The 60,948-nt window shown below is 40.4% G+C and overlaps 1 protein-coding gene across 3 annotated transcripts; it reads left to right on the plus strand.

Moving 5' to 3' along the window:
- Positions 1-14,053: 14,053 nt before the first annotated feature.
- Positions 14,054-60,086, plus strand: LOC124267339. Of its 3 annotated transcripts, none has more exons than XM_046702356.1 (13): positions 14,054-14,386; positions 44,465-44,608; positions 45,075-45,162; positions 46,466-46,577; positions 46,880-47,002; positions 47,918-48,367; positions 49,227-49,256; positions 50,617-50,752; positions 51,651-51,787; positions 53,932-54,075; positions 55,141-55,158; positions 56,760-56,885; positions 58,223-60,086. In XM_046702356.1, exons 3-13 carry the CDS (start codon positions 45,115-45,117, stop codon positions 58,945-58,947), a joined length of 2,049 nt encoding a protein of 682 aa, XP_046558312.1. In that variant the 5' UTR covers positions 14,054-14,386; positions 44,465-44,608; positions 45,075-45,114; the 3' UTR covers positions 58,948-60,086. The 3 variants fall into 3 exon arrangements, with proteins under 3 accessions (XP_046558312.1, XP_046558241.1, XP_046558377.1); XM_046702285.1 differs by lacking the exon at positions 55,141-55,158 and adding an exon at positions 55,268-55,288; XM_046702421.1 differs by lacking the exon at positions 55,141-55,158 and having other exon boundaries at positions 14,056-14,386.
- Positions 60,087-60,948: the final 862 nt, after the last annotated feature.

Below are 60,948 nucleotides of genomic sequence, written 5' to 3' on the forward strand. Positions count from 1 at the left end.
TCAATGTAACTTAGATCACATGGAGAGAGTTTGTTGTGGATACGGACGCTATATTTTCGTTATTTTTTGTTAACGGTGAACCAAACTATTCCAGTTCAAAGTTCCCCAATGTGAGCGGATAGCTTTGGTAGTTTCACAATTTATAAGAAAAGATGACAACGTACTACATGTGAAAGCACGTAATAGCGATTTGGATGGCCCTATCCGATATATTAGTTAGTTCTTAGTTTCCCATATTCTCCTGTTTGTGTAGATGTATTTTGACTAATTTTGCATCGTTATTACCAGAGTACTAGCCATATCTTAAAATGTAATGAAATTGCGGAAAATAATATAACATTTTAGTTGACGTCGTGAATTGTTTTATGCATTTTGCGACGTCGGAAAAAGACGACATCGGTTGGCTGATTAGTATATATCTCACCTAATTTCCATTAATTGTATAAAAGGTCTCAGCTTCTATGTCAGAATTTAACACTCTTTAGACAAAACATCAAATGACTGATTTTTCCATTTAAATAGTGTCCTGAACACATCAACAATTAAACGATTTGACTGTGTATCTTTTTGTGAGCAACACGCGCACCTGTTTGGCATCAATTTAACGTAAATGAAAAATAATATTTCACAACACCCGAATATTTTGTTTAGGATAAGAATTTTCTTTGTTTATGATTATATGTAGCTAGAATGTGGATGTAAGATTTGTCCAAATTAAGTATTACATGGTTTATATATTTTTAAACAATTTTCGTATAAATGTAGTTAGAGTTTGATATCCTGTCATCACAATATGTTTTAATTGGATATGAATTGTTTATATACTAGCCACATAAAGAAACTGTGCATTGTCAAAATATCATCCCAGTTGATAAGTACGATAACAATGTCAAAGGTACATATAAACGTTAATGGAGTGATCATGAGACCATAACAAGTCGGGAGAATTTCAATTGAAAAGTCAATCACAATGACGTCACGAGTCCACAAGCGGGACAGGGATCAAACGACCATGTCACAAGCTCAATAACGGGTATGTCCACCATCGGCATTGAGAACAGCAGTGCATTGACGACGCATAGAGCCTACCAAACGTGCAAGGAAGGCTTGTGGGATGTCACGCCAGATTCTCTCAAGTTCTGTTGCAAGGTCAATGACGTTATCTGGCGGATGAGGAAGACGGCGTAGACGTCGATCCATCTTGTCCCAAACATGCTCTATCGGGGAGCGATCCGGTGAATTTGCAGGCCAAGGCATCAAGTCAACGTTGTGGTGTTGCAAGAAATCCATAGCAAGCCTTGCCGTATGAGGGCGGGCATTGTCCTGTTGGAATGTTATCCCAGGGCCATGACGTTGCAGAAAAGGAATTGCCACAGGTCGAAGATCCCTGTAGCCCACACCAGTTACGTTGCCCTGAACAATCACCAAAGGAGTTCTTTGGCGTGCTGTTATTCCACCCCAAATCATCACGGAACCACCACCAAAGCGATTCCTCTCCAAGACACAGGCCTGTGCATAACGTTCTCCCACGCGTCTATAGGCACGTTGACGTCCATCACTATGGGAAATGTTAAACCTGGACTCATCTGTAAAAAACAACATTTCTCCTCCAAAACAAGGGTCTTCGGACATGATTTCGGCACCACATTCGGCGAGCTTGTCGATGACGTTGTGTCAGGATAGGCCGTATGGCGTGACGTCGTGGTCTGATCCCGTGATGACGTAAACGTTGTCGAACTGTGTTGGGTTGGATACGGCGAAGTCCTGGGATGGTTCGGGCAGTCATCACTGCAGTCTGAAACCTGTGGCGAAGATGGGTCACCCTTATCCATATGTCCTGTCTTGGCGTTGTTACACGTGGACGTCCAGAACGTGGCCGATCGATGACGTCATTTGTGTTCTGTCACAGTGACAGTATTGTGTGGCATTCATTTGCTCTGTTTCTCTTTCCCGGAATGCACATGCAACAACGTACTGCACGTCTCAAGGACGAACCCACTGACGTCACGGAACGTGGCACGTGCATGCATGTTGAATACATGTCACTAATCTCTGAGTTTAAATCCTTATGTGTCTACACAGGTTTGATTAAGTTAGATTTAATTTTTTTGTATGCACAGTTTCTTTATGTGCCTAGTATATTATCGAAAACAATGATAGTGAATCATAACACGTTTCCGACAAACGCGCACCTGACCAATCAATATACATCATTGTTTAGTCTATAAAACGACACAAAAATATGCAATTCCTTTAAATATGAGTGCATATACATTTCATAGCTTATATAAATCATTTTCATCACATAGTATCAGTTTTACTTATAAGGTTGAATTAAATCGCCGTTCATTAACCTGTTCATATGAAACTGCAATATTAGTCCAAATACATTGAATATTGTACATCATAGGAACTAAAGTAGTTGCAGTTATGGCTACGTTTGATCTTCTAACACTTGTGTAAAGGTTTAAAATATGGTTTACTGCACAAATGTGTCAATTTCTTATGAAAATATTATTCAAACAATCAAAAACTCTCAATGAATAAAACACCGTAAATCTTATATATGCAAAATATACATCATAATTCTGACAGTGTAATCGGAAGGTTTGGGCGATTGTGTTTACTCTTGTTCAACCGACCTTCACCTCAAAGAAATTGCCTAATATGTACAACAATGTTGACGTATGACATTACTACCGATGACTGATTTCTTACAAAATGGCGGCTTTGCTGACAAGGGTGCACAGGATTTTGCAAGGACCCGTCCATTGATTCAGGGATCGTTTGTACATAAATATGAGATGTAAGTAATCAGAGTGATTCGGACTATCTGTGTATTGTTATATGTTTTATCGTTTTCATTATAAGTAAGAGAAGAAGCCAGAAATGCAGATAATTACCGTTGTCGTTCTGCGTGATTTTGCATCAGTCATGGCGTCACGCTGCACGGAAACTTTATAAATAGATACAATGCAGTGACTTGATAATTCATAAGAAATTGTCAATTTCCTATTTCTTGCTACGATACTCTTTCCATGCATATTCCAAAGGTATTGAGCCATTGCAAGCAATGAATAGACGGGTGAATGTTGGAAAATTTCAGAAAATGCTACGCAGTGTAAAATCGGAATTTGTCTTTGTTTCCATTTCAAACCAGCGCAGTCTCTCGAGCACAGCGTTCATTTTCACACCCAATATGTTTCGTCTCATTTTATCTAGACAGTTGGTATTGGTGACAAAGACCAGTTGCAATTTGATTAAAAAATGTATGGGGAATTCAGTGATGCATTTTTCGAAGCTGAATATGAAATATACATGATGTAATTACTAATAGGCGTCTCGATACCGGCCTTCGCGAAACGTGATTTGGTAAACACTCTCCAATATGGCGGAAAGCGCTCTACGGCGTTCCTGTAAGTGTGATTTCGAAAACATCCCAACCGATTCTATATTCATCGGATAACGTTTCAGAATTATCATTAGCGATTTCCTGTAAAACTGATATCAGTGATCATGAATATGGTATTTTTGAATCTGAATACTCCCAGTAATACTTCCGATTTTCACAATTAAAAACATACCGCAAATAACGCTGTGAATCGCGATTTAGTGCTGTGTCAAACATGGCGGCATTTTCGATGAAGCCTATTTTGAAAGGTCATTTTCAGCACTTGAGCTTTGTCTAAAAATAATAGTGGATGGTATCAAGAAATAGGAAATGCCCCGCAGAATTCGAAACTGTGACGATTATTTGTATGCGTGGGATATTTTGGTTTTTATTGGACTTCAAATTGAGGGTTGAATGGGAAGGACATTTATGTCCGTTTCTTCGAGGGGGTAAGGGTTTCATTAAATACCTCAGGACATCCTCTGTTAATCATCTCATTTCTGAAACTCTGATATTCTTCCTAATCTTAACGCTTTTCAATTTTCCCCTACTCACAATCTGACCAAGTCGCCTGCGATCCGTAGTACTGAACTTCCTTGGTCTTCCCGCCAGTCCCAACTCCTGACTGAATATTCTTCAAAGTTCTGTATACTATAGACGGAGGAAGTTCGTGTCTTCCAGCTAACTCTTTTACATTAGTCACATCCCTTCCAAACTCATCTAGAACCAGATTTCTTTTCTCGTCTGCTGTCAAATCTGCCATGTTTTCAAAGGATGCCGTCTGCTACACCAGGGGAGATAACCCTTGATGAAGCCTACAAGAGTTGTCTCCCATATTGAGTACCTTTCTGCATAATGTAACACCTATTTTAAAATTCTATTATCAGTATTAGGAAACAATAATTTCTGAGAGAACGGTTACACACATATGTGAAACTATTGTTCAGTGAGTACGTACCTACACACATAGGCGTTGGTTTTGACCCGTAAATACTAGTATTTATTATATCTCTATGCATTAGCTGCCCAGACCTGTCGTTTGGTTAACGAAGAAACATCATAATCCTACAATTGTACAATGTTAATAATGGTTACCTGCCAGGGAACTGGGTTGTATGGGGAAATTATTCTACTTCTGAGGTCAGTCCCACATCACTATCCCATACATGTATATTGTACAGCTGACTGCATGTTTCTAGTACATCTCATTCAACCTGAAATGAACGTAATTAACAGACATGTTTATTGATATTTTAGGTAACAGAAACAAATTGAAAGCGACCTCCTGGCCTGACAGAAAAACAGAGGAGCTTGCAAACGCAACCCTACATACTATGCGTTTATGCATTTATACTATATGAAACTAGGTGTGTTCACCCTAAATAATGCATATATGGAGGTTAATTTCGGATCAGTCGCTCACCACAGCCGAAAACAAATTATTGCTTAATACCGTCGACGAGGTTGTTTATCTGACGTGAGGGTGTATGTGTCAGCGTGTAACGTAACGTGCACGTTGTGTCCGATCCGATATTAACCGGTTGTAAGGGTGAGCGGCGTGTCTTGCGACATACAGGTGGGACATTTCCGAGATTAATCTACTCGCTGCTATAAAGATCCTCGAAATCCGGAAATGACACGCGATCCGATATTATTATGATACACCGAAGAATGAGCCGCAGATCCGATCTTAGCCAAGCGCGAGCGGCTCGATCCGAAAGTTCCTCGTCGATATGCTAAATAAATGTTATGTATATTTATTTTATCTATTTAATAAATACATGTATATTTCGCTGCACCTTTAAACTGTACAAATTTATATGGCACTTTCATCTTCCTATTTGTTATCTGAAACGATTGTATCTCTCAAAACGTATGTCCGTTAAATCCGCCTGTTTTGCGGAGTTGTTCTTAATATGCGTGATATTTTATATATTTTACACAACTGTATATTAATTAATGTTCAGGCTTTGATTTCATATATATATATTTATTAAAGTGTATTATTTGTTTTTAAGTGCCTACCGGTGCGTTTGTTGGGAAGGGTAGACGAGCGAAGTTTGACATTGGTCATTTCGAATTTCGAATAGGTCGCTATCAAGAATTAATTATTCAAGTGTTGACGGTCTAGCAAATAGAGGAGCAAAGTCAAACGCACGTGTACACGCACATGTACGCGCACGTACGCACACTCCATAACTCACTGTCTCACACATACACATTTAGAAAAACAAAAAAACCTTGTAATTATTATTATTACACATACAATTAAAAAATCTATACATTTTAATATGCATTCTCTGATATTATTCGTACAAAATGCATGTCATTTTGAGTCATTTGTTTATTTTATTCCATGTGCTTGAGAGGCCCTTAAGACGATAGACGATGAGCGCATTTTGCAACACATTCAAGTAACTTCGACGTACAAGGTAAAAGAAGTAATACACACAATTTATCCCATTCACTACAACAGTTTGTATATATATATATACTAAGCCATCTTGTCGGTTGTGTGTGTGTGTGTGTGTGTTTGTTCAACGCAACTGTTTCGGATCCACGTATTGACGAGAAGCAGGCATGCTTGTAGTATGGGGAAACGAGTAGCCCAAGTCCTTCTCCACACCATGGCTAGTCTATACATACAATATATACATTCTGTTCACGTTACGCGAATGGCAGGTAACTGACGACAGCTCGCAAAGATTAATCTGCGGAATTCACGCACTGCCTCTATCTTCTTCGGATACTGTGGAAGATCCGACATTAACAACTGGTCGTCCGCGTCAGGGCTGGGATCCGAACCTATAGGAAGTATGCGCACTAAAATATATTTTCCCCCAACCCCCTCGCTGGGCGTCTCAAACAAACACTATTCACAAATTTACATCGAACTACACATGCGGACATCCAAAGTTTACCTCTCACGAAATTGCTTGCCTATTTCTATAAAAAATACTATAGATATTCTTTTATTGAATGATCTGTAGAATCAGTATCATAAAGTATCTGTACATACATATAAGTATGATCTGTGTATCTTGGCATGCAACCTATGCTGGTCTTCGTGACACAGGCTGGTTAATCAGTTAATGAATTATCTGGTTGTCATTGTTGAAGACCTTATAATAACTGATAATTGTCAAATTTTACCAAGTATGAGATCATTTTGGCGTGTATCATTAAAGTCTGCCTTTCTGTTAATCCATTCTGTGTGTTTGTGCATGATTGTCCATCCTGTGATTTGGTTGAACAGAGTTGAGTTGGCCGTGACAACATTGTTCTCTGCTCGCATACACAGGGCGGTAGGATAACCAATAAGAGGTCATGTTCACTCATCAGGTCGAATACCCGGGTTCTGTTGCCCACAGGGGGTATACAAGGCGTGAGCCCCATCTCTGGAATTAGTATAACTAGATTGATAAACTTCTAGTAGGCTGCCGCAAAGAGAGCTATTATGTACATTTTCCAACCCATGTGTTTAAAAGGTTACAATTTATCACTCAGGTGTGCAGATGTGTAGGCGCTTTTGTCCCACAGCCCAGCCGTACGAATTGAGGTTGATCCGAAATTAGTTCCCTCTGCGACCCTCCGCTGATCATTAAAAGAATACGCCCGATACGGTATACCTATGCGTGTGCATCTGGTTATTTCATAGTGAACCCTGGTCGGTAACAGTGTTGTAGAGTATCAACAGGCCTGTTGTGACGCACGGAAAGAGACTTCCTTCATTGCGGATCAAATCCATATTTCGGATCTCTTGCTACCGTGCCATTGCAACGCTTATCGAACCTCGTCAAAGGAAGCTCAGTTTAGCCCCTCGTCGATACATTTCATTTCGTGCAATCATTGCAAGGAACCCTAAAAGGAATGGAGCGATTTTTCGCGGATGTTCCTAGTTTCGGATCCAATGATCCGACCCAAATCACCGCTTACATTCATGTAGTTTACGCGCTTGCCGTCTCCACGAAGTAAATTTTCGACCTGCCCGTGTACCGAACAAAATACAATCCGAGAAATAGTTAGCTTGTTGTGAAAGGGTTGCAACGACTTCCAATACGATCCGATGATAGCATTCAAGGACCGCCAAATCCGATAAAATCCGAACTCAAAAACCCATAAATGGCCACTGTGAACATTCACAGCACATGCTTGAAATCAGACACAACGTCCTATCAAGTCCTACAAGACTAACGATCAAATGTATCAACTGAGTGCTCCACTATTTCGAAACATATTACCAGTGTAAAATCTATAATTTACCGATGCCTCTGAACATTTATGCATACATCCTTTGGAACGAACTCCAAGAAAAATGTTGTTTTGAGCTATGCGCTTTTTTAACTTTAAAAAGTCAGAAAACTCCCAATGGCTCCGAAAGAGAAGTCTTACATGAAAGCATTTGAAGTACTGAGAATCATGAGAATTTAAAGGTGTGCTGTTAAGGTGCAGGTGGGGGTGCCCCGATTGCAGTGTGACTTGCAGTCACATACTGTTTGTTTTGTCTGTCTGTTGTTTTACGCACTCAGCAATATTCCAGGGTACCGATCCACAACAAAGTGTTCGTAGCGCTACGTCATACGTAAGCCTATGATCAGTTAAGCCTATAGCCTTAAGACAAGTCGTAACGTTACGAACGCTCAGTGGATCGGGGCTCAGCTGTATAACGGTTGTCTGTAACTAATCGAGATTGGACAATCCAGTGATTGACATCATACGTATCGATACATGCATTTATAGTCCGTTTGGGTTCAAATGAAAACGATGAATGATTAAATATCTCGAAATAGGGATAAGTGCACAAAACATAAATAAGACACATGGTCCTGAAACCTCTGAACCAGCATGTAATATTGTGCTATTTTCACGCTTCACACCGAGGGGTGACAAACGGTGATGGAACAGCACCAGCACATATTCAGGTGCATCCTGGTCCCCGGGCCTCTCATTAGTTATATAGAGGCAATGAGTCGAGAGAGGCCCGGGGACCAGGGCGATTCAGGTGCGACTCAGCACAGCCAGGTGAGGTGACCCCAGCTAGTCAGGCGCTGTTCCACCAGTCGTTTGTCACTCCTCGGCGTGAAGCGTGAAAATAGCACAAAATTACATAATGGTTTCTTAAACAACTTTTTCCGCGATCGATCATAAAACGTCAGATTTCAGATCCTGTTGGGTATGGAGGATTCAGGACCATGTGTCTTATTTATGTTTTGTGCACTTATCCCAATTTCCAGTTATTTAATCATGTGTCGAGATCGTTCTCATTTTGAACCCAAACGGACGATAGGATGCAATGACATGCATTCAACACAGTTTCCATGCTTGACAGTTTCCATGCTTGACAGTTTCCATGCTTGACAGTTTTGCTTGAGCAATATTCCAGCAATATCACGGCGGGCCTTCGGCGTGACTTGACAGTTAACCACATGCTTGACAGTTTCCTTGCTTGACAGTTTCCTTCTTTATGAGAGCAACACTGAGAGGAAAAGCATCCTTGGCAATGTCCCTCGCTAGGACCTGGACACACGAGGGCTTAACAAAATAGATTAATTATGATCTTACTGATAATATTAAATGGTCCAACCTCTATCATAATGAAAAGGTTTAAAAAAAATAGATTTCAATCATGAATATGAACAGAAGTGTATATATAATTTATACCATGCCTATTTTTGATTACACGATCTTATCAGAAATCTGAAAAATTGTACTATAAAGCGATAAGCTGAAATACTAAGACATGCCTTTCCCAGTCCCGATTGACATGTTAAGAACACGGGCTTCAATGCCACCTTCCCTTGCGTTATAATGAATGTTAGATTCCGATATTCGTCAATTTTGCAGTATTTCTAATGTCATGTTCTATGGGCTTGTGGCCTTATACAGTGGCTAAATGTATATTACAATGCAACGTAAACATAAAAATACATGTATATGTATACTGTAATATCCCATTCACTAAAGCAGTTTGTGTGCAGCCAGCTTCTTGCCGGAGGTTACACACATTCATTCACTCTGTGTGCTTTTCAACGCAACGGTTTCGGATCCACGTATTGACAACGGGCAGGCATGTTTGGCGGATGGGGTAATGAATCGCTCAAGTCGTTCTCAACACCAAGGCTGATCCATACATACACATATACGTTCTGTTCACGTTATGCGGAATGACGACCACTGAATGCTTGCTAGCAACGATTAATCTTTGGAATAACACGCCCGGCATCTCTCTACTGTAGACGTTCCCGAGGATCCGATATTACTGACTGGTCTTCCATGACATGACAGAGATCCGAAATCTACGTTGGCGTAAAATGAAAATCGCCCGCGCTGGGCTGACAGTCCTGTCATGACATGATTGCAGCCCTGCATTGGTCATTGAGCACTGAAGTTATTTTACAGCATCGGTATATTGACTTTTTAAAACGGTCTCCTTTCAAGATAAAATGGATTTTGTTTGTGTGCTTATGGGACACAGTTTCTAAAACAAAGTGCATGTATCATTTTGGAATTTCTTTTGAAGAGCTCTTGTATGTATGTATGTATGTATGTATGTATGTATGTATGTATGTATGGATGTATGTATGTATGTATGTATGTATGTATGTATGCAATTTAAAATACAAAATTTACCACTCACAAACAGAACTTGGCACAAATAGTTAAAAATGAACGTAGTATTTGATTGAATGATAAGATAAGATAGGATTTGATATTTTGTTCTTGTCTGTCTGAAGCAAATGGCCAGACAATAACCAGTCTGCAATTATGTGCAGATTCCATTCCAGAAATCAATAGTCAGAGAGAGAGAGAGAGAGAGAGAGAGAGAGAGAGAGAGAGAGAGAGAGAGAGAGAGAGAGCTAATGTAATTAGGGCTTACAATATATATATACAGCTACCATGTCTAGAGGTTTTGAAGGGCACACACTAATCATTTTCACAGGATCTACTTCTATCCTTGGCCTATTGTAATGTTTAACACCAAGTGCAGTAACATGTTGCGTGCTTTGCAGGTTTCTCCCACAGTCCAGTTACTGGCATCTTTGTTGATCCGAAATTAGTCCAAACAGCTACCGACCACTGACCGTTTACAGAACACGGATATGGTAACATTTTAATACAGCTTGTTATTTTATAGATAGAAAACCCTAGTCGACGACGGATTGGGTTGTGTATATATGATCGGGTTATTGTTTGTGTCTGTGTACACCCGGCTAGAAACTACGTTTATTTCGGATCCCTTCTTACAATTGACGTACACTCACTTAACAAACCTATTCGCAAATCTGTTATACTCATTGTCGATATATTACATCTCTACAGGTCACTGCAACAAACCTGAGAGAGAGACAGTGAGCAATGCTAGGACCTTCCTATTAGTTCATAGTTTCGGATCTAATGGTCGGAGAAATGAGCTCTTACGACCATTTAAAGTTACATGATTGCAGTCACCACGAAGTTAATTTCGCAATGGTAGCGTGTTAGAAACATGTACAAAATATAATCCGAGAAATAGTAATATGGTTAAAATGAAAGGGTTGTAACGACTTCCAATAAGATCCGATGTTAGCATTCAAGGGACGCTAAATCCGATAAGATCCGAACTCCTAAACCTATGACGTGCGCGGTTAAAAGCAGGTTTGTCACAGTTACTTGTCTGCCCGCTAAACTGGTAGTTCAGTTTATCAATAGCTTGTTGCACAGTTTCGAGACGAGCATACAGAGTGTGAAATGAATGAGTTCAGTGAAGCGTCTGATAAATCCTCCATGCACAAGGTCAACAAAGAGCTCCAAGAACTAACTGCGTATTGTCAAGCAAATGATGTTAAGGGAATTCATCTTAAAGTTGCAGGTCTGCAGTAAAATACCTGTGTTGTGCTGATAGGATGACATGAGAAGTTATATCAGGGAAAATTGTCACTTTCGGTACTGTAATTCTAACGAACGATTTATACGTAATCCTCACAATTTTTTAAAAGAAAATATTTTTCAAACAATTCGTCCGTATTTTGATTCATTTTTGGGGGAAATCATTTTGTACAGTACACGCCAAAAGAAACGTTATGAATTACTGAAACACTATCAAAGATATGTTAGAAGGTATTAGTTCACAAGATAGCTTAACAACACAGCTTTATGCAAATCACGAAAACAAATTCTCAAATGCATTCATATTTAGGTGAAATGCATCCTTTTCAGAACAGTTTCATTGTCCTAGTTTCGTCCATGCCGAAATAAACCAACAACAGTGATTTAGATGTCCAAAAGAAAGGTTGAAATATAATTCTGCTTTGAGACAAAGATAGACCATTTAAAGTCACAATTTTTCAACTATTAAAACAAGAAACAACTGTTGTAGAGTGTGTAAAATTGTAAAATAATCATTCCTATGATTCCACATTTTCTGCTGATTTGCATCAGTGAAAACAAGTAAAATGTATCTTTTGTATTGTGAAAAAGTGTTTAGGAACATCGAAAATTCTTTTAACATTTTTGTCTGCAAAGTAACATTTTTCTTTTTTCTGTGTACACATAGCAATATCAATCGCCAAAACGCAGCAATATTCAAGCAGTATTTGCATCCATTTCACATGTGGAATGATTCTATAGGGTATGAAGAGAGCCTAGAATATATGATATGATACACATGTACGAAAAATATGCCACGATTAACAGCTGAAGAGAGAGAAAGAGCCATTGGGATGGTGCAGATGGGGTCGACGTACAATGTTGTTGCCAACGCCCTCGGATGCCACAGTATCACAGTTATAAGACTTATTCAGGGCTTCAGTCAGACTGGGGTCACCGAAGACAGACCAAGAAGTGGACGTCCACGCATCACAACGCCAGCTGAAGATAGGTACCTATCTTAGGCAGGAGGGTAACGTTTCTTTTGGCGTTTAGTGTATTTCATTGCAGTGAACAAATAAATGTCAGCGTTGTAGTTTAATGTTCACAATCTGGAATACCTGTCTGTGGCATACCTGGAACAAGCTTTGATCTGTGAGTATGCCAGTGAAAAATGTTTGACAGGGAAATACAAGTACAATGTTTAGCTTCATAACACGCCGTCACACCTGGCTGATCAACCAAATCAATTGGCAGTTGCAAAAATCAATCAATCAACACCTTGACTAAAATACATAATTAAAGTGTGTTTGTCAGAAGGTGTAGGATATTAAGTGCCTCAACAGAAAAAGTACACTTAATGTCCGACAAAGAGGATAAAATGTGCATGAATTAGGGCCTACAACTGCTCAAACAAACATAACTCTCCAACAGGTATTAAAACTGGCAAGTGCACAACAACTACACAATTTATGTGGACTGGGCCCACATGAGGAGGGTATTAATTGCATCACGGGCTCCGTGGCAGAGACCCTCTGTTTCTCATAATGTCTTCATTCTTTTTTTAGTGTATAGGAAACCCATTTAAATTTCATTACATTTTATAGTTACGGCCAGTGTGAATTAGCAGATTTTCCGATATGACTAGCTATAAACCTGACACATACAATACTCACACTTACTTACATACATACACTCACACATACATATACATGTATACGCACGCACACACATGCACACATACGTGAAAGAATAGAAACAGCCAGCTGCCAGTCGAACAAAAAGTGTACTCTTGAAAATTGGGTTTCGACCAAAAAGGATATTATAAACGTTGTCATGATAAATTGCCGAAACACAGCTACATTTACATGACACCTGTATCCTATACATCACCATCGAATAACCATTTGCTTGTTGGATTTTGGTCACCATCAAATATGGGCGTATACTTTCTGTTGATTGGCCGTCTGTATGGTCTCTTGTGATTCAGTTGACGACAAAGGTGGTCCCGTCAACACGGTTGATTTACATTGTATTGTTGCACTGTAGATTTTGTTCCAAGACTTGGAGCAGCTACAGTACCAGAGATTTGTTGATGAACACCGTACAACGCAAACACTAAACATTTCAAATGGACAAGGAGGCGTGGTTGACAGTGTATCAGTATATGGTGCCTTAATCCCTACCGGGGAATAAACTGTCATATCTCATTGAGAAGGCGTGTGTATGTGTGATGTTTTGCTATAAATATATCCACCGACTGGATTATGTGTATATGATAGAATGTACTAATGTGTTTGTTGTTCAAGGCACTCGGGAATATTACAAGAATAAGTAGGCGGTTCGTGAGTGAATCTTTATCAGATAAACCCGTGGTTGATATGATGAGCACGGTAAAACTGGAGTACGGTGACATGCATTCAACCAAGTCAAGAAGCCAGGGTCCTGGTGAATATATTGCTTATAGATCACTCGACCTTGACCCTTCCTCCTGGCAACGCGGGCATTGAAATAAAATGCGGCGGTTGGGCTTGATTTAAAGAGACAGGTTGAAAAACAAGCTTAGAGCGGGAAATATGTGACTCTTAAATCTACACACGCACACCTACGCAAGTCCGGTAGAGTCTGGCTTATTTAAACAGTCGCTGAGAAAGGTCTCACGTTTTGTATAAACCACACCGGCATATTCTATTCCTTACAAAGCTAAGTACAATCTTCACACCTCCGCATTCCTCTATTTTGTACGACAAGCAAACTTTCTATACTAAACGGGCTGTTATATATCTCATGCATATTCATGACGTGATCAATAATCGGAAGAGCGCTCCACGGCAAAATTTCCCGCTCTGGGTGGGTGTATTTTGGGTGCAGGCTCTGTAAGCTGCACAAGGGAAGCGGTGACGCTGTAACAAACCCCATTCGTCATTGTCCCAATTTGACCCAACCGGGACTCACAAAGCAGACGAGACCGCGAATGTGAGATCGTCTGCCGCTACCTGGCGCGAGCGTACTGTATAGCAGACGACCAGTCAGAGTGTACACTTGAGCTTGGCACGGGATTACGTTCAGTTGGATTTGCGAGTGGGGTGACTTGAGAATCTTTCACTGGAGTACCGGTACCGACTTCAGTCAACATGGGGGAAAAGGAAGGTAAGCTCACTTTGTGCAATGCTTACACTGTATTATAATCCACGTTGGAGTATACATATGGTTTTATTGTATACCTGTTTGTGTGTGCATGTCATATTGAAGTCGTTATCGGGACGAGCTGTCCTCGTTTGCACAACTTCGTGTGGGATATGGGCAGTTCATCCCAGACAGCTTATCAAACCTATCAGCTTATCAGACTTTTTTATATATATCTGTCGAACTTGAATTGTGAAGTCGTCGCGTTGTAAGAAGAACCTACATGTTTTCTTGATAGAGATGACTTGAGATATTGATATTCAGAGGCAAACGATCGTCGTGACATGAAATCAATCAATTCAGCTGATGAATTGTCAGACGATGCTCCATGTCTTTGATCAGCCATCTGTGGTCAGCCATGTCCAGTCTGGTGCCGAAGTGGCTCGTGCGACCATTCACCGTGCATAATGACAATACCGCGAGTTTTAAAACACACGTGAGTGCGCACCTGGAATAACCGGTGCCTCAGGGTTAACGCGAGTCTGGATTATATCAATATTAAACATTAACTTTGATGTTTTCTTCCACGGCGTTTATACCAGAAAACAAGTCTGGTCCAATGTTATGGACATTGACAGACCAATTAGGTTCCGTTCTTTGTTCCAATAGTCTCAGAAGATGTGATGACTCAGCGTTCAGTCTGGTTTGGCTCAGCGCCCATCTAGATTTATCCAATTTGAATTAATATTTCAAAACATATAGTGTGTGCTTCAGGGGGGTATTGTCTACCTTAACGTGACCTGTATTTGACGCGTATACATTGCTGCATTAAATGCATTATTTAATTGATCCGAACAGAAGAGTTGCAATCGGACACTGGGAAAGGGAGGGGAGGGGCGGCACAAGATGACGTCTAAAATATCCCCAATGGCGCCTTGCAAGACATGACACAATAACAAAGTTTGGGTTTGATCAGATCTGAAAAAATACTACGTTAGAATGCAAGTAGGTCAGATGAAGCTGAATATACCTCAAGCGTATCTTCTATGAATAACACTTGCAACTTGTCAAGAAATATGGCTGTGTATGAGGATTTATGAAATGCATTTGAAAAGAATACGCCAAACTTTCATCCTTGAGCCGAAAACGACACGAGAATTGAATGCTAGAGTTGAGAAAGTGACGATGTCTGAATCCTAGAGCCGAAAACGATATGAGAATGGGGTAGTAGATATGAGAAACGACGCAAATGGAGCGATAGAACAGAGAAGCGGGAGAGGACGTGATCCTAAAATCAAAAATGGGATGAGAATGGGATGGTATAGAGTGTGTGTGAGAGGCATCCTAGAACTGAACATGTGATGCGAGAGCTTAGAGAGTGTGAAAATGAGCCATGAGAACTGAAAAGGAAATGAGAATGAGATGCAAGAGAGGGTGAGAGGCATCCTAGAACTGAACATGTGATGCAAGAGCTTAGAGAGTGTGAGAATGAGCCCGTAGAACTGAAAAAGGGATGAGAATGGGACGTTACAAACGTAGAAGGGATTTCGTGTGAAGCTAAACCAGAGAGGAGGGCTTCATGGGATCCTTGAACTGGACGGCAATGACAACTCTATGATAACTGTCGTACATGATACATAATACCACATGTTTCACAATGCTTTCAGTAGAATGTACAATTACATGGATCACCTCAAAACTCAATGATTGGATAACATGCCATTTATTTCCACGATTGCTGTTTAATCTGAAATTACACGAAACTAAGACGTATAGTACATTTGATTGATATCCAGACAAATAATTAATACTTTGATGTGTACAGACTGAGTCTCCCTAATACATCATGCCATGACATGGCTGTTAACAGTCCTGGAAATGATTATACAGAAATAACGGCCTACTGTCAAGGTGTCAGGTAAATGTGAGGTATCGCCCTACAATCTTCACTCAAAGTTTACCTATCACTGTTATATTCCTCTTGATCACAGTTTCATCTCTATACGCTTGAGTGACGCATTGACATGATCTATATATCGCCGCGAGCTACACGTTAGCTAGAATCTGTGTCATCTGAAACATTCCATTCAGTCCCATGAAGGTGAATTTCTATTTTTCCCACTGGCTACATCGAAGTATTGGTTGTTTATGCCGTAGGCAACATCTACATCGTTCATGATCAGTGAATGGTTTATGTGTTTTTCATTTTGAGAACAAAAAGTTCAGAGCTTGTCTTAATTTCTAAACTTTATGAACATCGCGACAAACTAATACGCTCCAAGTTCCTTTGTAACTAGAGGACGGTGTTAAGACAACCTTGGACAATGTTGAGAATTAGGCGTGCGCGCGACGTCAGAGGAGACTCCTTTGAAATATACAAAACTTAAACCAGCCCCTTAATAACGTGCGAGAAGAAACAATTTGTAGGGCTTTATTTTAGGTGAAGTATGCCTTTTCTAAGATTGTTTGCTCTTTGATGCAATCTGATTGTTTTAAACAAAACACATTCGTGTGTATCAGACATCATACGTTTTGCAACGGCGCCATAGAGCAGACATCAAAATACATTAGGCCCATGTATGAACTAGTGAAAGGAAACCTCGATATTTGAGTCGTTCATTATATACACTTGACTGGCAGTAATTATGTTATTTTATTCGAGTCGACGTTTGATCCTTTGTGGAACAGTTTATCATCGTGTCGGAACAAATTTTCAAACATGAAATTGCCGGATGGAGATTTTTCTATAAGTCAAACGGTCATCAAACTACCGTTCCCTTCCATCAAACGATTTCAATGCCATCAGTCCAACGCCGTTTCAGTAGTAAGAATATGCACTTATAAATAACCAAATTTTGTTACACAAATTCCTAGTACGTTTAATCTTATCGCTTCGGAGCAGGGTGAAAAAGGTTTAAAATGCTAAGATTGCACTTAAGATCATGTAAACGCAGTACAAACCAAATAATAAGTCTGCTTTTTAAAAATTACCAAAATCAATTTGGACTCGCCACAAAGAGATTAGGCGCGTTTGGAATCGCTGAAGTACATTTTCTGACCTTTCAGTACGACATTATTGACCTTCCCAATCAGTAATTACCTGAGACGACATATCGGCCACGGGTAATGGACCATCTCCTAAGTCATAATCTATGTGCTTGGATGTTTGCGGACACCCGGAGGGGTCAGCCCAGCTGTTTGCTCCAATCAGGATCGCGAGTCTGGAACTTTGTTCATGAAACCAAATCAATGTATTCCAGATGGTGGACGGGGAATCGCTTCCCCTCGTGTGTACATTGTATACCAACAAAGGCTGTGCTACAAGGGTTTATATACCTGGTTGTTCTGACAAAAAGTAGAACAACATCGGATTTTAGAGAAAGTGGAAATGTTCTATTCTGTTGAAATTGTTAAGTGTTTAGTACTAATGGATGTTTTAAACTGCGTATAAGGACATGCTGTTCTCATATGTTCTTCATTTCTTTGTAAACTTCTTGAGCTGGAATTGTCGGTTGCCACTAAGACAAATTCTCGTTTATAAGGGCCATCTGTTTAATAAGATAGAGCTGTGTATGAAAGGCCCGTCTGACCGCCCGAGACGGGCTAGATTTCTGACGGACGGTCTAAATTAACAGCTAGCCAGCCCGATGGTCTGGTAAAATTTTAGATGTTCCATACATCTAAGTAAATTCACCATATTTGGTCTGGTTAAATCCATTTTGGGCTGGTAACATTTTTAAGTTACCAGTCCTGATGTGTGGCTGGATTTTTGGCTTATTTCATACACTGGATAAAGGAATTATTTCGAGCATTAATATCCAGTAATCAGTATTGTTTATCAACGAATATAAGGGGTATATACATCAATATCCTGCCTAGAACTGTTTGCTTTGTCATGCATTCAGGAAACGTGTTGATATTCAACTTTTTCCACAAGTTTTAGTTTTATAATTATGCGAATAAGTACGATATGGTGTACAGCGAAACCCTTTTGATCTTGACTATATCATTTCGAACTCAAATATTTGGATTGACAAAATATGGGTAAGTTATGCCTCTTTAAACGTGTACTGAAACATTTGGAAACGCACAATAAACCTAGAAGATAGAAATGATGTACATTTGTATGTTTTGTGCTCAGGGGTATCTCCAAACACAATCAACAAGATTGAAACCTGTACTATATTGTTGTATTTGAGTAACACATGCATAAATACCCAAAACAATTTCATTTGATTTTATGACCATTTTGCCAAACTTTACGAAAACAATCGTTATGAAAGCGTTTCAGTACATATAAAGGTTCCCGACATACTCCAGGTTTATGGGTCGTTATGAAAGTGTTTCTGTACATATAAAGGTTCCCGACATACTCCAGGTTTATGGGTCGTTATGAAAAGCGTTCTGTACATATAAAGGTTCCCGATATACTCCAGGTTTATGGGTCGTTATGAAAGTGTTTCTGTACATATAAAGGTTCCCGACATACTCCAGGTTTATGGGTCGTTATAAAAGTGTTTCAGTACATATAAAGGTTCCCGATATAAACTCCAGGTTTATGGGTTCCCAACTGCAGAGGATTGTTTATGTAAAACATTCGTAACAGTAATGGTCCAGATTACACAGCTTCTCTGTATACACAGACTATTCTGTATATGTTTTATTACCCACGTGGTCAGCGTATGGGTAGTTGCATACTAATCTCGTACGTCACACGAGTGTCGTATCGCGTTGACCTGGGTCGTAACGACTTGACCTGAGATTCTAACGATTTGATTGGACAACCGATGACCTCACAATTAGGTCACATTCTGACGTAACTATTCTTTCATTCATAACGAACACGTGAATTCATTCATTCTATAACTTAAATGCATTGTGGGAATGTAAACATTGCGAACGTTGCCGTATCGCTGTTTAATTGTGGGTCGAACTGAGACATTATATCCGTCGAAAAACATAAACGCAATGTTTCCACCAGTGATGTTAGCCGAATGAAGCAAATGCAAACCAAGAAACGGGGTGCTACGGAGTAGTTTACTGTAGGAGGCTGTACGAGGCGATGACAACTGACATGCATCCTGACGTCTGTTACCAAGGCAGTGACGTCATTACAGTGTGACGTCATGCAAATATTGTACTACAGTACAAAACGCTTCCGCAGCCTCTTTATGAAACCGGTTTCGGTTTGAAACCAAAAAATAACAAAAATACGCTATTTTGTCAATTTAATGCGTGTAAGACGTGGGTAATAAATAAAATACCACACTCGGTCTCATTACATACGAATTATACGAAACTCGTGACCTTCCTATGTTATCTAACCTCGCTTTCGCTCGGTCAGATACATAGGAAGGACACTCGTTTCGTATAATTCGTATGTAATGAGACCTCGTGTAGTATTCTCTATGTATTGTCCTGTCCCTACGTCCAGAATCCTCCTATAGATTCTACTCGCAGCCTCGGACTCGGAGCTGCCTGTATATATTACCCTGTACATGCAATCTTATCATTGGAGGAACTAGTCGAGATTAATAACTTTCTTGCATGTCCCGAGACATAGGCATGGACCTGTGATGGCCTAAGGAGTCCGTTGCTTCTCCCTATGGCAATTTACTGAGAGAAAACCATGTCCAAATTCCATTCCTAGTGATATTTTCTTATACTCCCCAATCATGCGTTGCAGTTAAGTAGAATTGTTCAATCTCCAGATTGGGCTTTAGCAATTTCCTTGCTCGAAATAAAAAAAATCATTTTCAACTTAATGATTTGATAGGTGTCCATAGGTGGTAATAGAAAATGTGCCGAGAAACAGCTCTGAGTCATCTGGTCATGATTCATAGAACGTTATTCAATATACATCTATGAACTGTTAACGCACAAAAGCTGGTTATATGGAGATAATGCAGCATTCATACATAAACCCCGATCCTGTCATTTGGTTTACGAGGTTGATAAACCGATAACGTATAGGAAACTGCTGGTTCTGGTTACATTGATCCTTCTGTGCTTGACTTGCCACGGACGGATGATGTCGAGCAGTGGCTAGACTAGTCTGTCTCACAGTCCCTGAACCACATTATTTTCCCTACAGCCTAGCCTTCCCTGTAGTGCTAAAGCCCTAAACGAAGCAAGTCTAGATTTCCCCAGGTTCTGAATCTCTGGTCTCCCCAGGGCTCCTTTTCAATTTAAATGGGCTTGTTTGTTACTATCAAAATTATATATATTCAGAGACTAAGCCTTAGTCTATGGCTAGACGTACAAGGTCGCTGTTCCCTGGTGCAACAGTACACACGATGCACATGTCCGTTACGGTGAATTGATTTGGTTTGTATATTTTACAGATGTCGAAGAGCCTGTACGAATTACTGTAGCTCATCACTGTAACTAAGTGAGTGAGTGGGTTGGGCTTAACGCCGCTGTGAACAGAATTCCCGTTATGTCACAACGTGTGAGCTCGTAATTGGAGGACATATCGAAATGAAGCAGGTGTTTGACATTTACCACGTACCTACAAATATAATGAGGGCGACTCGCGATTCGAACCCACCATGATGGGGTTCGATTCTCAACATGGTACATCCACTCACACACGCCTCGCCCAGTCATCCACTCGGTCACTAACTCCGGGATATGGCGTTACAGAATCGAAGGACATCAAAGGCATTTCACTTTGGAGAATTATTTCCACGTCCTTGTGAACTAATCACTCCATGGCTGACGCCCGACGCACGTCATTTCTCCTAGGAACCAAATGCCCAAGTTATTATGTGAATGGCTGCTAAAATACCTTTTACATTAGCTACAAGCAATGGAATCTAAAATTCGAAAGTATTAGGGTAATGTTTATTACTGTTCCATTTCACTAATCTCTGAGTGTGTCACTAGAGCTAAACTGATTGTGTCGATATAGCCACCCAATGTCATAATATCTGTACAATGCACATGATGTTGGTATGTGTCACTCCGACCGGCAAGCTGTTACCGATGTCGTTATAACGCCGAGTAGCGGTTACTTCAAATAAACCAGACAAGCCACAGCTTTCAATATGTGAGTTAAATTTCGATAATGATACAAGTACTTCAATAGAAAATCGATTATTATTATTGATTTGTACTTGACAGTGATAGATATACACGTGATGGAATGTACATGACAATATTGGCGGCATCTGTCGCTACGACGAGAGTGTGTTATGCAGTGTAGCGAGACTATACCGGGGAACTGTATTTCAAGTATTGAAGATGCTAATTTATCTGTGCATCTGTGTAACTGTGTATTTTATTATTTATGTCGAGAAATATTTTGTCATATTTTACCAGATTCTACACATTACATTTTGAAGTACATTGTACTTTCAAATATACAGAACAGTTCTAAATTTTACGCAGGGTTGGGATAGCCGAGTGGTTAAAGTGTTCGCTTGTTACTCCGATGTCCGGGTTCGGTTACCCACAGGAGTACGTGTGAAGCCCTCTTGTGGTATCCACACGCCGTGATATTGCTGGAATGTTGCTCAAAACCCAACTCACTCACTCAATCAATCAATCAATCACCCACTCACTCACTCACTCACTCACTCACTCACTCACTCTACCACTCACTCACTATTGACAATCAGTTTCATTAACCCATCACCAAAACATAGGTGTACCTATGCAGATATTGTACAGGGTCCCCATTGAAATTCATATTTACATACTTTATACATGTACATGCGACGCCAGCCTAAGTGTCAACCGTACTGAGATAAGACTCCACAGTTGGAAGTGTCAAATAACTCAGGACAATACAAGCACCTCAGAAGCAGATGTTTAATTGTTGAAATAAGCTCGACAAGTTGCATTTCTGCACTAATTTATGAGGCCACTGATAGGCTTGCATAAAGGGGCGGTTCATAGAGGCGCGATATTATAATCATGTGTTTTCTTCATCCACGAAATGTCCGTTTTCGAACGCATGGTTAATGGGTAAAAGCTGGCCTGGGAACGTTGTGAATGAGGAATAGAAAAGTTGAAATCAATATTTGTTTATAATGTATCAGTACTAACAAAGATTTTGTAATCTTCTTAACATCATAGCTTATCTCTTCATGGGGAACCCGAGGCTAGTGGGGTAGCCGTGGTTGAAACGTTCTCTCTTTTGCGCCGAAAACCGGGTTCGAATCCCCACAGGAGCACCATGTGCGAAGCAGATTTTGGTGTTCTCCGCCGTGATATTGCTGGAACATCGTTGCTCAGGATGTAAACCACTGGGCTGTCTGGTCCCGACTTAGTTATAACTGGAACGCTGCCGTGTACGACGTCAAACAACAAACTGGGAATGTCGTTTCTGTCCCGTTAAGGAGTATGAGTCCAACTGATAGGCTACCTGATTGTGTCTGCTAGTATTACATTGGCATTGTAGTCGTGTAGATGTTGATGAGGTGATTCATTTGCCACCAGCAAGTATAATGTCGAACCACGTGTCAAGGAATATTTCCTGCAGCAGGTGCCCCTCTCATATTCCACAGAATGTCTGTGTGGCGTATAAGCAAGCTCAGCGTTAATGTATCAGAGTTACGATCAGTCTAGTGTTTAGATCACTTTGCACCCTGAACAACATCAATCCAGACTTCGCTGGTCTCTTTTACATGTGTATATTTTTAATTGTAAGGTTCACTTTTATGGTAATGATGATTATGGGGATTGTTGTAGTCAATGGTCATCTCGATCTTACATTATACCGGGACAACTATTACAGTTACAAATGTCTATACGGTGTGCTCAACAAAATTCAAACTTTAAGAATGCATCTTGTATAATAATAGAGTCTAGACCAGACAATCTAGTGATTGTTATTGTGAGAAACGATTCTCCATCATCGGTATCCACACCCAATCAACGAAGTCACCGAACCTGACCATTTTGTCCCCATGGGGACCTCGGTTTCATAGTTCCTGCAGTGAAACGGATAGAACCTGTGTGTATACCCTCACATCACGTGACTAGTACCTGACATGTGGGTGATGTTCAATAGGTTTCCCTATTTCGATCGCACCTATATCTCTCAACAAGCAATCTTCAAAACGTGACCGCGTGGAAGTTTAAGCCGTAGTGTCGCTTATGTCGTTGTAACCTCTTATCTTCACCAGTGCCCTGTAAACATTATCGAGGGTGCGTGGAGCGTGGCCTAAATTAACACAAACCTGGAAGGTACATTTTTTGTTTCCAGCAAGGTGCGTACGACTTCATGTCGTGAACATTAGGTTCTGCATGGGTGCTTTTTCAGTAGAATGATAAACAACAATCCTTCGCCTGTCCTTACACGGAGGTACAGGAAAAGTTAAGCGAATATTCAGAGCAAACATTTAAAAAAATATCATACAAAGAAACCCCTTCATTTATTGTTACCGGTTATTATGCTGCTATGAAAGTTGATATGCTTTCATTGGCTGAAACAGGACGTAGCATCAACATGTCACGTGACAACATCTATTATACTGTAGATTATGTCTTTCCGACCGAATTATTGTTTTGAAAAGCGCATGTATTTTACTGTAATATCCTCGTCACGCCGAAGACCAGGGTTCGAAATTCCTACATGGGTACAATGTGTGAAGCCCATTTCTGGTGTCCCCGCCATGATATTGCTGGAATATTGCTAAAAGCGGCGTAAAACCATACTCACTCACTCATACCCTCTAACAAATTTCAGACTTCACTGGATCAGCACAGTGTTATCCACTACAGTGTACGGGCGGTGGGTTAGCATAGTGGTTAAGGCTCGTCACGCCGAAGACCCGGGTTCGATTCCCCACATGGGTACAATGTGTGAAGCCCATTTCTGGTGTCCCCCGCCGTGATATTGCTGGAATATTACTGATACATTCACTCACTCCATGTTATATCCCGACAAATGTAACATATGTCGTAAAGCACCGCTAGGTCAGTCACGTGGGTGTATATATGGTGAGATATACCCCATGTGACGGCAATTGGGGCTTCACCAGGGGGCGGATTGTGTTTTTACACCCCTCTCTTTTCATACATTACTCGCGCAAGCCTTGTAGCTTTAACACAAAAAGAATGTTGTTAGCGACCATAGACGATGGTGTTTTCAGTTCTCAGCCATCATTATTTTGTCATTGCCCCTCAGTTGGGTGTTGTGATGAATATTTATAGCTAGTTTATAGCTGACTCGTCAAGGTCAGGGTTCGATTCCCTACATGGGTATAATGTGTGTATAACATCGGAGATCGTGTCGTGATATTGATGGGGTATTGCTAAACGCAGCGTAAACATTACCTTCTGACTCCTGTAAGACACACGTAATCATGGAATGGTTTGCTCAGGTGAACAGTTGACTTGACTTTCCACGTGTTTGTAAGTAGTGATCGCTATTTGTAAAGGCGTTGACTCGGCAAGGTCGGGGTTCGATTCTTAACGAGGGTATAATGGATATATAGCATTAGTGCCAGTGCGGCGATATTGATGGAATATTGGTTATAACGGCGTAAAACAATACCTACGGACTCCTGTATGTTCAGGTGAACAGTTGATTAACCTCTCCATGTGTTTGTAAGGAGGGCTACCAGTGGCTGCAGAACACCTGTTATCATCACTATTTGATGGTGATTCGTAAAACACATGCTTATGAAATAGTCAGAATCATACAATCGACTCTGCTTTTGGCAGAGGAAGGGTTTTTGTCTTTATATTGTAATCAAACTGCCGTACCATCGTTTTGTGGCCAGTGTTCTTTGTCCGGAGATTAATCGATGGGCCTTCCACACTATTGACCTGTCCACCTGCTGCTGTGACCATGCATTCATTTGCACGACTGTGTAACCGGCAGGTAATCAATGGACGCCAGGCTGACTCCCGCACATGCAGTCCCAGTGCTCTGTGGACCATATAATGTATGAGTAGGGGTTGGTTTGTTGTTTAACGCCGCACTCAACAATATTCCAGCTATATGGCGGCGGTCGGTAATAATCGAATCTGGACCAGACAATCCAGTGATCAACAGCATGAGCATCGATCTACGCAATTGGGATATGATGACACGTGTCAAGCAGGTCAGCGAGCCTGACCACGCGAGTTACCTGACCAAGCCCGATCCCGTTAGAAGTCGTAACCCTCTCGTACGACAAGCATTACCCGTGAAGGTCCGGGTTAGAATGAACCTTCAGTAACCCATGCTTGATTACTAGTATTTACAGACCGCCACCATATAGCTTGAATATTGCTTAGTGCGGCGTTAAACGGAACTCACTCACTCACTCACTCACTACGACAAGCATGGGTTGCTGAAGACCAATTCTAACCCGGATCTACATGGGTTACTGCGATAACCTGATGCCCACTACTTTCATTTGTGAAGTGGGAGAGAAATTGCAAAACAAACGCGTCCAAGAGTTGTCCTTGTCCGGTAAGTGGGACACAGTAGGTTTGCGCTGTTAGTAACCAAAATGCACTGACTGGAACCGGAACCAGATGTGCGGATAAATAATAGAATCGTACTTATGTAGTTTCGCGTATATGAAACCATGGCAAGTGTTCAGGCATCATCACTGTTTAATAGTGATTAATAGACACATGCACATGACAGTCGGACTGGACTCGAGTTTTTAAATTATATATTTTTTATATTATGGAAATGGTCTTGTCGCTTTTATTCTCATCGGAAATCTGTGTTGTCACGCTTCCATCAGTTACACCAGCGTTACTGGATTAAATGTCCCTTAATACTGCATTAGACCATTTCCCAACGGGCTCTTAGATATACAGCAAAAACACCATCATTGAAAATAGCTATATTGTATACTTGTGGTAATTTTGTTGACTTTCCGATGGGCATTCTGTGAGTTTGAGAGTAAATAGAAACACATAAACGATAGGGACACCTACCTCTAGTTGTATTTGTATTCACTTTTCCGCTAAATACAGTGAACTCAGAGTAACTCTCCAGATTGTAATTACATAACAGTGCATGGATCGAGGATACAAACGTGGGATTCCGAAAGAATTGAATCGAATTTTACAGGGCCGAATTCGACCTGGGCCTCCTTTGACAAAGCACTAAGGTGATCGTAAGTCACTAAGGTAACCTTACTGCAATGTTAAAGAATGGGAGTGAAGGTTAACCTTAGTAAAGGTTGCTTCGTGAAAGGAGCCACTTGACATGCATGCGTTTTGCAACACTTATGGTGTACACCGAAGTTTGTTTGGTTTGGTTGTTGTTTAATGCCACACTCAGCATTATTCCAGCTATATGGCGGCGGTACTACTTTAGTACGTGGTCACTGCATTATCCCGACTAGTATTTGCTTGGTTTAAAGCCGCACTCAGCAATATTTCAGCTAAATGGCGGCTGTATGTAAATAATCGAGTCTTGACTAGACAATCCAGTGATCAACATCATGAGCATCGATCTACGAAATCGGGATACGATGACATGTGTCAACCAAGTCAGCGAGCCTGGCCACCCGATCCCGTTAGTCGCCTCTTACAACAAGCATAAGTTGCTGAAGGCCAGTTCTAACCCGGGTCTTCACGGGTTTACATCGAAATGGAAAACGACAGTGACGTATTTCACTAGGGCCTCTCCTCCCACATGTGACATTAAGCTGAGACGTCGTGTAATATCTGAGATTTCTTTATTAGAGAGACAGACACACAGACAGACGGACGGGCGGACGGACAGAGACTAGGAACAGCAACATTTGGAACACAACAACACAGTGGATTTACGAAGGTCACAACATCCTCCATCATCCGTTGATTTCAACTCTCCTCCACCGACAGACAGAAATAATCGATATTGTAATAATGTTTTCATAATGTACAGCTAGAGCAATTAAACCTTGTTATTACGTATGTTTTGTAGATCACGTTGTGTGGTGGTACTGTTCCCGCATCGTTTAGTTTTCAGGGCACGCAATGCTGTTGTATTATACAGTGGATGTATGTATACTATTCCAAAAATGAAACGCATAACCCAGAAATATGTTGCGAAAATGTTGTATTTTCAAACATGTATAACTCGTCCACAAAGAGACTTTAGGACATGAATTTTTACATCAGTTTAGAAGAAGGTAATGTCTATACAACCAAGTGGATAATTTAAGATAACGGAGACGTTGAGCGCGATGGTGACCACGTAGCATGGTCCCGACGTCGGGTCTCCTGGCTCTCAGTCCAATCTCTCTCAACCTGTTCCGTACAGTTTGACCGACTATCCTCCAAAGTCCAGGCACCCTGGCTGCTGTGCTCTCATCCGTGGCAGTACGATCACGCAAATGTAGTACCCGGATGTACCGATCTTGGGCTGCAGTGGTGACTCGAGGTCTGCCTGTACGGGGACGGCCATTTGTTATACCTGTTTGGTTGTAGCGAGCTGCAGGCCGTGATATCGTGCTAAGACTAACATTCAGACGCCTGGCAACAAAAGATTGATAATCTCCAAGCATTCTTTCAATGGCGATGTTCCGTGTCGCAGCGTCAAGACGTGGCGTAGTGATTTGACCTTAAAAACTTCTTCAAAACGAATGTCGATTTCCGAAAGTAATCTGGATCTTTATAGCCAGACAGTGCATGCTCTTTACTGCACAATTTCAACTGGAAGGTGATTTCTGTTGCGTTGTGGCAATGCCTTTTTAATTCTATTAAGAAATCTCAGAATCAATATTTTCAGGTAAAGTCGATTTTCACTTGTGCAATTGTGTAAAATCATCTTATCAACACTTTTGTTACATATATTGACGATTGTTGGAACACAATTGGTAATTAACAGATTTTAAAAATACAAAACGCCTATGCGTTTCTTTTTTGGGAGACTATACATACTCTGTGTATCTATTAACATAATTTGAAAATGCAACGTGTCCTCTTACTCGAGATGTAGTTCTGACGTTGATACGCGCAGAATGGCGAAATGGCCTGGCTGCACTATTGCAGGAAACTCAATGATTAAACGGGCCTTAATCTGGGCTGTTGCCGAGTGCACAGATTAGCATGTTGAAGAGCCAATTGACATGGGTATTTGGGGGCTGTTAGGGTTTTTTGGTTTTGTAATGTTGTTTTGGGGGTTGCTATTTTTTCTAATACCATTGTCCAATCAACGGTGTCACTCAGGTTCGAACACTGTTTGTATGTATTATGAATTTAGAAATAGTTTAAGTCACGATATGGCTGAAATATTCGAACTTTAAACTTAACTCACTCAGGCTCGAACACACTGTCGTGTCTGTTGGGAGTTATTACGAACGAATAGCCCAATGCTTTGCAGTGTCTTCTTCCTGAGCGTAGTTGTGTCCATAAGCCTCCGGCATCACGAAGTCGTTGATTCGAATCCCTAAATCTAGTTTCACAAAGCATAGTTGGTGCTACCATCTTCTTTAATAACTTTTATTTACGCTCCATGCTCGGAGGCCGGGTAGGGATGTGTACCCTGTAGCGTTATCTCGCTGTAAGAGCCAATTAAACTGATCCATGGGTTAGTCCCTTTGACGTGGCTGATAGCCTGTCATCGTAGCCCCAGTACCCGACGGCGTAGGGAGATGCTCATGATGTCACCCACCGGTTTATGTTGTCGTCGTTAAATACTTCGACTGTAACAGCTACAACACTGAACAATTATCACTCTCAACACAGAGTTACGATACCGGAAGTTTTGGTGCCCTTTTGTGGAACTGGTCCCAGATTCACGTCGGTAATGACCCCATATTGTCCTTCCGGGTCACATTCAAAGATGGACGATCCGTGTTCCTGCGTCAACGCAATGACGGCCTATACTAATACAACGGCAAACCTGCATCGCTGAATAATGTTTTAAGGGTTAATACAACACTTCAAGTGTTAAAGTTTGTATTTGTATAGTGTATTCGCATGCTAATATATTCTTTAGACACGATCTATTCTGTAGTTACGACTATTCCAACTGGATTGTCCATGGTCCTCGATGACAATGTACCTGTAGAATATACCAATCTGACCCTCCCTTTTAAGTATATGTCAGGTGTATATAAGCCTATACACACTGGATTCGACACACATAGATTATAACCAAGGGGAAACGTGAGACCAGCTAATATCAGCGACTCGGCAACTACAGTGTTTAAAATACAGAAATTCATTGTCTGGGTCCTTACCGCATTGTTCGTACACACAGGGTTGTAGCTCATGTTTGTGGTTTCAAATTTCATGTATGGCTCAAACCTGTTTCTAAATTTCTAGACAATACAAATAAGGTGCATAAAGTTATTTTTACTTAAATCTTCACACGAGTTCGTTCAACAGCAATACATCAGCATGACCTATGCCGTGAACTGCGTGATGAGTGAGTGAGTGAGTTAGTATTTAACGTCACAAACTGCGTCATGAAAGCAATGGAGGTGTGAATAGTATGTATGAGCTTTAAGTCAAGGTTTCATGGCTGAAGAGGTTCGGTACAATTGCTAATGAGAACATAGCATGTAGATGAGACAGCATAAGTAAGTGAAACGGCAATGCAATGAGTCCATACTTTCAATCTTTTGATGCAAACAGAATACTGCTTAGTGTCATAGGTCGTAAGAAACGAGTGATGGCGTGAGTTGGGTTTAAGGTATTCCCGAAAACTGTTTTAATTGTGTCAGCTATATGTAGGAGACAAAATATACTGACAAACGTAGGAACAGTGCAAACCGAGATTCGAACCCATAAGCATAGGTTCCTGGCACGTCAAGGGACGCAACTCTGCACTGCAAATTGCAGCTCCTTAGATACCAGGGCTATGAAAAGTCTGTGTAATTCATACTCCAACATAAATGGCAAATCCCCGTAGAAGACCACTGTCATTCAGAAAACCTCAGCACTTAAACTGAAAGGGTTGTACAAAATGGCTCACTGAGACCAGTAAAATACCGAGGCATAACGTACCTAATACATATACTGTTGCTCCCTTTTTATCCCCCAACGTGTACTGAAGTTGGATATTTTTCCACTATATACTTATCAAATCATCCGAGGAACTAAATTACGTTTAAATATGTGTTTGCCTGCAGATATCAATCGTGAATTTGAATTTCATAATGTTGCAGACTACGACTTTTCTAAAACCATATTTTGATATTTTTGCACAAACTTTGCATGTCAAAGGAGCTGTAGTTTCAAAGACGAGAGTGTTTCCGAGAGGGATATAACGTCACGAATCTCCTTCAATGACCACGAGCCTTTATATAAATGGCTTCCTTCGTGAGATACCTCCAGCGTTACTGGAAGTTTCATTTCCAATTTCGTTTTACACACGCTGTTACAACAATACTAAACTGCATGATTTGACGATGTGTGCGTTATATAAAAAAAACACTAGTGACATAGCGTCCAACATGTCATATGTCTTCATATATCAACCAACCCACGCAGCTGAAGACGTTTCTCGTATTTAAATTCCAATTTCTTAATGTAATCACCCCGCCCAGTCTACACACAACTATACATCATAATCCTCTCCTGCGTGGCCCATTATCAGCTCGTTCAAACCAAGTATACCTCGAGGAGGTCAAATATTGATACTAGCCCTTGTAAATCTTCTGTTGAGACCACAAGACATCAAGGGACACGTGTTCTGTAAAGAGAATGCAAATGTACCAGTTATCAAGATCCTTTGGCCATACTACAACAATACCCGTTGTATGGCTGAAGAATTCATAGATTTGTCCTGGTCCAATGATAAATTATCATGCATGTTGATGGAGTGTTTTTTGCTCGAGCCATTATGTAACTAAAGGTATTAGGGAGCGAGTTGCGTCCCTTGAGTGCGCCAGCATTGGTACTAGCATTCCACCACGCATTAAGCTGACAAGCCATTATGTAACTTAAACTGTATAAAGCACATTCGTATAGTATTATGATTTTATCTTTTAATAATGAACATTATTCCCCAATATATACATTTATATTTAAAAGCACAAGACGAAAGTTTACATCTACTTATTCCGGTTCATCTACTAGTATGTGCTTTTATTGCACCAGACGAGCCACTCTGAACTCGCCGTCATGTGTACACAAGTACAACCGATTTAAAAACACACCATACATAGGACAACAAACATCAAGAAAAACAGAATTAAATATACTTGTATATATTCACAAAAACTGTGTTCAAATGCAAAATTCTTATCGTTGCAAAATATGTCTGGAATTATTTTAAATTTATACCATTTCTCGTAAATCGCCCATAGAGTCCCTGACACAGTTTATGGGACCAAGGTAGTTCATGTTTACTGACGCCTCTTTCCAGCTTGAACAGCACAGAAAGTGAATGCCCAGTGTCCTATACACCTTAGTCTGTCTCAGCCCTAAACAGCATTATCTCCCCTTTGCCCAGCCCTTTCTCTGCTAAATGCTAGAAGGTTCTGAATCTCCTTCTCACCTGGGCTCCTTTTCAATTTAAAAGGAATTGATTGTTTCTATAAAAAATATATATATTCAGAGACTAAGCGTTAGTCTATATACACCTGTATACCCGTCGTCCTTCAAACCTACAGTGGACGCGGGACTACCTATCTTTTCAATTTAAATGAACATATTGATTGTTTCATAGTAAAAAATATATATATTCAGAGAGCCCTAAGCGTTAGTCTCATTTTCCTGAAGCTGAGTATAGACGTCGTCATTTTCAAACCTACAGTGGACGCGGCAGACTACCTGTTTACTGTCTACTCCTCCTCTAAACGTTATATACTTGTTCCCTGTTTTGTATCCACTGTTTAATGTTCCGTTCACAATGATTGCACTTATGTATTTGTTTTTAAACCTGCTGTGGCTTCAGACATCCTGTTCCAGATAAGAAGGCCTCGTTCTGAGCACGTTATACCTGTTTGACAGGGTATCATACAACTGTAACTAAATCCCTTAGATAAGTGATGGCGTTGTCTTGAAGCAAATTTAAAGGAAATAATCGTGTCCAATAAAGCATGAATGTTTGCGTTGTTTAGGACAATGGTTTTGTTAAATCACAGCATGTCAGCTGCGTGTCGGAGGAAGACGCTTGTCTAAACATTAAAGGCTTTTATGAAACCGATTAACTTCGACACCCATGCTGGCAATCAGAAACCGAACGAAAGAGCCCGGTGACTTTGTGTTATTATTGTCGTTTCGTTTTTAAGTATTTTCTCCGTTGCTTCTAAGGGGTTTACCATTTTAACTCGGGGCGGTTTTGATAGCCTAGTGGTTAAAGCTTTCGCTCGTCACGCTGAAGACACGGGTACAATGTGTGAAGCCCATTTCTGATAGTCCCCGCCGTGACGTTTGCTGGAATATTGCTAAAAGCGGCGTAAAACCATACTCACTCACTCTTTTTTACTCTGGTCCAATACTTTGAATACTAGTAGCAGCCTGAATAATATGTATGGCACATCGCATTGTCATTTCAAGAACGGTGGGGTAGCCCAGTGGTTAAAGCGTTCGCTCGTCACTACGAAGGGTAGGTTCGATTCCCCACTTGGGTACAATGCGTGAACCCATTTCTGGTGTCCCCCATCGTGATGTTGCTGGAATATTGCTAAAAGCGGCGTAAAACTAACTCACGCAAGCGGTTGTCTGCTTTTTACACTGATCTGTATCTTATCTCGAACTGACGAACTGTTTGTATTACCTTAGCAACATATAAATTATGTGTCATATTAAAGACCTCATTCTCCTTATATTTACAAGATCGATGCTGAAATGCTGATCACTGGACTGTCTGGTCCAGACTCGATTATTTACAGACCGCCGTCATATATACCCATGCCAATAATTGTTGTCACCCCCTTCAATTTTTTTAATTAGAGAGGGGGTGGGGGTGTGAGGTGTGTGTCGGATGTCCTCCCATTACGCAGACAGCCAGTTCGCAGACACCTTAAAAAACAACATTTACGGTTCAGTGAACAGATTATCTACTACCTTTTACCTACACATTATAATGGAATAGTCCAAATAAAAACACAGGAACAAACTGAGGCCTTATTATTTATTTTTAAAGTTGGACGAAAAGACAGTAATTTGAATTTTTATTTTCATAAACATTTCGGTTTAACCTCCTAGTCTAACGGGAGTCGGCATCATCATATTGAAAACATTAGCTTAGCTATTAGAAATTGCGACACTGTTGTATCATATAAATCAAATAAAGACAAATGTGAACCTAAATATTATTCATATGGAAAAAAGAAGTTATATGTTTTCCACACAATATTAAGATATATGACGAGTGCACTTAATTAAGATTTATTTAGAATAAATATTTAAAATATGACGCATCATGTCAATGTGGCCATGGATGTGAGAATGTTTTTCATAACTTCCTTGAATGTCCATTGCATACTATCAAAGACAAACTGTTACCATCTTTAGAAAGTATTGTTGAAATTAGAACACTGATTGGTATTAATCGTATCTTACATGGCAATGCAGGTGTCTCATTTACTGCAAATCAGAATGTTTTGAAATATGTACATATCTATATCTCTCCAACGAAACGTTTTCTCAGTTAATTTCTGTTGTACATATGCTATTATTGGGAGGGGTCTTTTCTAACTATAAACACAATCAAACCTCTCAGTGACAAACCTGTTTTTATATTCGATAGTAATTGATAGTAAAATCAATTTTGAGAAGAGAAATCATTTATCATTTAATCACGACAAAGTTATAGTTACCCACAATCAAACTTCTCAGTAACGAACCTGTGTCAGGCTCACCCTACTCTACTGATCACTGAACTGTTCCATTATACCCGTAGGTGTTACCCTAATTAACCTTCTAGTTCAGTGTCTGTCAATTGGGTGTCTGTCAATTGGGTGTCTGTCAAATGGGTGGGGAGGGGGTGACAACCATTATTGGCATGAGTATAGCTGGAATATTGCTAAATGCGGCGTTAAACAACAAACTAAAACAAACCTAATATTTACGATATTTTCCGAATTAAACAGATCTAGGGGAAATAACTCTCAGTTTGTATTTTGTCTTCTATTGTCGAAGAATGTGAAAAAGAAACCGAAGTGGATAAATGGCTGGCTGTGGTATTATTACCGATTCGGACATAAGCATGCATCTATAGGACATAGCTACAATATAATCAGGTAAAGGTACAGTTAAAAACGCTTATAAAGAGTGAGTGAGTATGGTTTAACGCCGTTTTTAGCAATATTCAAGCAATATCACGGCGGGGAACACCAGAAATGGGTTTCACACATTGTACCCATGTGGGGAATCGAACCCGGGTCTTCGGCGTGACGAGCCAACGCTTTAACCACTAGGCTACGCCACCGCCCCCGCTTATAAAGAACTCAAAGGGACTACTAGTTTTAGTTCGAGGCAACCGTAGTTCGTTATATTCGCGAGTTCGTTATAAGCGTGTTCGCTTTAAACGTAGTTTACTGTTCACAGTGATATGCATTCGTTGTTTCCCCAAAGCTCGGGGAACATAAACTAACATAGAGGTTGCATCTACCAATGTCTCCCGAGGGAGCGGTGGACAAACTGATATAAACCTCTCGGCATCGCTAAGTATCTACATAGTACAGTGTAGGAACGTTCGGTGTGGAAAAACAAATCATAAACTACGGATATATATCATATAATTTAAGATTTAATATATCACCAGGCCATTTCCCATTTGCGATCCATATCAAAATGCCACGTTATTTCCAGCTCATTACGTTCAGCCCAACACAATGTTCAGTGGCCATACCAGACTCAACCCTGCTGTGCACTTGCCATAAAAACTGTGGTTGTACTGTACATCGGTGTAGTCAAGCTGCCTATAAACGTTTCCTGTACTTATGTTATGGTAAGGTCAGGCAGGGTTCAGCTCTAGGCCGTGTTGTGTTCATTTTATTCTGGGTCACTGCTCCCAGAACATACAGAGACCCAGTGGATCAAGCGTGCGCTCAGATAGCGCAAAGTCGGGGTTCGATTCCTTCGCTGTCATACCAAACCGTGGTGCTTGTTATTATGTGTATTTTTCGGAATTAAGGGCATTTAATGAGGACTGGTCGTTTCAGGACACATGGTAAGCTGAAGCCAGGTTTACTGTCAACTAGCCTGTGAAACCGCCATATAAGTTCGCACTAGTAAAAGCCTAATCAAACACAAGCGTGAATGCACCACCGCCATAAAGGGGCGGTGGGGTAGCCTAGTGGTTAAAGCGAGTTCGATTCCCCGCATGGGCGCAATGTGTGAAGCCCATTTCTTCAGTTCTGTATTGCTCTATGGTGCCAAACTTGAAACTCCACTGACATCGAATCTCATAACTGAATCTGACAGAAATATTATATTACGCCCTAAAAGATGGAATTCCCAAACTGTCTTTATTATCCAGAGGTTATTATCAATAATGCTTCATAACACTAAAATGGTCGTGATTGTCACTAGTGGCAAATGTCTACGACACGTGTCCTCCCTCAATATGCTGACACATAAAGAAGTATAGCTTATATACGTTATGGGTACAAATACTTATTGTGGTTTTAGATATCGATTTTCTACAGTAACAGATTCCGCTTGAAGTAAAAGGCAACTTAAAGGTGAAAATGTCAATGGATCACTGAAAGTCAGTGAAAAATGAAAATACCTTTAAAATCGAGGTGGAAACTGTAAACGCCTTGTGTTGTTTGTCAATAAATTGTTATCACGTGGACACTTGTCCATGGAAGATTCGATTATGTTATTCAGGAGACAGTGCAGGTTATAACCAGTTGTGTTGTTGTGGTCCCCGTAGTGAAGTAAACCCCGAAATAGCTGTTTATTTGTTATACTGCGAATTAAAACGTCAAAGGAGCGAGGGTTGCACAGTCGTGTCGCCACAATTAGTCGTGGTTCATTGCGTTTCCCTGGGCACGTAAAAAAAAATGAATGTGGGTTCGTATCCTTGTTTTATGTTGCCATGGTTATCAGCACATGATCCTGGGTCACATCATAATAATAAATGTCCAGGATCTGCATCACGGCGGACTTTACCCTCACCAAGGTCACACGTGATATAACTGAAAGGCTGTTCACGCCGGGATTAAACCCAACTTACTCACCTACTCACTCAAAACATCAAAGGCCTCTCTGTCACGTGGCATAAATTGAAATAAATAAATTGGTTGAGAGTAATTTATAGCTTGAAAAAAACAGGAAAACATGTAAGAGATACCTCCACTGTGGTGAATTAGAATGGACTAAGATGAACTATTGTTTGGATTTGGACTTTTGTTGACAGCTCTCCTGACAGTAGATTTGAACAATTATTAATGGGCTCATTTCATGCACATTGAAAATTGATCTCTTACCGTCTCACGACATTTGGCCTTATCCGCATCATTCCCGTCTTTAGTACCACATCTAATACTGCTGTGTGGATGTGGAGAGTCTGATGGAGGAGCTCACCAGTGGTACTGATTACAGAACTGTTCACAATATGTCAATGTTGCTGTTGAAAAGGTCATCTTCACCCATTCACGAATCCATTTTCGTTACCCGACTCGTACCCTGGGCTTTATGGCAGATACTACTTAGGTAACTATTGTTTATTACAACTGAGTATCGGTATTAACGTTACCAAAGAGACAGGGGACCTATATACAATTATCAGATGTCGATGTGCTGTTTTGAGGAGTCTCAGATGAGAAGCAGCTTGGTAAAGCTACCTCGACGTTGTAGGATCACATGTACATAACGTCATGAGTCATTGGTGATGAGCATGATGGTGATGATGATGATGATGTGTCAGCGGCTGCTGCTGGTGTAGATGACTATAGGTTATGTCTTGTAGCAGGTGCGTGCAGTCTGTGGCATATTTCAGCACGATGTATTGGATTGCCAGGGTCACACATCCACCAGCAGCGTACTTGACTCACAGTATTACATACTATAAATCATAGTTGAAAATAATAAATAATTGTTAAAATTAACTTAAACTACATTTTCCAGAAAATAAAGTTTAACAAAAAATATTGATGTAACCATTGCTCCTTTTGGTTCAATACGTGTATTCTGTAGCACAGTACAGGTGCATGTAGGATTACCGATCTTTTGCATAATTATTTACAGTTAATTAACATTTATCACACTACAGGGTAAATATGAAAAGCATGATCATTGAAACTAACTAAACATACATGATATATTTACCAGGAAAAAATAAATCGTTTAACAAATAAATATTTATGCATGGATTATTCCTTCCGGTTTAATATCTGCAAGCTGTAACAGGTTATGTGCATGTAGGTTTACTGATCGCTTGCATCTACACTTAATTGACATGTATCACGCATGGATATAGGCTAAATGCGATTTTTTATTTATTGAAAATACCTAAACCTATATGATAAATACTATGTAAATACTATGTCTACCAGAATTGTACATATCGTTTACCAAATAAACATTTATGTATGGATTGTACCTTCCAGTTCAATATGTGTAAGCTGTAACACAGGTTATGTGCATGTAGGTTTACTGATCGCTTGCATCTAGAGTGAATTGACATGTATCACGCATGGCTATAGGTTAAATATGGAAAACAAATGATTATTGAAATTAACTAAACCTATAAAAACATATTTATCAGAAACGAATATCGTTTTCCAAATAAACATTTATGTATGGATTGTTCCTTTCAGTTCAATGTGTGTAAGCTGTAACACAGGTTATGTGCATGTAGGTTTACTGATCGCTTGCATCTACAGTGAATTGACATGTATCACGCATGGCTATAGGTTAAATACGGAAAACAAATGATTATTGAAATTAACTAAACCTATAAAAACATATTTACCAAAAACGAATATCGTTTTCCAAATAAATATTGGTGTAATGATTGTTCCTTCCAGTTCAATATCTGTAATGTTTAGCACAATTTATGTTCATGTAGGATTTCCGATCGATAGCATATACAGTTAATTAACATGTATCACGCATGGCTATAGGTTAAAGTTTCTGTCCAACGCAATTCTGGTTATCTCTGTTCTCGGTTTGCATGAAATGTGTACGTACTTTTTTTAATGATTTAAGGCTTTAACATTTATTGTAAATATGCGATATATTAGTCATATGGTTTATGACACGCTGTGTGATTGTCTGACCTTCATAGCCACTTTTACCTTTTCCGTTAAGTCTGCCAGGTGTAGTACACGTTCTGTTACCGTCCAATTTGTAAAATACGATGAATTATACTAGGCACATAAAGAAACTGTGCATACAAAAATTTAAAATCTAAAGTTATCAAACCTGTGCAGACACATAAGGCTTTAAACTCAGATATTACTGACATGTATCCAACATGCATGCACGTGCCACGTTCCGTGACGTCAGACGTACAATACGTTGTTGCACGTGCATTCCAGGAAAGAGAAACAGAGCAAATGAATGCCACACAATACTGTCACTTTGGAAAGCTCAACCCCTGCCCTTGCGATCGTTAAAAAAATTGGGGCGGTGGGGTAGCCTAGTGGTTAAAGCGTTGGCTCGTCACGCCGAAGACCCGGGTTCGATTCCCCACATGGGCACAATGTGTTAAGCCCATTTCTGGTGTCCCCCGCCGTGATATTGCTGGAATATTGCTAAAAGCGGCGTAAAACCAAACTCAGTCAGTCAGTCAGTCAGTTAAAAAAATTAAACGGCTATTGAAACGCATAGCATGACAAGGCTCACGTCTGCACAACGTTATGAGGCCATTGGGATGGTCCGTGGGGGAATGTCTCAACGACAAGTGGCTGCACATTTCCACTACCACCGGAACACCATTTCTGCACTGGTGAGACGCTCCCAGAACACAAATGACGTCATCGATCGGCCACGTTCTGGACGTCCACGTGTAACAACGCCAAGACAGGACATATGGATAAGGGTGACCCATCTTCGCCACAGGTTTCAGACTGCAGTGATGACTGCCCAAACCATCCCAGGACTTCGCCGTATCCAACCCAACACAGTTCGACAACGTTTACGTCATCACGGGATCAGACCACGACGTCCCGCCATACGGCCTATCCTGACACAACGTCATCGACAAGCTCGCCGAATGTGGTGCCGAAATCATGTCCGCAGACCCTTGTTTTGGTGGAGAAATGTTGTTTTTACAGATGAGTCCAGGTTTAACATTTCCCATAGTGATGGACATCAACGTGCCTATAGACGCGTGGGACAACGTAATGCACAGGCCTGTGTCTTGGAGAGGAATCGTTTTGGTGGTGGTTCCGTGATGATTTGGGGTGGAATAACAGCACGCCAAAGAACTCCTTTGGTGATTGTTCAGGGCAACGTAACTGGTGTGGGCTACAGGGATCAGATTCTTCCACCTGTGGCAATTCCTTTTCTGCAACGTCATGGCCCTGGGTTAAACATTCCAACAGGACAATGCCCGCCCTCATACGGCAAGGCTTGCTATGGATTTCTTGCAACACCACAACGTTGACTTACTGCCTTGGCCTGCAAATTCACTGGATCTCTCCCCGATAGAGCATGTTTGGGACGAGATGGATCCACGTCTACGCCGTCTTCCTCATCCGCCAGATAACGTCCTTGCCCTTGCAACAGAACTTGAGAGAATCTGGCGTGACATCCCACAAGCTTTCCTACAACGTTTGATAGGCTCTATGCGTCGTCGATGCACTGCTGTTCTCAATGCCGATGGTGGACATACCCGTTATTGAGCTTGTGACATGGTCGTTTGACCCCTGTCCCGCTTGTGGACTCGTGACGTCATTGTGATTGACTTTTCAATTGAAATTCTCCCGACTTGTTATGATCTCATGATCCCTCCATTAAAGTTTATATGTACCTTTGACATTGTTATCGTACTTATCAACTGGGATAATATTTTGACAATGCACAGTTTCTTTATGTGGCTAGTATATAATACTGGCCATGTTTATTTATTTATTTATTTATTTATTTATTTATTTATTTATTTATTTATTTATTTATTTATTTATTTATTTGTCATTCATTATGATTTATAGCTGTTTATATATTTATTGAATTAATTATTTATTTAGATTAGCGTGGTCCCCTCACATATTTTACACATGTGTATAAATGAGGACTTTATGCATTAAAAATATATATACAGCATGCTTAACAGGCTAACAATAACGCTTAACATTAAGTTAAATTAACACAAGATTCTTCTTGGATCTGATAGTTAAAAGCTTTTCGTTCTTTTTAACAATTTAAGGAAAACCAGTTTGATTTATCTAACTCATTGAGTCTGAAATACCATCTTAAACCAAATGGACCTACTATATCAAACAATTAATTTAAACATCCCCTCTTCCCCCTCCAAGAAATGGATGTTTTCCAGTTCTTTCAATGTCAAATTACTTTTCACATGACCGAGCATTACTACTATTACAAGTTGAGCTATTTCTGTAGGAGGTGAATGGCAATAGCAATTGTGGCTGTGATTATTGTCAACATTCCGCTATAGTTAGTCAACGTCCGGGTGAAGTTATGAATGACACCGAAACGTTTATCGGAAATTGTCCTCCGACATACATACTCGAACAGCTTGGATTCCTTAATTCTTAAAGCATGAAGTGAACCAGTGTTTGCATGGTTGGTTTGTGTTTGAATCTGCACTCAGAAATATCCCAGCTGTATAACGGCGGTCTGTAAATGGGAGCCAAGTCAGGACCAGACAATCCAGTGATAGATATCATAAGAATCAATCTACACAAGTGTAATACCATAACATACATCACCAGGGCCTCCTTTCACAAAGCACTAAGGTGATCGTAAGTCACTAAGGTAAACTTAGTGCAATGTTAAAGAATGGGAGTTAAGGTTAACCTTAGTAAAGGTTGCTTCGTGAAAGGAGCCCCTGGTCAGCGAGCCTGACCACCTAAGACAGTTAGTCGCATCTAAGGGAAAGTATGGGCAGCTGAGGCTCAGTCCTAATCTGGATCTTCTCGAGTTAACTGGAACGTTTGTTCATGCACAGTTGCACGTTAGAGTCATAAATCTTAACTGGATTTTATCTGCAAAAGTAAACATGGGAACAAAACTGTGACTGTGAGGTTTGTAGGAACATATTGCGATATGACAAGAGAGTGATCGAATCAGTGAGTTTAGTTTTACGCCCACCTAGCAATATTCCAGCTATATGGCGGCGGTCTGTAAATAATCGAGTCTGGACCAGACAATCCAGTGATCAACAACATGAGCATCGATCTGCGCAATTGGGAACCTATGACATGTGTCAACCAAGTCAGCGATATTGACCACCCGATCCCGTTAGTCGCCTCTTACAATAAGCATGGGTTACTGAAGATCAATATTCTAACCCTGACCTTCACGGGTAGATATGACAAGAGAGTGCTCCAATGGGGCAAGATAGTCTCATCATTTCACGAGCACCTGGTTCATAACTGACTTAATTCATAAACATTCATCACACAATAGACAAGGCATTTACTCGTATAAACAATAGGTATCATCACTAATTCCAGTGATCCATTTATACAATTTCCACTGAATGGTTTTTGTAGCCTCCATTTTCAAAATACAACAAAGTGCATCCGAGCCATGACCGAGGAGCTGAATAGAATTAACCAAGACACAGTCAAAATACAGATAATGTTCAATGCTATTTTAATGGCCTACCTGCACTGGAGAAAGGGAAACACAATCATGTCAATGCATGTTCAACTACATGGATTAATATATTTTAAATAGTCTTCTAAAGACGATAATAATCGATAAAGAATAAAGCCTCAACAAATATGCCTTGTCACACCCGTGTCGTTGTTCGTGGGTGTGACTTCCGTTGATCAATGTCACAGAAAGGACAAATTTATTCATTATTCATTGCACTGTACATTTCTTCCTATACACGTACATGGCACAGATTAATGTGAGTCTGTTTCTTTTTGACCATATATCTCATTTCAGACGGACAATGCACATGAATAAAAAGTAATCAAAAACTTTTTAAGGCGTATTAAGGCGCCTACAGCGTAGACTTCTATATAGTTGTACCACTGTGTGCGTGTCCTGGTTATTTCTAGAGTAGGGAGTACAGCGGGTGTGTGAGTACAGTTAGTCGCCGCTCTCAGCAATACTCAGGAAACGTCAGAAACTGACGTCACATACTACTCCCTTTCATTGAGTCGAACTTTGTTTGTGTTCGTTGTGACGAGCGAAGGCTTTGACCACAAACACTGGTGTGGCCATGACGGTATATTGTGATAGAACAATAAACATTCTACTGTTACGCGTTAGCGTGCAAGCCTCACATCCCACACACATTTCAAGGAAAAGCTTTCTCTCGGCGGATAAGGCACAGGTCAAGTGACATGTCAATATTTGCATTATGACTTAGCTTATAACTTTACCTAAAAGTCACCCGACATTATGAAATCCGTCTGAGAGGATTGTCTAGTTCTGTGTATTTATTAACGTTTTTTATCGACTAAAACTTCAACCATGGCGTACGGAGAATGTGCGTGGTTCCTTTAATAATTCCAGTCTTTATCTTTGTTAAATGGGAGGAATTAAATGCAAGTATATATTACATAAAAGGAACGTAGCCCACGTGGGTGGACGTGGGCGTGGCATATGTTGGGCGCTATGTGGAGCTCTGGAGTGGCAAGATAACATTTGACCTTCCTTTGTTCATTCAGTCCCTTGGCAAATGTCAGATAGAATGTACCAAGACATGGTGCAGGTTGCCCACAGATTAAAGTGCACTTACATGTCAACTTGTCACACAAAGCGATAAAATCACAGGTCCCAATCCGCGCTTGTTCAAAAGTAAATTTGGCGTAACGACTGAACACTTTCATCGCTAAGCTGTCCCACTGCCCCTTATTAACAGGTGATAGGCATTGTTTATTAAACACTATCTCATTACTGCATCTAATTATGTTTGTGGATGACATAAAGATCATTACATTCGTGGTTCATCATTCAGACTACATGTATAAGAGATTGGTGTCAGAGTTCATTTCAATATTTCTTCACTCTATACAAAGAGGGTAACTAATTAAAAAAAACCCTATATGTTAAGATTTAGTATTTTTTGGGCTGAAAATGACATTTTCATATTTATCTTTCATTTTGACAGTATAGCGCAAGGTTTGTTAGTTGTTTAACGCTGCATAGTATTCCATCTAAATAATCGAGTCTTGACCAGACAATCTAGTGATCAACTACATGAGCATCGATCTACACAACTGGTATTCGATGACATGTGTCAACAAAGTCAACATAGCGTAAGGACATGGACAACCTGGTATTGAATCACTGGTTAAAATCGTACATGGTGTTTGTGAAGGTTCAACTGGCTAATTATATACCGGGTACTATTTATTGTGGCGACGTCACTGGGAGGATTTGCCGCAGAATAGGTCTAAAGTATCCCATGACTGGTAAGATCGGTTAAAACTGAAAACCGATTGGCCGGGCTCTTTGGTTTACTGCGTGTCCTGACAACTGGACTATTGCAGCTAAATTCACTCACTCACCTAAGGGCAATATGTTTCTGCCGTTACAAGTATCAAAGGTGTATTTTGGAACTTTAATTTGCAGTTGCATTTTTTCAGCAGTCTTCAACCAAGTAACATTCTGATAACGTTTGTAATCGTTTAGTAAAACATGTTCAAATATATACTTTCTTCTACCAGTCAGTTTTATTGGAACAAGACTGAAAAATACAGATTAATGTATTCTAAATTAATCTGTTTTATACCCCTGCAGTAGTTATCATCTCCGTAACGCTAAAACAAGGGTATACTCCCAACTGGCATCAGTCTGTTCATATGTTATGTAGGTAACTGATTAGATCTTTTCTTTGACATTTTGTTTTTCTTTAATCGGTTTTAAAACTTTGGGCAGCTCCAATTTGGGTACACGGATTTAATTAATTGACTCTCGATTTTTGGGGGGTCATTTTTAATCGACCGTGTGACCAGAAACATGAAACAAGAAATAGAGCCTCTGTTCCTGGCCCTCGATTGTAATGGCTATACTGTTTCATCCATTTGTCATCTCGGTAGCAACATCAAGAAATATGAAATACATATAGAAATAGAGTTCATTAGTTTCAAATGGCAAACTACTGAGTGACGATTCGCCTGTTATTTATATGTAACTTTTACGTCTCAGAAATCGTGATGACGGCGATGAAAAAGAATGGCCGCGCCATGATGAGGCTTGAGAGGATGAAGAAGGAAGACATCAACTTTAACAACATCCACCACATCGCCGGAGGGCCCTACAAGGGCATACTCGTCAGTAAGACAGCTGAGGGTAGGTTAACATTCAGGGATAAGACAGATCGATAATGGTGAGTAAGTTTGGTTCCAGTCCATATCTGGTGTCCCCCGCCGAGATGTTGCTGGAATATTGCTAAAAACGGCTTCAAGCTATGCTCACTCACTCACTCACTTATATGGTTACGTTAAAAGGTTCACAAGGTGACATACCATCATACCCATGTTATACACTCATATACCATTTGTAAAGGTGGGGCGGTGGGGTAGCCTAGTGGGTAAAGCGTTGGCTCGTCACGCGGTAAACCCAGGTTCGATTCCCCACATTGGTACAATGTGTGAAGCCTAATTCTGGTGTCCCCCGCCGTGATGTTGCTGGAATATTGCTAAAAGCGGCGTAAAACCAAACTCACTCACTCACTCACTCACTCACTCACTTTGTAAAGGTAAATTGTCAGTAATTGGTATACGCCGTGTTTAATGTACAATCTGTAATTTCACAGAACTGGAGTCCGTCCAGCCGAGTGAGGGAGGGTAGAGTTTATGGCGTACCTGTTCGTCAAGAATGAGGGTCACAGAGAGCCGGTTCAGGTAAGTTTAAACCATATTCCCAGGTGTATCGTACAAGAGGAATGGTCCCAGAGAACCGGTTCAGGAAGGTTTAACCAGGGATAATCCACTACATAACCTATTCTCCTGGTTTAACCATACTCCCAGGTGTGTCGAACAAGAATAAGGGTCACACAGAACCGGTACAGGTAGGTTTAACCCTTCTCTCAAGTGTATCGAACAAGAATGAGGGTCAGCCAGGTAAGGTTAACAGCTCTTATCGCGTTCATCAAAGGGTCATAGAGATCCTGTACAGGTAAGCTGGCTGTCCTTATCAAGACTGAGGGTCGGCGAGACGCGATACAGATAAGGATAACACCCATTACTTGATTCGTCAAACATTGTCAATCAAAATGAACAATGTCATAGAGAACAATACAAGTAGACGTAGCCCTCTGAGGCGTGTTAAACTGTTTGTTATCAAGAATAAGGGTAAACTAAAACGGTACAGGTAGATGGACACCTGCTTTCAGGTGCGGCAAACGTCCCCAAAACAGTATATTTACACCACTGATATCAGCGTATCACACAAGTATGCCATATGAATGGGCATTATGTGCAGAAAATGGCTCCTTAGCACTCTACATGTATTTGTTGCCGCTTTTATAAAGTCAGTGCAACTCATCGTTTTGATTCCGTAATTGATTAAATTACTCAGTATAAGATGTAATTTGCAATGGGCGTTAAGTAGGAGGCAAAACAATTTGTTTGTTGAGAATTGCGATTGTTTTGTTATTGAGTAATCAATACCCGGAACCGACAGCGTCAATGTGTAGTATCCCCCGGGCTTCGTCATTTCCGTCTGACTTCAGTGAAGACACGTGCTATTGAAACGATTATTGATTCAAAGATGACATCTTACATACAACATAAAAGGATACATATGTGTTCATCCAGTCTGAGCTATGTATTTACGATTGTGAGACTACACGAATGATATGGATAACCCTGTGTTTTTATTGAAAGATCATGCGTTGACAATTCTTTAAACGATTTGCCATGTGAAACCGTGAACCATTCGTATAACCACGTTCCATATTCTACAGGATCCAGTAATATTGGGCATCATAGCGATCTAAGCGTCCTTCCGGTTCGCATCCTTTCATTAGTACAACCCAGATAGCATTCAGACGTTGGCCCAATGTTGGCAATGGTTTTGCCAACATTGCCAACATGGGGCCAACGTCCGAATGCTATCTGGGAATGTGTGCATATTGTCCTGATGTTCAAATTCCTGATATTGCTGGGAAATGGACAAAAACACTCTCACTTGTCCACATTTCAGGATTTGTGGACGCTGCAGTTCTGGTTCCGGGGATCGGCTGATGGGGTGCAGAAAAAGAAGACATTCACAGACTACTTCCAGGAACTTGTGGCACCTGGGACTCTGTCTAAAAGTTGGTGCAATTGGTTGTTCTGTAACTATAGCTCTCAGAAAAAATGAATTTATGTCCGTAATTGGAACCCACACGTGTGAATGTTGTAAAGTTGTGTTAGTAAGGTTGCAAAGGTATTTCAGTTTTAAATGTCGCATTTGCTTTATTCGCCTGTAGTATACAAGGTCCAGCTTCTACAAGGTAATACAATGGCTGGTGGAACACAATTTTATTGCTATATATCATGAAGCCTCAGTCTGTTATTAAAGGGTTCATTTATAGCATTTTACAGGTTTGTCATTCAGTTGGTTTGAATGTTTCAGATTACATTGGTTTCGTTAAGCGTGCCTTAGTGTTGTTGAAGAATTACCGACTGATCAAACGTGTGGAGCTTGAGGTCAAGCAGAACGTAGAGTCAGAACCAGATGAAGACATCCCACCAGTTCGTAAGTAGATGGCGGTTTACTTTAGATTTGACACTAGACATTTGAATGGCCATGTCTGAAGTGGCCCTGTCAATAATGTAAGTACATTCGCCTGGCAATTTGCAGTAATAAAGTTGGTGTATTCTCCCGAGTTAATGCTGTCTACGACCTCACATGTCACACAGAGATACCACTCAACCAAGCATAGTTTCGCACTAACGGTTAAGGTCTTGCTATAGCAGTCGGGCGATGGAACAAGACTGCCTTTATAAATGTAATCTTCATCAGTGTAATTTAAATACTTTTGTTAAATATTCTTATTTCAATATTTCATAGAGCTTGGGCGTAATTCTGCAGACATATTTTTTCAGTAAACCAAATATAAAGTAAAAAAAGTACCAATATAAGGAGCTTATAAAAACTGTCCTAAAACATCATGGGAATATATGTTGATCTGGACTACTTGTCTGACTTACATTTTTAGGAAGCCGCAATGGTTGAGTGGGTTGGATCGCAGTCTTTGTGTCATAGCGATTAGGTGCCGAATATTAATCAACCCCCAAAATTACTGGATTCCCTTCTTTACTGAAAAAGTGTAAACAAAAATATGACATATGTTACAATACATGCCCTTTTAACGGCTGTCTAGTTATATTATCGTCCGTCATATTATAGTAACCATTACGTCTATTGATTATTGTGTAAAAGTCATCATATGCCAATTTATACAGAGTGATGGAAATATACGTTATGGTGTGATTGCTGTTTCATACAGCCACACATATCTAACATAAAAGACGAACATCATTAAAACTTCAAAAATCAGAACCTTGCATCAAAGTCTGACCTAGGCTATAGCCGTGGTTGTATTTTCCTTACACATTTCACAGTGCTCTCTCATTATGAATGTATGGATTTTGACTGTTTTGCTTTCAGAGAGTTTCACCTCTGTGTTCACACCGAGCACCTATGCTTACCAGTTTGTACCGGAAGTCCAAGTTAACAACAAGAACTTCATCACATTCAAGATCAAGGCCGCGGGAGACGCGTTCCTCGCGTTGTCGGCTGTGTACGGCGACGTGGACAGAAAGACGCACGAGATCGTCTTGGGGGCAGAAAACAACACTAAATCCTACATCCGGGACGGCTCCATGGGCGCCATCAAAGCGGAGGCAACCACAATAGGCCTGCTCAGTGAAGACGACTTCCGGTTCTTTTGGGTCAGTTGGAAGGATCACATGATCGAAGTCGGCAGGGGAGCTTACTATGGGAAAAATACCTTCTTGAAATACAAACTTCCGGTGTACAAACAGTTCAACATAAATTGCATGGCCTTGTCGACTGGGCGAGCTTCGAAGGGCCAGTGGGAGTTTGCAGAAATATTAGGTGCGTACATGATTTCTTTATAGCGTCTTGTTAATATTTATATTTATCTATTTATTCAATGCTCACGTGGTGTATATTGAACAGTTAATCGGAAACATCTCCTGCCGGAATTCCGTACTAAACTAAGCAACTAAATACCGTACTTGTCTTAAATGTCGACCAGTGAGGATTTTGTGGTCACTTGGCTGATTTTCTGTCATTCTGATCTGATGACGCGAATATTTGCTCATGCTGTCGGCCAGTAGGTTTCCTAACTCAGGCTCTATATCTTATATAGATTGCCTGGTTATTTACAGGAAGCCGAAATTAAGGTTCAAGTGGTGCTGGTTGTGGCATATAACAAAATCTCTTGCCCATTGAAAGAGTATACAAATTGTATTTATCATTATACAAATTGTATTTATCATATGAGACTGAATTAGGTTTATTAATATGGAGAAGGTTAAAGAAAAGGTAAAAACTGTATGTGTGCCAAAATCGGATTATATAGTGTAGAAGTATATAGTTGCATGGTTGACTCAAAGGTATCTCATTAGTGCTTTAAGTAATGACAAAATATGTGTCACTCATAAACAGTCACTACCTATGTAAATAACGATATCGTAACTTGAGCATTTTTATTCAACACCCGGAGTAAACTTGAATTTAATTGTAAAGCAACACACATACTCTTTGCATATTTGACGCTACAATGTATCATATTTAAAGTTTAAATATTCTCTATTGCGTACGTCCATTAGGGTTGAGTTAATTTTATACTGTACTGACTACATGCAGGTAAGATGTAGTGGTAATTCTATGGGCATGGCTTATTTAGTTCATGTTCTATTTCTCTTCAACCTGTATCGTTCAATCACAGACGAGTTGCCGCAATGGAGAACCTACTCAGGTAGATAACACTCATATCTCCCTCGAGGCGTACCCGCTTCATGTCTTTCTCTGTGCCTTACAGATGATCAGGGTCGACACTGAAAATCGTAACACAAAAACAGCTTATAAAGTATATGCTAATAGTCATATTTTTCATTTATATGGCTAGACCATCGCTGATACTTGATACATACGTAATCATACTATGGATAGTATAGTTGAAGTCATTTTTATGAAGTCATAGAAGTGATGACGTCAAACAGGCCCATAAATATATGATTTAAATATTTGTGACATTCCAAACCACTCCTGCAATGACATCTATGCTGTACACTAGAACTGACGGTTACGTTGTATTTTCAGTGTCGAACTTCTCTGTTTTGTATGTTTTTTGTGGTGTTTTTCGTGTATTTTTCCAGACGTGTCTTTGACATTCATTCCTAGATGTGCTAAACGATTTTATTTCCTGGACTCAAACGTAACTTTTTGCATTAAAACATTTTGCTAATAATAACATATTATTTAACTCTTTAATAAAGGCTACTTATTCCGATTAAGATTAATACTACTTAAATTATATACTATTAACGTCCTTTCCTTTTTGTAAGTTTTTCTTCTGTTTTTTTGTTCTTTTTCATGACATCCTTTTGTTATGTTGTCTTAACTTTGCACTGTTTGTGTATGTTTGCGCGTGTGTGTGCAGAACTTCTTTACAGTAAAGCCCAGTTTGTAAGTCTCTGGAAGAATGTGATTCTACATTAATAAATTCCAATCTATCTACTTCGTTGAACGTTTTATCAATATAATATCATGGATGTTTCATATTAAGTCTCATGAGGGATGTTGCTATTTATTTAAAATTCAGAGTTTGCACGGAACCTGCTATAGTTAACACTGATATCTGTCGTTGTCTTGTCTTTTGTTGTTCTTACTGCTTGTCCCACTTTTCTTAAACCTTTGTGTGGATCTTTTTACTATAGAAGGCCAGTTTTTGGATTGCTCGTTCATGGTTGTTCTCTTTATTCTATCAAGATCGTGGTTCAAATTATTTGGTGTTACATTGTAATATAATACAGGCAAATATTTACTATTGAATAACAATGTTAGATGTATATATTCGTAGAACGTCTTAATTATGTCTTCACATATTTCACATCTTATGGCAAGTAATGATGATTGTCAAGATTGACTTATCGATTTATTAAATATTTGTCCTCAAACATGTTTTGCTGATATGGATTTATTTCAGGTTTGCACTAGTTGACCCACGCTTGTTCTAAACGCGAAGAGATTCCACTGCTGGTGTTGGTGGATGCAGGAACGTATCCTCATATTAAGCAAAGGACGTAAATAATTTAGTTCTACTTTATGATTGCCAGGAAACTACGACAAGGAACGCGCCAGGAAGAGGGAGAAGATCCGGATGAGCCTGCTGTGGTTGGCAAAGAAACAGCGCATGCTCAGTTGTCTGGAGGATGCTTACCCCAACCCTGTGCCTGTGACGGAACTACTTCAGTACGTGGTCACTGCATTATACCGACTAGTATTTGCTTGGTTTAACGCCGCACTCAGCAATATTTCAGCAAAATGGCGGCTGTCTGTAAATAATCGAGTCTGGAACAGACAATCCAGTGATCAACATCATAAGCATGAATTTACGCAATTGGAATACGATGACTTGCGTCAACCAAGTCAGCGAGCTTGACTGCCCGATCCTACTAGTCGCCCCTTACGGCAAACATGGTTTGCTGTTGTAGGAATTTCACGGCAGATCAGTATGAAGATGTTGTGCCGTTGTGATAGTTGTGTGACCTGCTTGATTGTCTCTGATAATCGTCGATGGTCATGCCATTAAACAGTAGTTTGGACTCGATAATACAGATGCGACTGTGGTAATCGACTGATAATTGCTCACTGCGTCGTAAAACAATAATCACTCAAACCAATTACTTATGTTATGTAGTTATCTAACTAGTATCCAAATCATGTTTTCAGAAAATATACTTATATACTATTCAACATTTGACAGGGATAATTATATTTATTTAAATATAGAACTGACAAAAAAACTGACGTGCAAATGGAAGTAGGCTGAAAAAGGAAGAAACGCAAAATGGTTACCCAATGATGATGTATTTATCAATTTCTTATAAATTATAGGCGATGTGTCATACTGATGAAAACCTCACTTTTCAGTCTAGGAACGTTATCGATTTTATATGAAATCCAATTTTCAAGTGTATACTCTCTTCTGCCCGTGTTCTGTGAGAATCAGTTGTGTGTATCACGGAAAGATATGACTTATCCCTATCATAGGTGGTGTGGTATATATCCGAGCAGGGGACATTATAGCAACCGTTACTTCCGGTACACACACATGTCCACGTGTTAACATTGAGCTTGTTGTTCTCAGGAAGTGTAAGATCAAGTCCTCGGACTGCATTGCCGCCGTCGTGATGCTGAATGAGATGCGGAAGAAGGGGTTGATACAGGAGGTGGAGAAGGAGATCTGGATGCGGGTACAGTCCGGCGAGCTGAACGCCAAACACGGTACGTGCTACAGCAATGCCAGGGTAGTCCAGTAGTCATGCCTTTGACTTCCACGCTGTCTATTGTGGGTCGATTCCAAATCCGGAACGCCTAACATGATACTTTCTGCCAGTGCCAGAGTCAAGGAGAAGGCCAATAGTCACTGTCCTTGCCGTCCTGGCATTCAATAGTAGGTCGATTCATAGTCCCAAGTGGAAAGCCTAACATGATACGTTTGGCACCAATGCCAGAGGCGAGGGGTAGGCCAACAGTTACTGCCAAGGCTTCCTTGCATTCGATAATGGTTCAATTCCGAACATGGTTATAACGATACACAATTACTACAAAGTCCATTTTCAAAAGCAGAATCCACTTCCACAGCTAAAGCTAAATCAGAGGGTTACATATTGTCAATATTGACCTTCCTGTTCATCATGAGTACTATGAAATAGGGGCACTATACAATATAAACCATATATACAGATGTATAAGTTATATTCACCACAACGACATGTATTTCACGATGAAACTTGTCAAGAATAACAGCTGTTACAAATAAATAATAGGATACTGAGAAACGACACTGATATCACTCTCACAGGTTAACTACACACATCGTCTGTGTGAGCTATACATACTACTCCACTGTTGATATTGATAATATTAATCCTTCCATGGTACAAAACTAATGTTCATAATATGTCAACGTATATATTAATATAATGACATTTCCGATAACCCACATGGGTACAATGTGTGAAACCCATTTCTGATGCCCCCGCCGTGATATTGCTGGAATATTCCTAAAGGCGGAGTAATACTGAACTCAGTTACTCACTCACTCTTTTAACCCCATATGAGTTTAGAAGATTCATCAGAAGGTAACATTAACCTAGTATAACTGGTGGCATAATGCTCAAAAGAAATTAACGAACATCAGATGGCATGACCGTTTAACAATAGCTAGGAGCTTCCATGGAACACCACCATGTGATCTTTAACTTCTTTGAGTAGTATACTTGAAGCGGGCACCTGGGTCACGTCAACCTCAGTACTTCATCAGTGTTACGTATCACCTGCTTCGGTCTGAAGGGTGTATCAGTTATTTAAGGCCCCTTTCCACCGATCGATCTCACGCCAACTGCTGCAATTTCCGTACATTGGCATGAACAACCGCTGAAACCGGTCTCTGAAAGTCGAGGCCGTTCCAAAGATTCTAAACAGTTTGTTATGGAAGTCTCAAGAAAAACAATATATTGATGCTTCCATGTATTAGTTTGTGTCGTTTGTAATGGGAACATTCCCAGCTATGATGCGTGAGTGTGCTGTTACGTCGCTTTAGATATATACAACAATATCAAGGTGGTGGATCTTCAGACACAGCCCTTCCACATATTCACCCATCGAAATCGAACTATACCCACTAAGGTACTCCCCCTCCCCCCTCTAGAATACCTAGAGTCCGTCCACAGAAACACGGCTGAATGCTACTCAACTTGGAATAGGAATACTGTATTTCTTCACATAGTTGACTTTAAACCTACGAAGTAAGCGTCTACGATCTGTTCTACTTCAGCGTCCATCCACACCTAGCTGACCTTGTGACACTACTTAAATATGTTTATAGGGACGCCAAACAAACTCGACCCATCTTACAAAAAGACATGCAAATGTGTAGTGAATGAGTGAGTGAGTTTAGTTTTTTGCCGCATTTAGCACGGCGGGGACACCAGAAATGGGCTTCACACATAGTACCCATGCGGGGAATCGAACCCGGGTCTTCGGCGGGACGAGCGAACGCTTTAACCACCCGCACATGTGTATATCATAAGGAATCAACTGGTACATGGTGAAACAGCACATTCAGATTGGAGTCGTGTATGTTCATGTGGTTATATAACAGACGATTACATAAATTGTGTTTCCCGCCAGAAAACAAGGTAGTATGGCGTGTGGTAAAATATAAATATTCCTTTCAAAGTTGAGAAATGTCTGATGTAAATGTGTTTGAGCAACACATGATCACATTCCGTGTGCTTGGCGCCAGAAATCACCTTAATATATCGTGGGATAATATAACATACCTTTCAAAACAGAGAAGTATTTGATATACATGTACATGTGGAAGGGCAACAGATGATCACGTGTGTTGTGTTTCCCGCCAGAAATCAAGTTGGTGAAGGAGATGCCGACGTTGACGGGGAAGGAGCAGCCGACAATTGGCATCATCACGGGCCTGTTCTGTGAGAAGCTTGCCGTGGACGCCATGATGGAGGACAAAACAACATATGTCAAGTTCAAGACTGAAGGTGGGTACGACAACATGGCTCGTATTGCATCAAGTAGTCAGGGACAGATTCCATAGGGGCCCACTAAAGGTATTAATATTAGAGATGTGGATCATCGATTAGGGATGGGTAATTTGGAAGGGGGGCACTGGTTCCCACCCATCCGCCCCATTTAACCTTATTTTTTCAGGCCCCCACCCACGTCCCTTACATGTAAAATTCTATCATGCCCTCACCCCGTCTGTTTACATCTAACAGTCGTTCATGCCCCCACCCCGTCCATTGACATGTGGGGGCGGTGGGTAGCCTAGTGGTTAAAGCGTTCGCTCGTCACGCCGAAGACCCGGGTTCGATTCCCCACATGGGTACAATGTGTGAAGCCCATTTCTGGTGTCCCCCGCCGTGATATTGCTGGAATATTGCTAAAAGCGGCGTAAAACCATACTCACTCACTCACTCACTCACTCATTGACATGTTACTGTCTTTTTTACCCCAAACCCACGCCCCTTAACTGTAACTATTGTTACCCATCCCTTTTACGTGTAACATGCAGAAGTCATATTTCATGTAGTGCTCCGCCTCCCTCCGTTCCAACCCCTACACATACCAATCCTTTATTAGCGTCACAGTTCTCATCATTATCATCGATAATACTTACACATATCATTATGAGACTGGTCTTTCATGTTTCGTAAAACATGTAATGCCATTAGGGAATCTCATTCTACACTCACTAATCGTTCAGTACGTACACAGATATGTTCTCTTCCGATGAACCACCTACGTAGAATTCCGTAGTAATTGTACCCTTTTAGCTAAAAAGTACAATAAAATCGTTAGGAATACACAGTGCCATTTAGAATAACTTTGTGTGTTGGCGATTATGTGCCTGACTCTTAGGGTGTGGGTTAGAATTCCAGATGGGACTCAACCAATAAATGCACTAGAATCTGTAGTTGACTGAGAAACTGTAACCCCAAATATAAACATTTTAATAAAATTTCGTATTTGCCAACAAGCAATAATACACACAATGTTCTAACATATGAAAATGTACATATAAAGGTATACATATATGCATCTAGGGTGCGGCACCACCATTGGTGAGTTATGTTTTAAAAGAATTCTCAATTGTTTTGTTGATTTATTTCGTCGGTAGTGTGTTTGTTCAAGCTATTTTTTATGGGTTTTTTATTTTTGTTTCATTTTTAGGCAGACATCATTTACCAACTGGAAAGTTTTGTTTGTTGCGAATGTTGTAGTTTTCTCGTAGTTTTATATCAAAATCGTCGTGTTTTCAGTTTGTATTTTGTGTACGCCCCTTCATAGATCAGTCAGTCATTGTTCCTGCTCCTGTACTTCTAATAATTTTTGCATGTTTAAATATTTTCTCCTTTTTTTTCATTTAAATCAACTTTCCTTCTAGTCCATATTTCTGTCGTGTTTAGACTTCAGGGGCACCTGCATCTGTGTCATTTTCAATACGGAGATTATATGCAGCTTGTGAGTAGCTGTGGACGCAGCCGTGCGTCACTGATGCCGGCGAGAATGGGAGCATGCTGTGCACTGACCTGCAAAGCACACAATTCGATTATCTCACAAATTCACTTCTCCCAGTTGCCAAGCTTCTCTTAACTGGAACAAATTCGGGTTTTGTAAAGTAATGAGATCGCCGAGAGCATATTTTTTAACACTAATGTATTCTTTTGATAGCGTTCAGATTGGACTTGTCTCCATCCAAAACACAGAGCAGATGCTGATTTCTGAATTATGCGCCGTATCAAATGATTGGAAGCTTCTGACTTGGAAGATTATTAAATCGGACAAAGACCGTTGACATATGAAGGCTTCATAGTAACATGGAACAAAATGGCCCAGACACGCTCGAAACCTTATAGCTATATGTGAATGGTCTCCGATGATCCACAGAAAAGCTCCTTCGCATGTTTATGAACGAACTTACGTAAAGCATACCACGAACGCACTGAAGCTAACTACCGTATTTCATCTATAGGACGCCATCAATAAATTTTAATTAATGCTGGCGCAGTGGAAACTCACTACATCACTGAATCCGACATGCTACAGTTAAATAAAGTGTACAAACGGTCATCATTAATCACACACATTCCACAGTTAGAGACCCGACATCTGTTTTGGACGGTGTATGAGCCGACGTCATTTAGAGGCGATGTGTTTTTGATACCCATCGTGTAACGTTAAACAGATGAAATACGGTAGTTACAGACCTGAAATGTAATTGCAGATTAATATATATGTTCTTTAGAAATGTTCTACAGTAAAGGGGTTATTTAACGTCCTCAAAGACCCTTTTTGTACAGGGCTTTTTAGTATCATAAAGTTTAGTCAGTTGCTGACAGTTACGCTTATACCCGCATACCGTAAATGCTTGAAGAGAGTAACGTGTATTGAGCACTCGTAGGTCAAAATAGGAAGCAAATATTTATGAAGTGGTCGCTCACAAGACTGAGGGCCTCGGTTTTATTCCTATAGCTGTGTTTGTTTGTTGTTTGCCGCTGCTCTGAGCAATAGTCCATCTATATGGCGGCGTAGATCGATGCTCATGCTGTTGATCACTGGATTGTCTGGTCAAGACTCGATTATTTACAGACCACCGCCATATAGATGGAATACTGCTGAGTGAGGCGTAAAACTAAACTCACTCACTCACTCACTCTTACAGGGGAGTCCCAGGTGTACACGTGTGGGCGCATCGGGAAGTTCGTCGTGGTGTCCACCAAGCTGTCGAGGTTGCAGGGCGGACAAGGTGCTATGATTGCAGCAGAGAACACGGTCACAAGGCTGTTAGGTAAGGACGAGTGACTTCCCTAAAGTGTGGATACACTACCTGGAGTAATAAAGACTACTTCGGCTCATGTTGAAGGTTATCTCGTCATAAATACGATCAGTGGAAACACTGGAAGACGTATTGTATAATTTTTGACATACATAGACAGCACTTATATTTACAAACAATGCTCTCTAAACATAAAAACTGAAGCGAATTACAATGCTTTAAGATGTCTTAGCGGCCATTAGAGGCTATTCGTCTTTTGTGAGCTCAATTTCAGGGGGGGAAAGCTGAAAATACAATCATTTCAATAATTTGTCTTGACATGTTCTTGAATTGAAGACTGAAATGTAAACATCCCTAACACAACATAAAGCCACGAACAACAAGTTGTAATATCGTTAAAGACTAAGTAGGGGTGTGTTAGAGCTATTAGATATATGGAATTTTTCCAGTCCGTTTAAAAATACTATTCCGAATTGAATGTGGGATTGGAGGGTTTGGTAGCTCTGCATGGGAAGGGTGGGTTCGAGTAGAAGATTCGGCCTGGTTGGTCCTTGGTGGGGAGCAGTGGGGAAGGAGGAGAGAGATGGGTTGGGGGAGGGGTGTAGCCTTGGTTTGGTATCCCTACATGTGTACATTGAGTAACATGTGTGCAGCATATTTTCGGTGTCCCGTATGAGATAAATTATTGCCAAATGCGGCGTAGAAACATACTCACTCTATATCTGGTGCGTCGTTACCATATCAGAGCTTCTGGTTTTAACAAAGTGCTAACCGTCAAAGACTTACATCGCGTAATGTTTTTATCAATTTTTACACTGCTGCATAAACACGCGAAACAGTGTATTTTTGAAACGTCACTAGCCAGAGGGGCGAGTTAAGTAAAATGTTACTTGGCCACATCATACTTCACTGGCCCTGCAAAATATCAATATCAAAATGCACATCGGTCAGAATTGGTGTGATGTTTGCTAATTGAAGATAGCAAACGTTATATTTGTATTGTAATGGTTCCTAACCTCTTTGGCTCAATGCTATTCGCATTTTTATATAGCGATCTTCGTGTGACAAGAGATAATAAAAATCACGAAACTTTTGCGGACGGATTTTTAACACCTTACTAATTAACTTAATCATAGTCATGTGCATTATATAAAGAACACATTATCTTAGATTTTCAGCTTGCCAGTCGGGATAGCTTGAACAATATGTTACTGGCCCGATTCACAATCAGCTATAGCATTTGGCTAGCGGGCCAGTAGCTATTTCGAACGGTGACCTGAAATATTGTCAAAAGCAGCGATAAACCTGACTCCACCACTTTACTATCTAATTATTACTGCATGTTTCAGGAACATTTAGCAGAATTGATCACGTGTTCATTGTGGGCTGTGGTGGCGCCGTTCCCCACTACACCGACTACACCAAACACGTCCGTCTCGGGGATGTGGTCGTGTCGATGCCGGTCGACAGCAGTGGAGCTATGTACGTGTATTGTCAGAAGGTGGAGAGGCTCCAGGGATCACACGGCTATAGCTATATGACCCGTGCATGGGATTCGCGAGACCAGACTCTTCAAAGCGCTGTCAAAGACTTACGCAGAACCACTGAAATGAGATCCCATGAGCCGAAACCCTGGGAATTGTATGTTGAAGAGGGGAAAACTAAACTCAAAGGAGAAGAATCCAACTTCCATAGGCCAAACATTACGACAGATAAGCTGTACGCCACGAAACGGGACGGCACTGTTCTTCAGTACGAGCATCCGCGCCCACGGAGCATGTACGGAAGTGCGTATCGGGAAGGGCAGATGAACATCCGGTATGGCGTCATCGGTTCGGGCAAGATCGTGGCGAGGGCTGAAGACCTTAGGCAGGATTTCTCCCAAATGAACAATGTAAAGGCATTTGATGCAGAGTATGACTCCGTGTTGGAGTCCCTTGAAGGTAATCGCTGTAACAGCTTCCTCGTCGTCAGGGGTATGTGCGACTATATCGACGGTCAAAAGAAGGAATGGCAGCCATACGCGTCACTAACAGCGGCAGCGTACATGAAAGCTGTGATTATGAACTTGTAAGCACGCCAGTGATAAACTACCAAACTAAAAATGCGAAGTCCTTCCCTTGACCTAATCATTCCACCCTGTCCAAAATATGTCAAAACGATATACTGTTTCAGTTTGACTTAAATGTCATATTTTACAGTTACTAGAAAGATAAGTGTGATGACACTATGGTTTTTCACATTTTTGCATAGAATATGTTACAGAATTGATACTAAATGATGTGGTTTACATGAGTTGAAATCAAATTACATCAGCTTATATTCGTACATTTTTAAGTAAACGTCTTTTGGCATTTTCTTTCTGTCTACACTTGGTGTTAGGATTGTGTACATGTCAGGTTTATGCCTACAACGTCAGTGCTACAGGTGTTACAAAGTTATTTGTTTCTTATAAGAATAAAAGTTTTGAGGTTTCCATTCGTTTTACTTTTATGAAAATATGTTTTATATTAGCCATATTTAATGCTTTTAGTTGATACTTCTTTGTCGCCATACGCCCATTGTGTTTTTGTAGGCCATATATTGGTAGACTATATAAATTCCCCTTTATACCTTTGTTAGTGTTTGCTAGATTCTCTTCTGGCTGTTTATGGAACAACTCATTATATTTACTCATTTCGTCCCCGTGCATTGAATTTAGAACATCTTTCAGCTTGTGCAATAATGAACGTTATAAATTAATCTGTAATACAAATTATTGAAATAAACTGTATATATTTTCCGATATGAAATGGTGTAAATATTTTAATTACATTCTGGTAATTTTGTCATGATGTATGAATTCCTTGCCATGTGTTTAGTGCTGTCTGGAAAAACATACATGAGGTGGTCATATGTTCTTTCTTCTTGTGATCGTTAAACTTTTCAAAAGCCACCTAACCTAAGATGGTGCTTACTTATATCACAAATTGTTTTCATGGTGATGTTCTCATTGTCTAACATCGATTTTCTTGTGTCAGTAAATATTATACCTCCTTTGATTGTGCATGCATATTAAGTATTGTACTTACTACAAGTGCATTCCACATACTATGTAAGGTCAGTGGTCATGAACTGGGCACAAAATGGCCTTTCACTTGATTTTCTTGGTGCTTTTAAGAGACTTGACGAGTCAGTTGAGTTGTACAATAATAAAGTATATTCCCACCCTAAGATGATCTGTGTCAGTTATTTATGTGTTATAGTTGACGAAGAAGAAATGGAACTGTTTCACGCACCTGCCGAGAGTTGATAAGCAACAGTCCAATCAGCGATCTACAGTCGTTGTGTGAGCCAATCAAAAGCTGAGCACCGAACAATAATTGCGGCGGCATCCCATATGAGTGTGAATGATGGATATCATCAGTGACTTTATGTGAGCGGATGTTGTAAGCGATCCCAAAGGGTGGAAATGTTTGCGTGTGATAGTTTGGAAGAATTCAGACTATTTCACTATTTCCTTACCGTGAATAAAGTGAGTGAGGTTAGTTTTACGCCGCTTTTAGCAATGTTCCCGCAGTATCACGGCTGGGGACACCAGAAATGGGCTTCACATGTTATACCCATTTGGGGAATCGAACCCGGGCCTTTTGAGCGAACGCTTTAACCACTACGTAGGCTACTACTACTACCCCACCCCCAAATATAAAGTGTTGGGCCCCGATGGCGTCAGGTTGCAGTTTAAGACGGTTACCCATTAAACTGAATAAAGAACATCGTTCAACTTGTGCAGTTGTGAACATTAAAAATCAATCTTTGACCGATTAATTTACGTTCATACGTAAATTGGAGCGGTGGGGTAGCCTGGTGGTTAAAGCGTTCGCGCATATAGCCGATGACCCGGGTTCGATTCGCTACACAGGTACAATGTCTGAAGCGCATTTCTGGTGCCCTCCGCCATGATATTGCTCTAATATTGCCAAGGCGACGTAAAACTAAACTCACTCACTCACCATACGTAAATTAATATTACTAAGAACAAGTTTTCTTATCGCAACGATTTAATGTAAAAAAATATATAGTGTTTGTGGTTCAA

The sequence above is a fragment of the Haliotis rubra genome, unplaced genomic scaffold, assembly GCF_003918875.1.
Source record: "Haliotis rubra isolate DU_JTF1 unplaced genomic scaffold, ASM391887v1 Scf1, whole genome shotgun sequence".
Classification (NCBI taxonomy): domain Eukaryota; kingdom Metazoa; phylum Mollusca; class Gastropoda; order Lepetellida; family Haliotidae; genus Haliotis; species Haliotis rubra.

Bases quoted from the DNA above. Each gene is read 5' to 3' on its own strand.
- LOC124267339 (XM_046702285.1), top strand. From the start codon at position 45,115: ATGGCGTACCTGTTCGTCAAGAATGAGGGTCACAGAGAGCCGGTTCAG. The intron at 51,788-53,931 runs GTACGTGCTACA...GTTTCCCGCCAG, and splicing joins CGAGCTGAACGCCAAACACG to AAATCAAGTTGGTGAAGGAG. The intron at 54,076-55,267 runs GTGGGTACGACA...TTTCATTTTTAG, and splicing joins TGTCAAGTTCAAGACTGAAG to GCAGACATCATTTACCAACT.